General features: G+C 16.1%; 15 protein-coding genes across 15 annotated transcripts, besides 96 other annotated features; 10 read left to right on the top strand and 5 right to left on the bottom strand. All coding sequences in view use genetic code 6, as the record gives it.

Moving 5' to 3' along the window:
- Positions 1-56: 56 nt before the first annotated feature.
- On the top strand, positions 57-1,006 carry IMG5_061320 (ubiquitin-conjugating enzyme, putative; the record flags this gene model as incomplete). The annotated part of the gene is made up of 3 exons (XM_004037071.1): positions 57-247; positions 623-813; positions 891-1,006. The coding sequence occupies 3 exons, from the start codon at positions 57-59 to the stop codon at positions 1,004-1,006; spliced, it is 498 nt and encodes a 165-aa protein (XP_004037119.1).
- Positions 258-300: a microsatellite.
- Positions 541-591: a microsatellite.
- Positions 1,007-4,279: 3,273 nt separating the features above from the next.
- Positions 4,280-4,350: a microsatellite.
- Positions 4,303-4,344: a microsatellite.
- Positions 4,304-4,344: a microsatellite.
- A 1,459-nt stretch (positions 4,351-5,809) lies between the features above and the next one.
- Positions 5,810-5,870: a microsatellite.
- A 14-nt stretch (positions 5,871-5,884) lies between these two features.
- Positions 5,885-5,920: a microsatellite.
- A 307-nt stretch (positions 5,921-6,227) lies between these two features.
- Positions 6,228-6,274: a microsatellite.
- Positions 6,275-6,328: 54 nt separating this feature from the next.
- Positions 6,329-6,365: a microsatellite.
- A 360-nt stretch (positions 6,366-6,725) lies between these two features.
- Positions 6,726-6,760: a microsatellite.
- Positions 6,761-7,472: 712 nt separating this feature from the next.
- Positions 7,473-7,513: a microsatellite.
- Positions 7,475-7,511: a microsatellite.
- Positions 7,514-7,531: 18 nt separating the features above from the next.
- Positions 7,532-9,448, top strand: IMG5_061310 (hypothetical protein). Its single transcript, XM_004037070.1, has 2 exons — positions 7,532-9,302; positions 9,361-9,448. The coding sequence occupies exon 1, from the start codon at positions 8,466-8,468 to the stop codon at positions 9,081-9,083; it is 618 nt and encodes a 205-aa protein (XP_004037118.1). The 5' UTR covers positions 7,532-8,465; the 3' UTR covers positions 9,084-9,302; positions 9,361-9,448.
- A 131-nt stretch (positions 9,449-9,579) lies between these two features.
- Positions 9,580-9,635: a microsatellite.
- Positions 9,592-9,651: a microsatellite.
- A 1,178-nt stretch (positions 9,652-10,829) lies between these two features.
- Positions 10,830-10,873: a microsatellite.
- Positions 10,845-10,900: a microsatellite.
- Positions 10,849-10,898: a microsatellite.
- A 214-nt stretch (positions 10,901-11,114) lies between the features above and the next one.
- Positions 11,115-11,180: a microsatellite.
- Positions 11,118-11,157: a microsatellite.
- On the top strand, positions 11,169-12,453 carry IMG5_061300 (protein phosphatase catalytic gamma isoform, putative; the record flags this gene model as incomplete). The annotated part of the gene is made up of 4 exons (XM_004037069.1): positions 11,169-11,352; positions 11,591-11,821; positions 11,884-12,401; positions 12,442-12,453. 4 exons carry the CDS (start codon positions 11,169-11,171, stop codon positions 12,451-12,453), a joined length of 945 nt encoding a protein of 314 aa, XP_004037117.1.
- Positions 11,497-11,560: a microsatellite.
- Positions 11,505-11,558: a microsatellite.
- Positions 11,834-11,858: a microsatellite.
- Positions 12,454-12,682: 229 nt separating the features above from the next.
- IMG5_061290 (thyroid hormone receptor interactor 4, putative) lies at positions 12,683-14,889 on the top strand (the record flags this gene model as incomplete). The annotated part of the gene is made up of 4 exons (XM_004037068.1): positions 12,683-12,949; positions 13,444-14,043; positions 14,087-14,532; positions 14,589-14,889. 4 exons carry the CDS (start codon positions 12,683-12,685, stop codon positions 14,887-14,889), a joined length of 1,614 nt encoding a protein of 537 aa, XP_004037116.1.
- A 51-nt stretch (positions 14,890-14,940) lies between these two features.
- Positions 14,941-16,183, bottom strand: IMG5_061280 (hypothetical protein; the record flags this gene model as incomplete). Its single annotated transcript, XM_004037067.1, has 3 exons — positions 14,941-15,496; positions 15,537-15,750; positions 15,796-16,183. The coding sequence occupies 3 exons, from the start codon at positions 16,181-16,183 to the stop codon at positions 14,941-14,943; spliced, it is 1,158 nt and encodes a 385-aa protein (XP_004037115.1).
- A 938-nt stretch (positions 16,184-17,121) lies between these two features.
- Positions 17,122-17,170: a microsatellite.
- A 1,390-nt stretch (positions 17,171-18,560) lies between these two features.
- Positions 18,561-18,621: a microsatellite.
- Positions 18,622-19,396: 775 nt separating this feature from the next.
- Positions 19,397-19,452: a microsatellite.
- Positions 19,453-20,505: 1,053 nt separating this feature from the next.
- Positions 20,506-20,588: a microsatellite.
- A 168-nt stretch (positions 20,589-20,756) lies between these two features.
- Positions 20,757-20,822: a microsatellite.
- A 539-nt stretch (positions 20,823-21,361) lies between these two features.
- Positions 21,362-21,448: a microsatellite.
- A 1,584-nt stretch (positions 21,449-23,032) lies between these two features.
- Positions 23,033-23,077: a microsatellite.
- Positions 23,047-23,097: a microsatellite.
- Positions 23,098-23,120: 23 nt separating this feature from the next.
- Positions 23,121-23,171: a microsatellite.
- A 74-nt stretch (positions 23,172-23,245) lies between these two features.
- Positions 23,246-25,019, bottom strand: IMG5_061270 (hypothetical protein; the record flags this gene model as incomplete). The annotated part of the gene is made up of 6 exons (XM_004037066.1): positions 23,246-23,448; positions 23,558-24,143; positions 24,193-24,345; positions 24,392-24,466; positions 24,556-24,896; positions 24,941-25,019. The coding sequence occupies 6 exons, from the start codon at positions 25,017-25,019 to the stop codon at positions 23,246-23,248; spliced, it is 1,437 nt and encodes a 478-aa protein (XP_004037114.1).
- Positions 24,475-24,552: a microsatellite.
- A 223-nt stretch (positions 25,020-25,242) lies between the features above and the next one.
- Positions 25,243-25,288: a microsatellite.
- Positions 25,243-25,304: a microsatellite.
- Positions 25,305-25,739: 435 nt separating this feature from the next.
- Positions 25,740-25,764: a microsatellite.
- A 672-nt stretch (positions 25,765-26,436) lies between these two features.
- IMG5_061260 (hypothetical protein) lies at positions 26,437-27,243 on the top strand (the record flags this gene model as incomplete). Its single annotated transcript, XM_004037065.1, has 4 exons — positions 26,437-26,491; positions 26,548-26,557; positions 26,668-26,784; positions 27,192-27,243. The coding sequence occupies 4 exons, from the start codon at positions 26,437-26,439 to the stop codon at positions 27,241-27,243; spliced, it is 234 nt and encodes a 77-aa protein (XP_004037113.1).
- A 2,027-nt stretch (positions 27,244-29,270) lies between these two features.
- Positions 29,271-29,301: a microsatellite.
- A 755-nt stretch (positions 29,302-30,056) lies between these two features.
- Positions 30,057-30,104: a microsatellite.
- Positions 30,105-31,230: 1,126 nt separating this feature from the next.
- Positions 31,231-31,274: a microsatellite.
- Position 31,275: 1 nt separating this feature from the next.
- Positions 31,276-31,356: a microsatellite.
- Positions 31,306-31,354: a microsatellite.
- A 112-nt stretch (positions 31,357-31,468) lies between the features above and the next one.
- Positions 31,469-31,517: a microsatellite.
- Positions 31,518-31,897: 380 nt separating this feature from the next.
- On the top strand, positions 31,898-34,436 carry IMG5_061250 (zinc carboxypeptidase family protein, putative; the record flags this gene model as incomplete). Its single annotated transcript, XM_004037064.1, has 4 exons — positions 31,898-32,008; positions 32,269-32,355; positions 33,446-33,872; positions 34,408-34,436. The coding sequence occupies 4 exons, from the start codon at positions 31,898-31,900 to the stop codon at positions 34,434-34,436; spliced, it is 654 nt and encodes a 217-aa protein (XP_004037112.1).
- Positions 32,357-32,393: a microsatellite.
- Positions 33,233-33,313: a microsatellite.
- Positions 33,233-33,329: a microsatellite.
- Positions 33,233-33,333: a microsatellite.
- Positions 33,239-33,270: a microsatellite.
- Positions 33,239-33,315: a microsatellite.
- Positions 33,244-33,315: a microsatellite.
- Positions 33,273-33,330: a microsatellite.
- Positions 33,343-33,407: a microsatellite.
- Positions 34,437-34,777: 341 nt separating the features above from the next.
- Positions 34,778-34,815: a microsatellite.
- Positions 34,816-34,989: 174 nt separating this feature from the next.
- Positions 34,990-39,415, bottom strand: IMG5_061240 (zinc carboxypeptidase family protein, putative; the record flags this gene model as incomplete). Its single annotated transcript, XM_004037063.1, has 5 exons — positions 34,990-35,037; positions 35,707-36,336; positions 36,376-36,810; positions 36,867-36,974; positions 38,567-39,415. The coding sequence occupies 5 exons, from the start codon at positions 39,413-39,415 to the stop codon at positions 34,990-34,992; spliced, it is 2,070 nt and encodes a 689-aa protein (XP_004037111.1).
- Positions 35,640-35,685: a microsatellite.
- Positions 35,642-35,694: a microsatellite.
- Positions 39,416-40,221: 806 nt separating the features above from the next.
- Positions 40,222-40,283: a microsatellite.
- Positions 40,284-42,121: 1,838 nt separating this feature from the next.
- Positions 42,122-42,166: a microsatellite.
- Positions 42,167-45,500: 3,334 nt separating this feature from the next.
- Positions 45,501-45,577: a microsatellite.
- Positions 45,523-45,576: a microsatellite.
- Positions 45,530-45,581: a microsatellite.
- A 414-nt stretch (positions 45,582-45,995) lies between these two features.
- Positions 45,996-46,028: a microsatellite.
- Positions 46,029-46,360: 332 nt separating this feature from the next.
- Positions 46,361-46,396: a microsatellite.
- Positions 46,397-47,351: 955 nt separating this feature from the next.
- Positions 47,352-47,382: a microsatellite.
- Positions 47,383-47,717: 335 nt separating this feature from the next.
- Positions 47,718-47,771: a microsatellite.
- A 572-nt stretch (positions 47,772-48,343) lies between these two features.
- IMG5_061230 (inositol -triphosphate receptor 2, putative) lies at positions 48,344-50,819 on the top strand (the record flags this gene model as incomplete). The annotated part of the gene is made up of 6 exons (XM_004037062.1): positions 48,344-48,450; positions 48,820-48,901; positions 49,304-49,414; positions 49,461-49,539; positions 50,287-50,522; positions 50,571-50,819. 6 exons carry the CDS (start codon positions 48,344-48,346, stop codon positions 50,817-50,819), a joined length of 864 nt encoding a protein of 287 aa, XP_004037110.1.
- Positions 48,487-48,524: a microsatellite.
- Positions 50,820-50,954: 135 nt separating the features above from the next.
- Positions 50,955-50,989: a microsatellite.
- A 251-nt stretch (positions 50,990-51,240) lies between these two features.
- Positions 51,241-51,311: a microsatellite.
- Positions 51,244-51,281: a microsatellite.
- Positions 51,245-51,305: a microsatellite.
- IMG5_061220 (hypothetical protein) lies at positions 51,312-52,352 on the top strand (the record flags this gene model as incomplete). Its single annotated transcript, XM_004037061.1, has 2 exons — positions 51,312-51,965; positions 52,006-52,352. Exons 1-2 carry the CDS (start codon positions 51,341-51,343, stop codon positions 52,350-52,352), a joined length of 972 nt encoding a protein of 323 aa, XP_004037109.1. The 5' UTR covers positions 51,312-51,340.
- Positions 52,353-52,419: 67 nt separating this feature from the next.
- Positions 52,420-52,457: a microsatellite.
- Positions 52,458-52,546: 89 nt separating this feature from the next.
- Positions 52,547-53,826, bottom strand: IMG5_061210 (hypothetical protein). The gene is made up of 6 exons (XM_004037060.1): positions 53,761-53,826; positions 53,581-53,696; positions 53,180-53,262; positions 53,030-53,136; positions 52,867-52,970; positions 52,547-52,813 (listed from the first exon to the last, which is right to left on the bottom strand). Exons 1-6 carry the CDS (start codon positions 53,823-53,825, stop codon positions 52,644-52,646), a joined length of 645 nt encoding a protein of 214 aa, XP_004037108.1. The 5' UTR covers position 53,826; the 3' UTR covers positions 52,547-52,643.
- Positions 53,400-53,438: a microsatellite.
- A 350-nt stretch (positions 53,827-54,176) lies between the features above and the next one.
- Positions 54,177-54,216: a microsatellite.
- Positions 54,217-56,275: 2,059 nt separating this feature from the next.
- Positions 56,276-56,342: a microsatellite.
- A 67-nt stretch (positions 56,343-56,409) lies between these two features.
- Positions 56,410-56,455: a microsatellite.
- Positions 56,456-56,461: 6 nt separating this feature from the next.
- Positions 56,462-56,536: a microsatellite.
- Positions 56,489-56,574: a microsatellite.
- Positions 56,490-56,567: a microsatellite.
- Positions 56,575-60,439: 3,865 nt separating the features above from the next.
- Positions 60,440-60,477: a microsatellite.
- Positions 60,478-61,885: 1,408 nt separating this feature from the next.
- Positions 61,886-63,231, top strand: IMG5_061200 (hypothetical protein; the record flags this gene model as incomplete). The annotated part of the gene is made up of 4 exons (XM_004037059.1): positions 61,886-61,987; positions 62,243-62,460; positions 62,535-62,790; positions 62,857-63,231. The coding sequence occupies 4 exons, from the start codon at positions 61,886-61,888 to the stop codon at positions 63,229-63,231; spliced, it is 951 nt and encodes a 316-aa protein (XP_004037107.1).
- A 149-nt stretch (positions 63,232-63,380) lies between these two features.
- Positions 63,381-63,438: a microsatellite.
- Positions 63,439-64,620: 1,182 nt separating this feature from the next.
- On the top strand, positions 64,621-65,703 carry IMG5_061190 (hypothetical protein; the record flags this gene model as incomplete). Its single annotated transcript, XM_004037058.1, has 1 exon — positions 64,621-65,703. One exon carries the CDS (start codon positions 64,621-64,623, stop codon positions 65,701-65,703), a length of 1,083 nt encoding a protein of 360 aa, XP_004037106.1.
- Positions 65,704-65,876: 173 nt separating this feature from the next.
- Positions 65,877-65,909: a microsatellite.
- A 235-nt stretch (positions 65,910-66,144) lies between these two features.
- Positions 66,145-66,184: a microsatellite.
- Positions 66,185-66,377: 193 nt separating this feature from the next.
- Positions 66,378-66,486: a microsatellite.
- Positions 66,487-66,489: 3 nt separating this feature from the next.
- Positions 66,490-66,551: a microsatellite.
- Positions 66,552-66,599: 48 nt separating this feature from the next.
- Positions 66,600-66,671: a microsatellite.
- Positions 66,613-66,670: a microsatellite.
- Positions 66,619-66,668: a microsatellite.
- A 99-nt stretch (positions 66,672-66,770) lies between the features above and the next one.
- IMG5_061180 (hypothetical protein) lies at positions 66,771-67,298 on the bottom strand (the record flags this gene model as incomplete). Its single annotated transcript, XM_004037057.1, has 1 exon — positions 66,771-67,298. A coding segment is annotated over one exon (321 nt), but the record flags the coding sequence as incomplete, so codon positions are not given.
- Positions 67,299-67,378: 80 nt separating this feature from the next.
- Positions 67,379-67,459: a microsatellite.
- Positions 67,386-67,459: a microsatellite.
- Positions 67,393-67,468: a microsatellite.
- Positions 67,469-68,473: 1,005 nt separating this feature from the next.
- Positions 68,474-68,506: a microsatellite.
- An 818-nt stretch (positions 68,507-69,324) lies between these two features.
- Positions 69,325-69,356: a microsatellite.
- A 518-nt stretch (positions 69,357-69,874) lies between these two features.
- Positions 69,875-69,926: a microsatellite.
- An 83-nt stretch (positions 69,927-70,009) lies between these two features.
- Positions 70,010-70,047: a microsatellite.
- Positions 70,014-70,078: a microsatellite.
- Positions 70,022-70,078: a microsatellite.
- Positions 70,032-70,098: a microsatellite.
- Positions 70,035-70,096: a microsatellite.
- Positions 70,035-70,101: a microsatellite.
- Between the last annotated feature and the right edge of the window lie 127 nt (positions 70,102-70,228).

Genomic DNA, 70,228 nt, shown 5'->3' with positions numbered 1-70,228 from the left:
ATATTAACCCTTAATAATGCATAAAAAGAAAATAAAGAGACATAACTAAATTATTAATGAGTAATTACAAAGTTACTTAAACTTCCGAAAACAAAAATAATATTTAAATTGAGTTTCCTGGACCTAAAAATTCATTATATGAAAAAGGAGTATGGATAGTTAATGTATTATTACCTGATTAATATCCATATAAATCACCTTCTATTGGATTTTCAAATAAGATATATCATCCTAATGTTGATGAAGCGTAAAAAAAAATATATATATATATATATAAATAATATATATATATATATATATTAAATTAGAGAAAATAAAAGAAATATTAATAACTAATTTATTTACTACTAATTATTTTTTTTTTAAAAAAAAAAAGAAACAAAAATATATTATAATATTAAAAAAAAAAAAAAAGCAAAATAATTTACAAAAAACAAAAATTTTTTTTTTTAATAGAGATAATTTATTAATTTAAAAATTATTATTTTTAAATATTTCAATAATTAAACAATAAAATAATCATATATTTTAATTTTATATTAATTTATTTATAAAAAAAATCTATATAAATAAAAAATAATTTATTAAATACTAAACATTATTCATTTTTTATATAAAAAAGTTCAGGTAGTGTATGCTTAGATGTTATTAATTAATCATGGTCTCCAATGTTTGATTTAATAAATGTTTTTGATATATTTCTTCCTTAATTACTTTAATATCCCTCTCCACATGATCCTTTGAACCCTGAAGCAGCTGCTTTAATGAATAAAAACATAAAACTTTATGAAGCTAAAGTAAAAGATTATGTACGTAAATATGCAACTAAAATAACTCAGAAGATGTTGATAAAATATAGGAAAAAAAACAAAATAATGATATCTAAATAGAAAAATAAGAGGAAAGTACAGATAATGAGAGGGATTTAAGTGATATTTCACTAGAAGATGTAAGTGATTTAAGTGAAAATGAAGAAATTAATGAAGAAGTTATTAATAGTTATTGATTTGATAAAAAATAAATTATATATTATATATAAAAATTATTTACTAAATTTATATAAATACACTTATTTTTTTTTTTATATCGTATTTTTTTATAATATTTATTTAATTTTTTCTTATATTTAAAAATATTAATATAAATAATATTCATTTTTTTTATTTAAAATAATTGATTTTTTAGTTTCTTATTTAAACCACTTAAATAATACATTAAATTAAGCAAATGATTTTTTTTCATTAATCCTATTATATTTAATAATCTTTTAACCTTTAAACTTAGATTTTATTATACACAAAAAATACTTCAAAAGGTGAAAAAACAGGAGTATATTGGCAATTATATATATATTTTAATTATAAAAATCCATTATTTGTTAAATCATTTATCAAATAAATAATAATAATTAAAATACTTCTTTTTTGGATTTAAACACTAAATTTTCAAGAAAATTCATTATTCATTATTTAAATCTATTTTTCTATAAATTTTAATTACAAATTATACTATAACAATTTTGTATTATATTTAAAAGATATTACATAATATAATGGAAATATTTTTTCCATAAAGTCCACTGAATATATATATATATTATAGTTTTTTTTTTAAAAAAAATTCTAATTTCTTTAAAATTTAACAAAATTAAATAATAACAACAAGTATATATTAAAAAATTGTTTTATATATATTTTATTTTAAAAAAAAATTATGTTATTTATAATTAATTTCATTATTATTAATTATTTTATGTAAAATAATTAAAATGTTATACTCTTTTAATAACTGGAAATTCTTATATACCTTCTCACAGTTTAATATTTTATTATTATTGTATCTTAACTAAGGTTTTAAATAGTGTAATCTTATTTTATTCATTATTTACATAATATATATTTATTTATTTTAAATTATTTTTATATAATAAAGAAGTTATTTCTTATTTTAAAAACTTTAATTGAAAAAAAAAAAAAAAACTGAATATACATACCATATAAATAGATATATATAATATAAGAATTTATTTATTAAAATTATTATTTTTTAATAATATTTTAATCAAATTATTATATTTGTAATACGTTTTTTATTTATTTAAATGAGACAAAACAAAATATAAAAACATTCTATCAAAAATATAGTTTTTGTTTATTTATTTTTTTCATATCAATTATATATAATAATATTTTAAAATTTAAAATATGTCCCTTTTATTAGAAAATGATCTATATGATGAAAACTACATTTAAAATTATCTTGATAAACTTGAAATCGAGATTTAAACTCCTTTTATTGAAAGGAGAATATAATCTGGAATTATTGCCGATGATCTTTAAGGTTCTTTTTATTAAAAAAATAAAAAAAAAACAAATAAATATTAATATGTTCTTATAAATTTATATATTTTTAAAATTATTTATATAATAAAGATGAGGTTGTTTAACTTTTAGAAATAATAAATTCAAATGAAGAATAAATAAAATCCTTAATTTATTTAGGAAGTATAAGATAAATATAGATTTTTTAATTTATTTATTTTTATATAAACTAAAAAGAATATCTAATATAAAAATCTTCTATAAAAGCAGAAAGTAAACAATATGAAGTTGACTAATAAGATTAAAAAATATATGAACTTTAAGTTGAGTTAAGTGACAAAACATAATTTTTAAATTAGTATTAAGTAAAATAAAAATCATTTTATTAAATAAATAAATATTTTTTTTTTAAAAAAAAAATAGAATTTATATACAAATAGTTAAGAAAAAAATGCTATATTATAAGGTTTAATAAAGAAAATGGAAAAAGATTAATAATAGAAATAAGAATTATTATAAAACATAGAAAATTAAAATATACAACAAGTATATATTTAAAAAGAAGAGGTTTATGAAAATTAAATAAAAGAATTAAACTCCTAATTGAATTATTAAAAAAAGACAATCAATATTTAGATAATGAATTGAATAATTTTAAAAAAGCCTTTTAATAATAATAATAATATATTTAAAATAATGAAACCGAATTCAAAAATATATAATAACATAGGGATAAACTTGAAAGTCAGATATTAAAATTAAAAAACAAAATCGAAAACTTATAAGAGACAATTTAAATATAAAAAATAGAAAATGAAGAATTAGAAAAAAGAGTTTCTTTTTAGCAAAATTTAAATAAAAGACAAAGATAAATTACTTCTTTAAAAAATTTAGATGATAATTATATAGGTATAAATAAAACTCCAAAAAATGAAATCTATTCATGTTCTCCTTTAATAATTTAATAAAATAAGAAGATGTTATTAGAAGTAAGAGAATTTTAAAAATATGAAATAAAATTAAGAAAATTTAAATAAAGTTTTGACAGAATAGAAAAATGTATAAGATGTTTAAGAAAGTTTTTAATTAAATAATATAAACATAAATAATTAATTAAAAGAAATTAATATAAATAGTAATTAAAATGATCAAAATTCTAATTAATAAAGTAATTGTTAACTTAACTTAAAATGTGAATTAGATTTTATTGAAAGCAAATTATTTTCAAATGATTTCTAATTAAAATTAAATGATAAATAAATATCAGAAGGAAAATAAAAATAAATATTGAATATATTCTCTATAAACAAAATTATTGGATTTTTATAATTAATACATATCCTAATAATTATTATTTCATTGTTTTTGTGAATCATTTAAAAATAAATAATAACCTTTTTTTATATGTTTAAACTTAACAATTTATTTGTTTTAACAAAAATTATATTTTAAAATATTTATTTTATATAGATTTTATTATTATAAATAAAATTATGATTATTTTTGTTTGAATAAATTTAATTATTTAATTGATAACCATAAAAACATAATAAAGAATAAATAAAATAAATATATATAAAATTTATATTATAAATACTACTTACTATATAATATTAATTTTTTTAATATATTTTGGACATTTTAATTAAATTAATATTAAGATAATTTTTATGATTAGTTAAAAAAAGAAAATAATACTTAATTATTATTTCATTATAAAGATAATAATATTAAATTATTTTTATAGGCTTTATTAGTTTTCTTTTTATTTCCTAATATTTAAATAAATAAATATGTAATATGATTATATTAAAAAAAATTTATTATTTATTTTTTAAAAATAATTATAATTTTCAATAATTTATCTAAAAATATAATTTAAAATATATAATATATAAAATTAATGTGGTTAAATTTTCATTTTTAATTATAAAATTAAAAATATTATTAGTAATATATAATATTAATAATTTATAATTTTTTTTAATTTATATTTTAATTATTTTAATTTTATTATTTTAATGTTTAAATTAATAATTTTTCATTAAAATCTTTAATATAGGAAATTTTTTAATAAAGTATCTATATTTATTATTAATATTCATATAAATATTTTAATATATATTTTTTCAATTTTATATATTTGCACCTCATAATATTTTCACTTATTTTATTCTTCTTTTTTTTAGTAATGCCCAAAAAAGCACTATCTGATTATACTAGAGTTTATTTATAGTCACTAAAATACAAGGAATTATATTAAAAATTTTTTTAAATTATATCAACTAAATGGCAAGTTGCATAATTAAATAAAATATTATTTTAGTTTATTTTTATCATAAAATTAATTTATTATTTATGATATTAAAATCAGAAATTGATTTGAAAATGCTTTTACTACTAAATAATCAATAATTTCATAAGATTTAACATTTTAAATTTTTATAACTTTAAAAATGTCAATATATATATTATTTATTATTTAATCCAGCCATATTTTGTTATTTATAAGATTTTGTTTCTTTTTAATCGAATATAAATAGGAAAATACCCATTTATTATTTTTTATACATAAAACATTTTTTTTTCAATAAATAATTTAATTTATTTTAATATATAATTTTAATAATTTTTTCATAGAATTATAAAATATATTATCTTATATTTATTAAATTAAAATATTTTTATTTATACGTTTTTTTAAATAATTAATTTAATTAATAGTAAACACATAATTTTCTTATATATATATTTATTAATATAGATTTCTTTAATAAAATTATTTAAATATATATATTATTTTTAAATAAGTTTTTTTTATGGTAAATATATATATATATGATAATTCATTTAAATTAATATTAAAATAATTAATAACAAGTGATTAAAATTTTTTAATAATTATAATTTTTTTTTTTTTTAAAAAAAAAATTAAAATTATTTTAAAAATATATTTTTTAACATTTTATTTTATTTTGTTATTTCAAGTTTCCTTTTTATTTATTAAAGTCATTTATCTTAATTTATTTTTAAATTTTATCTTATTTTTTTTAGGTTTTTTGTATTTTATAATTGATAATAAAAAGTTAATATGTTAAAGAAAAAGTAATTTAATTAAATAATATATTATAAATACAATTTTTTTCTCTCTAAAATCTTTATTCAAATTTTTAAAAAATAGTGTAAAGCTTTATAAAAATAATTTAATTATATTCCAAAAAACAAAGGAATATACTAAAAGTAGTTATTTTTTATGTATTAAATAATTTCAAATAAATCTTATATAATTGATTATGGATATATAGTATAAATATTAAAATAAAAAAACAATTATAAAAGACAAAAATAATATTAATTATAATTTAATAATAACTTTTATTTGAAATATAAAAAAAATAATTATATACTCAATATATTATTTATATTATATAATTTTCTTAAAAAAAAAAAAAATTAAAATTTTTATAAATAATTTTTTAATATCTTTAAAAAGTATATAAATATTAAAATATTAATTATAAAATTATATAAATAAAAAATTAAATTATATAGTGCAAAACCATGAAATTCATAAAATCGAAATTTCATAAAATCAAAATATATAAAAAAATGCTTTAAAAAATTAATATAAGATATAGAAATTTAGTAAAAATATACTAAAATTAAAACAAAATCTAAAGTATTAGATTCTTACCAATTTATTTATTTTTTAAGAGTTAAAATTAATTATTTTTTTATATAATTATCTTTAAAATCAAATTTAAATAATATTTTTTAAGCATTTTAATGAATAAATTTAAAAAAAATATATATTTTTTATAATAAATGTATAGAAAATTATAACTGTTATATAAATATAATAAATATATATATCTTTTTATTTATATTAATTTTTTTAAAAGGAAGTTTATTTAAATATTTTTATTTACAAAAATATTTATTTAAATAATATTAATAATTATTTCAATATTTGTTTATTTAAAAAAAAAAATATCAAGACTAATAAAAAATTAAATATCTTATAAATTAATATATATTATAAATAGTATTTTTTTATTATTTAATGAAATTCATATAATTTTTAAATATTATTTTTTATTTTATATTATATGTAGTATTTTTTTTTAATTTTTTTGATTTTCAAAAAATTTTTTTTTTTTAATATTTTTATAATTAATAATTATTTATTTACTCTATTACAAAAATATATATTTTGGAGATTTTTTATATATATATATAATTTTAAAATAATGGATTTAAAATAATATGAGCAATTAAAATAATGATTATTTTATATAGATAATATAAAAATATTATTTTTAGATTTTTAATAATTTATTATCAAATATTAATACATAATATGGTATATAATTTTTTAATAATAATTTATTTTATTAAAAAATAATTTTATAATTATTATTATTTTATAATTAATATTAAAATTTTTATTATTATCTGCTTTTATTTTTATAATTTAAATTTAATAAAATGAAACAAAATTCATTATTGTTTATTTTCAGTATATTTTTCTAACTATTTAGTTTTTCTATTAAAATGTCTATTTTACAAAAAAATATTATGATATCTATTAATTGTTGTTTGTTTTTTTAAAATAGATTAATCATAAAATATCTATAGATAAGAAATACATTAATAATAATAGAAATTAATAAAAAAATAAAATAAAAAATAAAAAATTTTATAAAGTAAATTATATATGAAGAAAGAATATAAGCTTTATTGTTTTTGTTGTATATTACTCATTTTTACAAATGTATTAAAATATAATGATACAAAAATCGAATTTTTAAAATCATATAATTATTAAAATTACAAATAATAATAAAATCGATAATTAATAAGCGTAGAAGTTTTTGGTACTAAAAATCCCGATAGAATAATTGCTTGTGAAGCAGTTAAATTTGAGGGAAACTTAAATTAAGATTAAAAAATAAAGGTATAACTCAAATAAAAGAGTACTAAAAAGCTTATGGAGGTTCAATTGTAAAGGAATATATGGAATCAAGAAGTATTCCTAGTGTCAATTAATTAATAAGAAGATCTGTATTATTAGCAATATCTCTTCTTTGTTTTATATTTATTTTAGTATGCTTACCTTATTATTGTTGTTATTTTTGTTGTGACTAATGTAAAAAAAAATAAAAAAAATAAAATAAAAAAATAAAAAAAAAGCCTGTCCACCATTTTCATGTTGCAAAAGAGATGTATTGTAATAACCTTATACAAAAAAAGAAATGCTTTGCCCAATAATAGTATTATTATTTTTCGCAATATTTAGTGTTACAGCATCGATAGCAGGGTTATCATATGGAGGATCCGTATATAAATCTTTTAAAGAAATAAAATGCACAGTTTTGTCTACTTTAGATGATTTAAATCTCAAAAATATAGTTACTAAGGATGATTCTTCAACAGCAGTATTTATTGGTTTATAATAAATTGAATAAAAAGTTAAATTTATATCTAATAAAATATTGGATTTTAAAAATAATATGTCTAATCTTGCTAATACCAATGCTTTAGATTAAATTAACAATCTGCAAACTTAAATAGGCAATTTTTTGGATAATATTTATGTTGGTGCCGCGATTAATTAATCATACAATGCGTACTATACAGTACCTTATCTTGTAAATAATAGGCCTTCACCTTCATTATATTTTAGTGATGTTGCTTATAAGGACGGAGCTGTGTAAATTCTTAAAACAACAAATAGTGAATCTTTCGATATTTTATTAAAAGTAATGAGCATTGTAAAAGAAAAAGCATAATAAATTTTTAATGATTAAACTTTAACAAATTCAATATAATAAGGTCAAAATAGTATAGGTAGTTTTAGTAAAACTTTGAATAATCAAATAAAGTTTATAAATGATAATCTTTCAATAGCAGACAATATATTTGACATGATAAATAAAGCTTTGACAAGTCTATACAGTTTATTTATTGTCTTTTCTTTAGCTTCCGTAATACTGTCAGCTCTTGGATTTATAAAAAAAATTTGGAAATTAAGGCTTATACTTAATTTCTTATGGATAGCTCTTGCTTTGATAACTGCTTTAGCTTTCCTTGTAGTAACATTACTAAATTTAGTGTCAATATTAACAATGGAATCATGTATCTATGTTGAAGGAATATTATAAAGTTAAGCTGAATTTTAAAAATTAAACTTTGATTAAAGCATTAAAGATAAAATTACTATATGTTTAGCCTCCTTAGGTGGAGATGGAAATATTCTTTAATCTTTTGGAATCTAAAAACAAATAAAAGATTTGGATTAAATAAATGATAATTTTAATGAATCTTTAAAATAATATGATACAGATAATAAAAAGCTTAATGATGCTTAAATTCTGTTCGATGAATTTGCAAAATAACACTAAGATCTTAAAGATAAAGGGTATTTTGATATGGCTTAAGCTAATAACATTAAAACCAATGATCATAGATTAGATGAAGAACATGCTCAATAAAACATGTAAACTTTACTTACAAGAACTAAAAATTAAGAATTCTGTGGAGCTGCTTAAGTAGAAACTATTGTTACTACTACGACTGATTGTGCTACTGATAAAGTTCAAGTAAAAACAGCAGCATCTTTTGCTATTTATGCTGCAAATTAATGTATTATCCTAGAAGATTTATTAAATGATTAACCATCAGATGCCCAATATAATACCAGATACAATGGCTGTGCTACTCAACCTACTGATTATTTCAAAGCTATATTTTCATAAATGACTGATACAAAAAATGTATAAATTAGAAATATAAATAGAGTAAGATCTTAAACTGCAGTTTAAATTAGAAATTTATATACAAATTTCGTTTAAACAATTAATTAATTTGAAGATGAAATCCAAAATATAAAGAATAATTTTAAATCTTTAATTGCTGAAATATCTGGTGTTACTGGTATTGCTGATAATGTAAATTGTTTATTCTTTGGATAAAATATTTGTAAAAAAATCATATATATAAATAATTTATTTTAATTAATTTTTTTTTTATTTTATAGAAAAACTTTTTGAAGGAGTTTGTTATTCTATGACACCAAATTTATATACAAATTGGAAAATTATGTATGTAGTTTGTTTTAGTAATTATTTCTTATGGTTCTTCATATTTAAAGTCTCGTTTAGATTTATTGGAAGAATGAAAGAAGAAGAAAAAACAAATATGGTTAATTAAATTCATCCTGATTAAGAATTAGTTAAAATTAATTGAAATAAAAATAAATTATAAAATGAATATATTTTATTATTAATTATAAAATAAATATATTTTATTATTTAATCATTGTATAAATGGTTATATATAAATATAATAGCAATATATATAAAAAAATAATATATTCATATGTATTCTTAGTCTTAAGTATACATAATATTTATATTATATTAAATATAATTTAATTAGTATATTTTTTTTTATTTTCGGAAAGTTTTTAATCTGAAATAAACTTTTATTAATATTTCTATTGTAATAATATAATAAATACAAAACTTATTATTATTAAATATATTTAATTTAATAGGTAAACTAAAATATAATGAAAAAAAATATTATAAATTATTTAACAATATAAAATAATTTTACTAAATTTTCTAATTAATTATTTTAAATTTTATATATTTAAGTAAGTTTTAATTTTTAAAAAAATAATAAACTATTATATTTAATAAGAGAACATACTGATAGATTTATTAAAATATTATATTTTGTATTAATATATAATATATAAACCACATTATTTTGTCACTAAGTTTTTGTGACATTTAAATAAAACATTAATGCCTAATTAATTTTATAATAGAATATAAAAAATAATCTTTTTGTGAAATTATAAAATAGCAACTATTATGATAACTTTATGATTATAAATAATAAATTCACAATTGATTAAGGCATGTTCATCTTTCAAATATTATTTAGTCTATAAAAATAATATCTTTATATAATTTATTAAAAAAAAAGCCTTAATTCCATATATACATATATTTTTTTAATATAATTACTTTTTTTATTTTATAAAAAAAAAAATGATTTAAAAAGAAAAGAAAAATATATATTTTGTTATATTAGTTGTACATTTTTAATTATATTATAGATAAGAATAAAATGCATTAAATTTTATATAAAAATTAGGTTATATCTCATTAAATATTACTTCAAATATAATTCTTTTTTTACTTTTAAACTAAATATTATAATTATTGCTTTTATTATATTTAGTATTTCATAATTTTTTGTTAATTTATGTTTATTATACTATTCTTATATTTCCTTAATTATTTTAAAGTTTTGATGGACACATGTAAATAAGAAAAAAGTAAAATTTGTTTTAAATATAATTCTTTTTTTAAAAATGTTTTGAAAAAAATAAGGCTAAATGATTATTATAATATTATAAATTCTTTCTTAATAAAAAATAAATTAAATATTAATAACAAATGGAACTATAAAAAATATGAATATTTTTTATAATATAAATTATATATTAATTATAAATTAATTTAATTAAAAATTAAATAAATTAATTATTATAAAATTAAAAAAGATAAAATAAATATTTAATATATAAAATAAAAGATAAAAATTATATTTTCTTTTTATAGTGAAGTATATATTATTAAAAAAATATGTAATAAAGTATTATACAATATAAACATAAAATGAAAAAAAAAAATATTTACATAACAATGTATAATATTTATATTTAATTATTAAAATATAAAAACAAAAATTTTAAATAAATTATTGATATAATTTAATATAAAAAATAAATAAAAATAAAAAATATATATAAATAAAATTAAAAAAAAAATGTAAAAATAATCAATAGATATAGACGATATAATAGATAAATTAATTGAAACAAAATAATCTTCAAAAGCGAGAAGTTCAGCGTTATCAGAAGCAGAAATAAAAGCTTTATGTTTAAAGTCAAGGGAAATATTTTTATCTCAACCAATGCTTTTAGAATTAGAAGCTCCAATAAAAATATGTGGTAAAATAAAATTTAGATTATAGAATAAAAAAATTAAAATTGTCAGAATAATAATAATAAAAAAAAGCAAAATTATAATGAATAAAAATATATAAATAAAATATTAAAATAATTATTAAAATATTATTTGATTAATATAATTAAATATATTGATATATTTATATATATATATATTTATATATTTATATATTTTTATATATACATATTTTATTTTAAATTATATTTTTATTATAATCAGGTGATATTCATGGTCAATATCCTGATTTACTTAGAATGTTTGAATACGGAGGATTTCCTCCTGAGGCTAACTATTTGTTTTTAGGAGATTATGTTGATAGAGGTAAATAATCATTAGAAACAATATGTTTATTACTTGCATATAAAATAAAATTTCCTGAAAATTTTTTCCTATTAAGAGGAAATCATGAATGTTCTTCAATAAACCGTATATATGGATTTTACGATGAATGTAAAAAATAAAAAAATCCAAAATCCAAAATCCAAAAATTAGCTATTAAAAATAAAATATAGGTAAAAGAAGATATAATGTAAAAATTTGGAAAGTATTTACTGATTGTTTTAATTGTTTGCCTATTTGTGCTATTGTTGATGAGAAAATAATATGCATGCATGGTGGATTATCACCTGAATTGAATAATTTGGAAACCATTCATAGAATAATGCGTCCTATTGAAATTCCTGATACAGGTCTCTTATGCGATTTATTATGGAGTGATCCTGAAAAAGATATTCTAGGATGGGCTGATAATGAAAGAGGTGTAAGCTATATTTATGGACCTGATGTTGTTTCTAGTTTTTTAAAAAAATTCGATTTAGATTTAATATGTAGAGCTCATTAAGTTGTTGAAGATGGATATGAATTTTTTGCTAAAAGATAACTTGTTACTGTATTCTCAGCCCCTAATTATTGTGGAGAATTTGATAATTGTGGTGCTTTAATGAGTGTAGATGAAAGTTTAATGTGCAGCTTTTAAATACTTAAACCTGGTGAGAAAAAAACTAATATTTCTAGGCCAAAAACTCCAAAGGTAATAATATTTTAATTTTTTAATTTTTTTATTTTATAAGTTTGTTAATTGAAAGATTTAAGAAGATTTTTTTTTTTATAAAAATAAATAATAACAATTACAATAAAATATAAAGAAATTATTTATTATGTATATTTTTTGTAAGTATTTATACATAATTAATATTATATTTTTTTTATCTTTTCTGTTCACATATATATGCCCTTTACTATTAAAAAAATTAATAATAAATTCTTATTTTTTTAAAAAAATAAATAGTATAAAAATAAAAATAAAAAAAAATGGATGCAGTAATTGTAAATTAAAAAAAAGGAAAAAAAAAAATTAATTTAGAAGCTCCTCTTTTTCCAGGTCGATAATTTTGTTAATGTCATGCCTAAATGCACAATTTAATTAATAATTGTTTAACTTGTGGAAGGATAATTTGTGAATAAGAAGGAATAGGACCTTGCTTTTTTTGTGGAAATGAAGTTTTGTAAAAAGGATAAAGAGCAGATTTTGGAAAAGATGAAGAAGAATTTCCTGAATTTCAAGATCCAACAAGTGAAGTAAATAAGGCAATATAGCATAAAAATAAAATGCTTGAATTTGATAAAAGCAATTTTATTTAAAAAAATATATTTGATGAATAAACAGATTGGTATATAAATTTTACTTAAATTTACATATATTTCTATATTTATAAAGGTATTAAATAGCTGATGATGTTTGGCAAGATAAAAATGCGCGAAAAACTGCTGTTGAATAAATTATTGCTAAAAATGAAGAGATTGAGGAAAATGATAAACATATTCATGTATAATTTGATGTTTAATAAAAGAAATGGATAGAAAATAAGCCTATTTTTGATGAAAATAAATTTAAAACGAAAGCTCAATAGTTTTTAGTAGAAATAGATTAAGATTAAAATTAAGATAAAGAAAATGAAAAAGTATTATAAGTAAGTGCCAATTCATCTTTAAAATAAGAACAAAAAAAGCTATATGAGTAAATAAAACTAGAACTCGAATAAATGAATAAACCTTAATAATAATAACAAAAGCCATCATGTTAATAAAAGGGTGCAATTATGAGAAATGAAGAATTCAGAAAAGAAATACAAGCTTAAATTCAAAAAGAAATATAAGAATCAGAACAACAGTTTTAAGCTGGAGAAGAAATATACGATTAACCATTATACAATATAAATTTAGATGACGAAGGAAAGTGCCTTTCTATGCTACAACCTTGGGCTTCTTTACTTATTGAAGGTTATAAAAGATTCGAAGGAAGATATTGGAATACTGAATATAAAGGAGTTTTATGGATTCATGCAGGTGCTACTATTCCTACTTAAGAATAAATAGAAGAAATAGAAAATTAATATAAAGAACATTATAAAGGTGTCTAAGGAATGCCTCCTTTTCCTAAAAGATATCCTACAGGATGTTTATTGGGTTGTATTGATTTATAGGGAGTTTTAACTAGGGAGAAGTATATTGCTAATATTCCAGAAAAATATAGGGAGGATTCATAATGTGAGTATATTTTTGTGGTTAGAAATCCTAAAAAATTATTCTATCCGATTAAAATGAAAGGAAGTAAATAAATTTTTGATATTCCTGATGATATTAGAATTAATTGTAAAAGTTAATTGATCAGAGTATTTTTTTTTACATAGTATTTTTTAATTAATATAATATAAGGTTCCTTCTTTATGGTATCCTTGGGTAGCTGCTGATATTGATATTGATTTAATATTAGGAAGAGCATAAGAACAAATATTAGATGAAGAAAGTAAAAATTAATAAGAATAAAATGAATTAAAATAAGTTAGAAAAATATCAAATATGACCAAAGAATTTATGAATTCAAGTGAAATACATACTAAAATGACTAATTTTGCGAAAGAAATTAAAGTTAAAATGGATGCTTTTGGATTTATGATTGCCCCTTTTTTAAATGAATAGGAGATTATATAAATTGTGAATTACGTAAAGGAGAAATTGAATGGAACCTGTAATATTGGTATTCAGAATGTTCAAAGTTTTTAAACAGAAAGTAATTTCCCCTGTATTGAGAAGATAACAGAATACGTAACCAAAACATATTGCTATTTTACTGAAAAGAAGAAATCAGATTGTTTAAAACAGTAAATAAATAATACATTTTGAATTATTACTTATTTATTTATTTTTTTAAAAAAAGCCTTAAAGAAATCGACGTATTCTATTTAAACTAAAAATAAAGAAGATTTAGTTTTTAAAAAGAGCATTTTCTTATTATAATTTTGGGTTGTGATTATGAAATAGTAGTTTAAGATACATCAAATTATAAAACAAAAAATTTAAATGTAGATAATGGTACATTTTTATTGCAACTATATGATGAAAAAATTAATATAATATATGAAAATCCCATAAATGCAAATAATAATAAATAAATATCTAAAAGCATCGGATTAAAAGAAAATGTCTTAGCATTAGCAATTTGTTTTAAATAAAAATGATAAAAAAACAAAATATAATATAATAATAATAACAAAAAATATTTTTATATTTCATAATTTGCTTCTTTAATTTAAAGGCACAAAATTAAGTTTTTTAGGTCCAATATAATTAGACATAGGTCTAATTAGTTTATTATTTTATCTTTATTCGAAAATATGAGCAGACCATCCAGTGACTCTAGACATTACAAAAAGAGGTGTAAATAGTTCAACAGGAATTCCACACTAATGATAAGCAGAAGCCGAATAAAAGTCCAAATTTGGGAATTTCTTTTTTTCATTTACAACTCGTTTTTCTATATGTTCACTTATTTCATAAAGTTATTTATTTCCGAATTCCTTTTATGTTTCACTCAATAATTTACTATATTCCTTTATTATATCACTTCTTGGATCTCCATTTTTATATACACGATGTCCAAATCCCATTATTAATTTCTTCTTTTGAAATTATTCTTCTAAAAAATTATTAGCATCCTTAATTGTTTTTAAGTTTTCTAAATATTATATCACTGCTTCATTAGCTCCTCCATGCAAAGGACCTTTTAATGTCCCTATTGCACTTGTTATCCCTGAATAGAAATCTGAAAGTGTACTTACTGTTACTCTTTTTTTAGTTTTGTTTTGTTATAATAATAAAAAAATACCTTGCTGCAAATGTAGAAGCATTAAATTCATGTTCAGCATATAAAATTAATGACACATCAATTGTTTTGATTATATTTTCATTTATATCCTTCTTAAAGTGAATTAATTTTACAAAGTTTCGAGCTATTGTATCTTCTGGGCCTGTATTTTCTTATATTCTTACTTTATAATGTACAAAATTATACCAATACATTAAAGCGGGTCCAAAAATAGCTTTTTTGTGTTATATTAAAAAAAATATATATATATATTTTTTACCTAAAAGTCTCAAAGCAACTTTAGTTTAATCATTTTGTTGTGTTTCAGGTTCTATTAATCCTAAAAAAGAAGATATAGTTCTCATTACATCCATAGGATGAACATTAGAAGGTATTCTTTCTAAAACTTCTTTTAGGGTAATAGGAAGTGTTCTCTATGAAGCAATTTGTCTAATAAAATCGGAAAGTTATTATTAATTTGGAAGAGTTTAAAATAATATCAAATAAGCAACTTCTTCAAATATACAATTCTTTGATAAATCTACAATATCATATCCTCTATAGTTTAAACCCAATCCTATTCCGACTGTTGATATTGCACTATCTCCAGCTATCATCCCTGCTAAACCATTATTATTTGGAGTAGAAGATTTTTTTTATTCAGACATATTATACTTTATTGTTTTTTATAAATTTCAGATTTTTATATGTTTTAAATTGAATTAAATTTAAATTTTTGTTATGAAATATCTTGATTGCGTCATAATACTATATATTATTTGGAATTTTATTATATCTAATAAATATTGTACTTTTATTATATTTTTTAAAGTATTTATTTTCAGTTTTTATTATTATATAAATATAATTATAATTTTTTAAATAAAAAATTTGTTCTTTATTATCAATTTTTTTTTTTAACATAAATATATATATATATATTAGTATTATTATACTTAATGTGCAATTTAAATTTAACTTAAGTTAAACAATTATTTTATTAAACATTAAATGAATCTCTTTATTTAGCTACGAGAATTAAAGATAAAAGATTAAGAAACAATAGTCTTAAATCATTATAACAGACTTATAGAGTTTTTTTTTTTTATAATATATTTTATGATTTTATTTTATAAGTATTACTAATTAGATGCCTAAGATATATAAAATGAATAAATATATTTTTATTAAAATTATTGCAAAAATGTTTAAATGAAAATGGAAAAAAAATATTTTAATTTTGAGGGATATAAGATTTATATTTAAAATAAAAATTTAAAATCTCAAGTAAACAAAATATTATGCTTATATATATGAAATATAATATTAATTTTTAACAAAAGATTAATAATATTGAAATGAGATTTAAATGGATATATTTTCCTAAAATAGAAAATGAAAATTTAATATTAAAACATAAAAAAAAATATACAATTTAATAAATAGAAGAAATTATAAAATAATGAAATCCAGTTTAAATTTGCTATATTCGTTAAGGTCTTTCATTTATGGATGTCTTAAACCTTTAATAGTAATTTTTTTCATTAAAAAAAAAATATGAAAAAGGAAGGTACATACGTACCTTAATTAATAAAAAATAATATTTTATATTTTGGTTTATATATAATTTTTTTATATCTATATTTTTTATATATTAAATATCTAATTAATATATAAATTAAATAAAAAAATATTTGTTCTTATATAATTAAAAAATAAATACAGTATTAATTGATAAAATTTACCATTTCTATTTTATATATTTTATACATTTCAACACCGAATACATTATTTACTTTAGTATAACTTTAATTTTTTTTTTTTACAAATTCTTGTGTATTTATTTTACTTGAAAATTGTTCAAAGTAAAAATAAAATTTTGGAGTTTATTTTATTTATCATTAATATAATTGTACAAAAATAATAATATTTAAACATTATTTTTACATTTAATAAAAAGAAATTAATATTTTTTCAAAAATCAATTATGGCTACTTCATTATTTTAGAAAATATTGCAAAACTAGGGAAGAATAGAGCATTATTTATCTATAAGAACTTACAATAATATATTTATTTTTTTCTTATTTATAATAATATTTTAACTTAATTAATAAAAACTTAGTTTGAGTTAATTAAATTATTCATAATTGTTTTGAAAATATATATAAAATTAAATTTAATAATTTAAAATTATTACAATAAAGAATAAATAAAAAACTTATTTATTATATACAACTAATTTCATATAAATAAATGAGAAATAAACTAAATTAATAATAATGAAAAATTAAAAAGTTAAAATAACTAATATAATATAAAGATATAAAGATTACAAAATTTTATTTATTGCAACTTCTTTTATAAAAAATTAATTGTTTTACTTTATTATGGAAAATATCCTTGAAAATTTTCAAAATGGTTACAGCGTCATTATATTATTTTAGATAAATATAGACACTTCTATTTTGCTATTTATTATCTAGATACTTATTTATTGATAAATAATTGACATATATAATAATTTTTGTTCATAACTTTATTAAATTTGTGTATTTTTTATTTAAAAACAACATATACAAAAAAAAATTGTTAAATGTATTATAATTAATTTATATAAAATAAGAGTTCTAAAGCTTTAATATTAAACAAAAAATTAAATAATTATAATCTATTGATTATATTATATATTCTTAATAAAGTACTTTATTAAATAATTATCTTTTATTATTATTTACGTTATTAAATATAAAACAAATCAATATATTTTATTTTAAGTTTTATTTTTATTAAATGCCTTAAACTAAATAAAATAATTAATAGAAAAAAGAAAAATATAAAAAACACCTTAAATAAAATTATAAATTAAGTTTGATATAAATTTTAATAAGAAAAGAAAAAAATCAACGTAATAATTTAAAAAAAATTAAATAAATAGAGTAAAGATATACAAAGAAATAAGGTTATATATTTAATATTTGCTAAAAAATTAAAAAAACGTTAAATTATTATTATAAAAATTATTTTATCTTAACTAATTTAAATTTTTTGTAAGAAAATAAAATTATGATATCATAATTTTATAAGAAAATAAAATTATGATATCAAAAAAATAAATATTTAATTATATATTAAAAGTGGAAAAAAAAAATAAAAAAAATACTTAAATATTATTTATATAAAATGGCTTTATAAAATTAAATTGCAAGTATGAATTATATCAATTAATTATCTAAAATCGAAGAATAATAAGAAAATAAAACAATAAATTAATTATCAACTTAAGAATCACTTTAAACTTATCAAGAATTTCCTATCAAGATTTTCTAAAAATAATCTAATAATGATGAAACTTCTAATTTATAAGAAGCAACTTCATAAAATAACATAATATAACAATAAAATATAGAAAAAGTAATGGAAGAAGATTTTGTTTTTGAAACTAGGCCGAAATCGAATACTTTTCATTAAGGGTAACTTAATTTACAAACAATAGCATGCAAAAAATCTTAATTTTGTTAAATGAGCAATGAAGAAGAAGAAGATACACTATAATAATACATAGAAACGAATTAATAAGAAAATAGAATATATATTAAAAGGTAAATAGATGAGTTAAATTATGATTCTGATAATGAAGTGATAACATAAAAAAAAAATAATAATAACATAATGTAATAAAGAAGATTAAATTTCTAAAATGCATTTAAATGTGATTCTTTAAAATTGATAACTTTTACAAAATAAGAAATTGATAAAATATAAAATATAGAATAAAAAATAAATAAAGAAAAAACTTTTTTAGATTAATTTACTTTAGGTTAAAAACTTGGAGAAGTAAAAATATATAAATAAATATTTAATAAATTTATTAAAACTAAAATTTTATTTTATAAATCTTATTTTAATATTATATTATTTTTAATATTTTATTTTATTTTTTAAATAATAAATTTAGGGATGTCATTCAGTTGTTAAGAAATGTTACAAAAAAGATGATTTTTTATAAAAAGCATATGCTGTTAAAATAATTAATTATAGAGATACTGAATATTTATTTGAAGTTCTATAAGAATAACGTATTATGTCAATATTAAATAATAAAAATATTATAAAATATGATTCTTTTTATCTCGAAAAAGAAAAAAAACGGGCATATTTGGTATCTGAATTTTTTAATGGTAAAACATTAACTGAATATTTAAATTCAAAATATCAATTTAATTAATCTTAAATATAAACTATTTCTAAGTAAATCCTAAAAGCTCTTTCTTATATGCATTCTTTAGGAATAGTACATAGAGATTTATCTAGTAATAATATAATGTTTAATTAAACAACTTAATAAGTTAAAATAATCGATTTTACAGTTTCTAAATAAATTACTATTTAAAAGTTATTTACTAATACTGGTACTCTTAATTTTAAAGCTCCTGAAATGCTCTCTGGAAATTTTTATTAGCATAAAATTGATATTTTTGCATTTGGTGTTAATTTGTTTGGTATATTCTTTAATAGATTACCTTTTTAAGATTTAAAGTAATATTTTTATAAATATCTTTTTTTTATATATATAAAAAATAAAAAAGCAATGATGTAAAATAAACCATTTAAAATATTCTAAAATTAGATCCAATTTAATAAATAAAATGCTAATCTGAACAAGATTTACTTTTTTTGAATTTTTTAGAAAAACTTTTATAGAAAAATCCTTAAAAAAGAATTAGTGCTGAAGAAGCTTTAAAACATTAATGGATAGTAAAATATATTTTTTTTTATTTATTTTAATAGATTTATATTTTATATTAGAATTAAAAATTCACAAAAGATGATTTTATCTCTAAACCATAAGTTAAACAATAAAACGAAAACTAATCTTGTACTTTCGTTTAGTTAGATGATATATTCAATAATTTTGGCAAAAATAAACATATATTAAAATCTTAATGTCTATTAAAATTAAATTTTTGAAATAATAAAATTAAGGATAATTTTAAATTTTAATTTTTACTTATATTTATTTTTTTTAATTTAAAATATTTTTTTATTTTATTTTTATTAATCATAATTTTTAAAAATTATAAATACATATTTTATATGTATATTTAATATTCAATATTAATTATTTCCTTATTAATTTTATAATTATTATTAATATTGAGTAAAAAATAACTAAGCTTTTTCTTAATCTATGTTTTTCATCATTTAAACAAAATTTTAATATTAACTATCTTAAGAATACTATTATTATTATTATTACAATTATTATTATTATAATTATTATTATTATTATTAATTATTATATTATAATTTTTTTTCCATCATTTTAGTTTATTTTCCACTGTTACTATAAACTGTAGATTACATTTAATTTACCATAGAAGAAGTATTTTGTGTATTCTGCGCTACTTATGCAAATTTATTCTATGTATTTATTTATGTATAATAGTTTTAATCAGATTTTTTTCCTGTACTTTCACTCATTTTTTTCGTCTAAAAACTACTTATAGGTCTTTGCTTTTTATTTGAAAACTCCTAATTTATTTTATAATTTATTCAATTTTTTTCTTACTTCTGAATTCTTTTAAAAAATATCTGTTTCAATTTTACATTCTGTATTTTGTGGTTTCGTCATGCTTTTTTATACATTATTTTGGTTTTCATCTAAATCATATACAAGCATCATACAAGTGCCTCTATTAATTTTTAAAATTTTTAATGAAAAATATAAAAAACATTTCATCATTTTCATAATTAAAAATTCCATAAGACATTTTTTGTATAATTGTATTAATTTTGTAAAATAATTAATATATAATTATTATTATTATTTTTTTTGTTAGAAAAATATATATATATATATATATATATATATATATATATATATATATATATATATATATATATATATATATATATAAGTATTTATATATAAAATTTAAATGTTAATAAATAAATAAAAACAAATTCTAAAAAATAAGATAAACCTAAAGTATTCTTTTTCATTAGATAACTAAATCTTATAAATACTTAAATATACCTACGATTTCTCCATCCAATTAATCTTAAAATTATTTTTTCGAATCTTAAAAGAAGTCAATAACTTCCTGTTCTAATTTAGAATCCTTCCACATTTCCAATATAAACTTAATTCCATATAGAGCAATTTTTTAAATCTTAAAATTTTTCGAAAATTTACTAATTTTTATAAAATAAAGCAAGAAAATCTTCCAGTCAATTCTTTCTAAAATCTTTAAATTTTTAAATGAAAATCCTAAAACCATAACTTCAAGTGTATTTTCTTTAAAATTTTCTATTAAATTTTAAAGAAGAATAAAAAAAAAATCACTATCACTTTAAAAAGCCTTTTAAAATATAAATTCTCCATCTTATTTTTCCAAAGCCTTTTTAATAATCAAAATACATTTGTTTTTTAGTTTATTTTGTTATCCATTTTTTAAACAACTTAAAAATAATTTCCAATTTCCTTCATCTTTTAAGAATTCGACTTCATTTTCTTCCACAAGTTTTTCTAATAATTCTAAACAATTCCAAACTACTTAATTTTAAGATGAAAAACATTGAAAAAAAATAATAATAAGCATTTATTTTATATTAAGGCTAATTAATTTGACTAAATCTATTCTTTTTTTACTAAAAAGCAATAACTTTCCAATATAATACATTTTATTTCTTCTAAATCAACAAAAAATAATTCATTTAAAACTTTTATTATCATTTCTATATTTTATATTTCACTTTTTCTTTTTAGTATATAACTTAAAACTTCAACATATTATTTTATTAAACTTCTAAATCCTTAGCTTTTTGTTTATTAACAAATTAAATTTTAATAGATTTCTAAAAGATTCATAATAAGGAAATTATCATGTTAAAAAATTAAGTTTCCACATTCATCATTTCCATCAACAATTAAATTTCCTAAAAGCTATAATATCATTTCTAAAATTTCATTTTCTTGGCAAAGTTTTAATATATTAGGCAATAAATTAGCTCCTATTTAGCACATAATTAAGCATTCATTTTTTCTATTGCCATAACTTATCAAAATTAATATCCAGCAAATTTCTTTTTGAACTTCCTTTTCTATTTTATTTCCTGAATTCAAAGTATTAAACAATTAAAGAACAAATTAAGTATTATTTATTAATTAAACTCTAAGATTTTCCTCTTCTTATTCATCTTAAGTATCTATTAATATGTCTCTTATTGTTACCAATCTTTTATGAAATTTTTAATAGTTTTAAATTTATAAATGGTATAATGTATCCTATATTAATTAATAAAATATTTAAGTTTTTTCAAGGTTTGTTAATGTAATTATTTCTAATTTAGTTCTTTTCAATTATATATCTTCTTTATTTTTAGAATTACGAATTTATTATTGAAAAAAATACTTTTTTTGATTCCTTAAATCTTCAAAATTAAAATACATATTTTTTGTTTTTATTGCTAATAAAAAAATTCAAAAATTTAAATATAAATATTTGGAAATTTTATAAATAAATAAAATATATATATATATAAATATATATATATATATTTATATATATATTTATATAATTTTTATTTTAATATATTTCAATTTTTATTATTTTTTTTTTAGTATTATTTTCTTATTATTTTTTTTCTTATTTTAATACATCATCTACAAAATCGAATTCTTCTCTTAAATATTTATCATCATCATCTTAATCATCTTAATTTGTGTCAATTTTAATTTTTTATTATTTCTAAATGATAGACCTGCTCATAATTTATCTTCCTTTTCTTCTATTTTTTAGATTTATTTCTCTTTCTTTTATTCTTAAATTTAAATCTTAAGTTTTTTCTTCTAAGCTTCTATTTATTTATTATTGCTTTTTTCTTTTTTTATCTATTTCTCAATATTAAGTAATAATTTCTATTTCTCACTTCCTGGTTCATCGTAAGTTGCTCTAAAATTGGTTAATTATTCTAATTTATTTTCTATATACTAAATGATAAAATAAAAATAAATAATAAATAATAATTAAAATATACATGCATCTATTTTTTAATTCTTTTGAATCTATATTAGGACTACATAAAGCATTAAATAAATCATTAGTAACTCCTGTTTATTCTCTTTCATTTTTATTAGGCTTTGCATCATATTCTTCTAAAGCTTTTATAATTTAATATATTTTTTTGCTTATTTTTTCCATATCAAGGTCTTCTCCTTCTGAAATCTATATCTTACTTATGTTTGATTTCTTCTAATTTTCCAAATATTGTTTTCTTCTTAATTCTATTTCTTTTTGTTTTTCAAGTTCATTTAATCTTTCCTTATGTTCTTTTTTATTTTTTAATAGTTTAGCTTCTTATTATAATTTTAATGCTTTTTTTATTCATAATCTTCTTCATTTTCATTATTATTTTGACAATAATATAAATTTTTTTCTTAAATATGATTTAAAATATCATTTAACTAAGAAGGATTTAAAGGTATTTTCTTTACTTAAGGAGTTTACTAAATATTATTACATGAATTATTCTCATTTTATGTCAAATAAATGTTATCTTTTTTCTCTTCATATTATTCTTATTGTTATTAATTACTATTAACATATATTTCTTAATATTTTTCCTTATAATTTTAAAATGAAATAAATATAAAATAATTATTTTTTATATACAATTATTCCATCAATAAATTATTTATAAGTTAATAGAGTTTAATATTCTTCTTATTTTCTACTAATTTTTTATTCACATCTTTCTACTTCAGCAATAAATTAATTGATTTTTTCTTTGTTTTTTTCTCTTTCTTTTTATTATTTTTCTGCTTCCTAATTTTAATAATTTAAATTTTATGTAATATTTTTGTTTTAATACTTTTTATGCTTCGTTAGCTTCATTTTCAACTTCTTTTATAAATTTGTTAACCATAGTCCAGTCGTTTTCAAAATACTTTAATAATATATATATATATATATATATATATATATATATATATATATATATCTATTATTATATATATTATTATATATATATATTACATATTTTCGTGCTTTTAATGATTCTTTTTCGTTCTTAATATAGTCTTCTAATTTATTTGTTTCTTCTTTTTTATTATTTATATTCATATTTGACAAATATATTTCTCTTTTTTTTTAAACAAATTCTGCTATTGTTTCTCTTTTTTCTTTTAAAAGATTATTTATTCTACTCATTTACTTATTTAAATCACTATCAGTTGAACTCCTTATATTTTAGAAAAATTAAAAAACTTAAAAAAAAAATACACACCATATTGGTATCTTCTTATGCTTTTTTTATTCTTCTTCTCTTTTTTAATCCCTTGCTAATGTTTCTTCTCTAGCTTTTGCCATTTTTTCGGCTTTTTTATATTTTTTTTATTTATATTTATTATTTTATTAATACCTTCTTCATCTAAAGCTCTTATAATACCAAATTTTTTAGATATTTTTGTTTTCGAGTAAAGTCTTTCTTCTATAGTCATGTCTGATGTTTTATCCTTAATTTTTTTTTTTTATATAAATTGTTTAATCGTTTTTAAATGTAACTTTTTTTTCTTATATTTCTAATTGTTAAATAAGCTGTTTTATCCATTTTTTTATAATTAAAAAAAATATATTTTTTGTTTCTAAATTAAATAAGAAACTTTCTTTCGATTATTTTCTAAGGAAAACGGATTATCAACTAAAAGTGTTTTTTCAGTCATTTTTTTATAATATGAAAATAAATAATTTTTATATATAAAAAATAAATTTTTGTATAAAAATAATTTAAAACATAAAATACTTATTTTTATTTTAAATTGTTTCAATAATATATAAATAAAAATAATTTTCTTAAAAATATTAAAATTAATATGATTAATATGCTAATGTACTATTAAATTAATTGTTTTGAGAAATTCAGTTTCGCAAATGAGATATATTTCATTGATTATTAAATTATATTTTAACAACAACAAAATATCATTTATTTATATATAATTAAATATATGAATAAAAATTAATTTTATTTAAATAAAATAAAAAAATCTTATATAATAATAAGTTTTTAAGAAAATATAATATTAAATTATTAAAAGGAAATAAATATAATATAAAATATAAATAATGTTTTTTATTTATTCTATCTTTTGTTTTTTTTGTTAAAAAAAATAAAAAACTCAATAAATACAAAATAACATTATTACCCATTTTTTCTCTTCTTTTTTTTTTTTTTTTTTTTTTTTTCTAATTAACTATTTAATAAAATTACAGGAAAAAAAAATAAAACAAAAAGCAATATAAACAAATAATATATGCAAAGTGAATAAAATATACATACTTTTAAGTATTGTCCTTATGATGGTTATAAATTTGCTTAATCAGATACTTAATGTTTTATATGTAAAAGATTAAGAGATAGTATAAGTGTAAAAAAATATATGGATTTAATATTTTATTTAAAATAAAATAAGTAACATTCAGATTCCCCATAAAAAGCCTCAAAAAAATAATGGAAAAAAATATTATATAAATAATAATATGGTATAGAAGATAACTATTTTGATAATACATTTTTAAGTTCTTTAATACAAGAGAGTATACAATAAATATTTAAATAAAAAATAATATATTATCTAAGATAACAGAAGTAATTTATAATTGCAAGAAATTGTTATTAAGACATTTGATTTGTCTTGGTCAGTTAACTTAGTCATGCTTTTTTTGATAATATTTTATAGTATGTATTCTTAAAAATTAGTAGAAGGCGTTTTAATTTCAATAATAACCATACTATGTATGATTTGTACTTTTGTTTATATTGTATTATCTAAAATAATCATTAAAACTTAAACTATTTATAAGAATTTTAAAAGATTTATTATTTTGATTTCTACTTTGTTTGTATTATCACCTATTATGAAAACTGTTAACGAAACATATGCAGATAATACAACATATGCATTATCAACTGGTAAAATATAATAAATTTTTTTAAATAAACATTAACAAAAAAAATAATAAAAAAAGGATTAATTTTGTATCATTTAATTTTTAAAAACTATAATTATGAAAACATTTGTTAGTAAAGAAAATATAATTCATTTATTGTATAATTTTTATATATTAAACCTTACTAATATACTTTAGACCTCATAGTTGGAATTGCGACTCATCTACATTAGCTGCCTATGGATTTTCTGCACTTCTTGGGTCTAGATTGCACAGAGATTTGTAAGTATTTACTCTCTTACTAAGTTCTTTAATGTAAATATAACTATATTTCATTAATTTATTTTTAGTTTAAAAATTAATAAAGATTATTTATATTTGCACAATTTTTCAAAAGATCTATTAAAGTTATTAAAAATATTTTCATTTGTAAAATATTTAAAAAAATAATAGGATTATTCATAAAATTTTTTTAAATATTGTTTAATATTTATTTCCATTGTTATTTTTTTAATTCTCTTTAGCTTTTCTAAAACAATTGCATTTTTACATATATTCATGTTTTTATATAGATTTTACTAATTTACTATATTATATTAAAAAAAAAAAAAGATTAATATCAATAACATTTATATGCCCATTATGGTTGATATGGTTATTTTAATACAAAAGGTAAATAATCAAAAAAAAAAAAATTAATAAGTATAACAATTAAAAAAAAGAACTTTTTATGGGCCTTGGGATCTTCCTAATAATGTTCAAGTCTATAACTGATTTAAAAATATTAAATTAATTAAAATGCTAGAAAATAGTTGTTTAAAATATTTAATGTGGGGGAATTTCTTATTTTTAAAAATATATAAAAATTATTTTATTTAATTAAGAGTAGATAATTTACAAATTTATATCTTCAATATATAATTTCTAATTTAGTTTATATATAAAAAAACATTTTATTATTTTTTTACTAAAATAAAAATATTCTTAAAAATTGTAAATTATCATTTATTTTTATAAAAAAAATATATAATATTTAGAAATTAATATTTTTGGATATATATTTAAATTTAACCTTTATTACTTTTTTTTTTTTTTTTTAAGAAAAAAAAAATCTTTAAAATTATACTTATAAAAATGCAATTTCTAAAAAACTTTACTCAATAGTTTTTAAAACTTAAACCAAGAAGACAATTGTCATTATAAAATATCAAATCAAATACAAACCTAAATTATAGCCTTTAATCTGAGACAAATTTTTTAAATATAAACCAACAAATTGAATAATTTAACTCCTATATTAAATAAATTCAATAAAAAGATGGCATAAATTATTCTTAAATTCAATATTTTAATAACTTAACTTAATAAATATATATATTAAAATAAAAAGGCCCTATTTAAGACACATAGATATTCCAATAACTAAAATAGCTTGAAGAATAATTAATTAATTAATCTGATGTTCTTTTATTAAAATATTCAGATGATTATATATAAACAATAATTAATATAATATAAATAGATGAATAAAAAACCTAATTTTTTTATGAAAAAATAATAAAAGTAAATATAAATAAAATTCCAATTAAATCCTTAGTATAATTAGAATATATATATAAAGATAAAATAACAATATAAATTTTACAAAAATTAAAAAATTCAACTTTAGATGAGTTAATAAGTATAGACTCATTAATATTCAAAAGCACAAACAAGGACTTAATAAAAGTTTTTTTTTAAATTTATTCTGAAAATTTAAATGATAAAACTTATTTATAATAAATTGTTTATTCCTTAAAAATATTCGAGAATTTTCAAAAATTTGAATTTCCTTAATAATTTTAAAATTTATAAACTATTATTTAAAAAAATTTAATTAAATTTAATGAAACTTAACTTATAAAAATTATTAACTTTTATGATAAAAATATAAATATTTCCAAAAATATGTATTAAGACCCGTTTTTGCTTGATCTAGTAGTTTAATTAACAGAATTAAATCTTTAATAACTTCCAAAATTACTGAATTATTATGGTAATAAAGAAATAAATAAAGAATTTGCTTAAAACTTTTCCTAATTTATTCGTTTAGATAGAAAAATAGCATTTTTCGTAAACTAATCAAATCTACCCAAAAACAGAATATCAACGTAAAAATATTAATAACTATTTATATATATTTTTTTTGTTTAAAAATAAGAATTTTGAATGAAATATAATAATAAAATAATGAAGAGTATTATAAATTATTGGATTATTTAAAAAACTATGAAATAAAAAATATTTATATGTATACTAATCTAATAAAATTCTACAAATTACAAAGGCCTGAAATTTTAATAAATATTACTAAATATATAAACACAAAATTAGACTAAAAAAACTTTGATATTTAAAAAGAGATATATTTTTGTAATAACTTATTTGATTTGAACCTTTACTACATTCCTTTAGTACTATTATAAAATATTTTAATTGAAAAACTAAACGAAATAAATATTGATACGTCTTCTAAGTTTATTTCGTTACTTTAATTCATTTCGATTTCATCTTTGTATTCTTAGAATGATTAATTAATAAATACATTTGAAAAAAAGGCTATTTCTATATTAATCGATTGTCCTTTTTAATTAAATTATGACTAAATTCTTACTTATCTAATATACTTACCAGATAATTGTTTTCATGAATTTACTTAACTTTTATTTTCTTAAAAAGATATTATGTTTTCCCCTTATTTTATATTTTATAAAAACACCGAAATTTTAGTTTAATAAGGTAAGATATCTCTTTAATAATGTATTTTAAATAACTTTCATTTAAAATAACTTTATGAAAACATCAAAAAAAATTTTCTTAAATAAATATAAGCACCATTATAATTAAAATATATGTCTAGATTAGAGGAAGAAGTGTATATATCATTACAATATCACATAAATGAATATTTTTCAGAAAAAAATATTAAAGTTTTCCCAATTAAGCATTATATATTTAATTATGAAATAGATTTTTTAATTCAAAATGAAAATACTACTCTTCATTTAGATATTAATGGGCCTACACATCAGTTTTTGAATGAAAAAAATACATATTCTTATCGAAGTTAATTTAAAATTAAATTTTTATAGAAACGGGTTAAATATGATGTAGTAAATTCTAATGATTTTACTACTTAAGATAGAGATGTTTTAATTAAAAATATTATTTTTAAGTATTTTTAATGAAAAAATTATTTTTTCTTTAAACTTTTTTTTATTATTAGTATTATTTATTTATTTATTTAAAAAAACAAAAATTAAATATATTGAAATTTTCAATGTTTTTTTAGTTATATATAAATATTGCTTGCTATATATTATTCCTTTATCAAAAGTTTCGAAAATTTAATTTTTTTAATATTTATTATTAATAAATCTATATTATCTTATGATATATTTTATATATAAAACTTTAGAGGATTTACTTATTTTTGGATAAAATTGTCTTAAAAAATAAATTAAGAAAAACATTAATTTATAAAAAAACCTTTAAAAAGTGATGAATTTAAATTAGTTTCTAAAAAATAAATATTAGAAGATATTATAATAATACCTTTTTTTATAATGCATTTTTTTTTATAATACCTTTTTTTACGGTACCTATTATAACATAAGAGAGTATTTATTTAATTTTTTTAAAAATTTCAACTGGATTAATATTATAAATATTTCTTAATTTTATATTGTTTTATAAAATTTCGTTTATTAAGCTCAAATTTTATTTTCTTTCTTTTTACTTTTAAAACTCAGGATCTTCTTTTTTTCAAAATTGCAGTATTTCTAAAGGATGAGTATATATCACCAGCACTATATATATTTACTTATAAATAATTATATACATTTTTTCATATTACATTAATTGAAACCCTTAAATAACTAGGATTATATAAAAAAATAAAACAATAAAAGGTAAAGTACTAGTAATAAGTAAATAATATCTTACATAAAAAATTTCTTTTATCCATAAGAAAGTGGATTCACGATATATTGTATATTATAGACGCATAAAAAAACCGTTATTATATCCTGGTATTTAATTTTTTTATTCATATAAAACTCTTCTATGAATTATTTAATATCAGATATAATATATATTCCTATTCTACAATTAAAATTTGTTAGTTTATTAATCAAAACTCCCTATATACTTCTTTTATTCAAAAAATATGCACTTTGTTTAAATAACTTTCTTTATTAGCATCTAATCTATATGATTTTAATAGAAATCAACTTGAATAAATTAAAAACCCCTTATTTTTGTGTTCAAATTTCTATTAAAACTAATTGGGATTTGTATATTATTTTACATTTATATTTTATATGTGATTTAACTTTATTTTATTTGTTTTAAAAATTATTTTTTATAATTTTTTGTTTTTTTGATTTTTATTATTCTATTTCTTATTTAAGTTTAAACCCATTCAAATTCTAATAAAAATATATAATAATTACAAATTAATATTTTTTATAGTTATTCTATAATATTATTTAATTAAGTTTTCATTATTTCCACTTCCTATAAAAACTTACTTATTATGGGTATGTGTTTAGGGATTCTTATTTATTTTATATTTGTAAAGAATCTTATTTATTTTAGATTTATTTATTTTACTAAATAACTAATAATTATAGGAATTTATTATTTCTGGTTTCTATATTATATTTTAAATGTAGTTATTATAATTATTCCTTTTATTATTTAAATATTATATTTATATTTATATATGAAATATTAAATATAATATATAATATAATAAATATAATCATTTTATTTTTATTTAAATTATTTAATTTAATTTTTTAATTTATATTAATATTTATTTAATTATTATTATATTTTTTAAATAGAAAGTATAATTAACGGTTAATAAAATATAAAAAAAATCAAGTATAAATTTTGTTATACATATATTAATGAAAGTAATATATTTTAAAAGTTTAATTAATTAAAATAAAAAATTTAAAAAAAATTAAATATATTATATTTAATATAAATAAAATAAATTAAAATATACAATATAAAGTAAATTTATTATTATTTTTTATTTATTAAAAAAAATAATTTTAAGTTATTAATACAATTTTGATTTCCATTTTATTTTAATAATTTAAAAAAGGATTTACTTTTACAATATAATAAATTTAAAGTAATTTTTATTTAAAAAACTAATAAATACATTTATGTAAAAAGATTATTATAATAACTAAACAAAAATATTTACTTTTTTATTAAATTAAAAATATAAAAAAATAATATAACAACATTTTTTATATAATTGTATAAAATAAAATTTTATATAAATAAATAAAAATAAAATTAATTTAATAATAAGATTAATAAATTAAAATAAATAAAATAATAAAGAAATAAAAAGAAAAATAATTATATGAATATTCCTTAACATCAAGATTTCTATTTTGAAGATAATAAAATATTATTTTCTAGTAACTTTGATTCAGGAAACTGTGGTAATGTAATTTAAATCGCATAGGATGAAGTAAATATTATTTTTTGAAAAAAAAAATATATATGTCAATTGGGTTAAAATAAAAATACAAAGTATTTTAAAGTATTCATTATATCCAGCATCTGATTATAACTCAGACAAATAAGAAGAAGGATGGTCTAAAAGTTGGTTTTATTTTTATGTTAAAGGATTTACATCTTAAATAAAATTTAATATTATCAAATTGAAAATGCTTTATATATTATGGGCAGTAAAAAATAATAAAAATATCAATTTTAATAATTTAAAAGAATGATAATACATCTTCATATAGACCTGTATATAGAATAGGTAAAGAAGGATAATAGAGAAGATTAGAAATTTAACCATAAATATAAGTAAATAAATAATTTATAAATAATTAAATTATAAATAAAAATAAAGTATAACAATGAATAAAACATACTTACACTAAGTTTTACTTATGACTTTGCATAAATAAGTACAGATGAATGTGTTTATTTTAGTTTTAGTTATCCTTATAGCTATGATAGATATATTTAATATATTGATAATTTATATGCACTAAATCAGGATTCAAATGAAATATATTTAAATAAAGAAATATTTGCATATACCCCAGAAAAAAGAATTATTTATTTACTAACAATAACATCTCATGATAATAAAATTCCTGATTCTTAAGAATCTTATTTAAATGATGATTTATTTCCTAATAGAAAAAATGAAAAAAGAACTCCTAAATTTAAGACCTCAAAATAAATTATATTAATATCAGCAAGAGTTCATCCTGGGGAAACACCTTCAAGCTATGTTTTGGAAGGAATAGTAAACTTTTTATTAAATAAGAATGATATAAGATCTTTTTTATTAAGAAAATATTTCGTTTTTTATATTATACCAATGCTTAATCCTGACGGAGTCTATAATGGTCATTATAGAATGGATATATATAATTAAAACTTAAATAGATATTATAATATTGCTAATCCTATTAAATAACCATCAATATTTGCAATGAAAAGTTTAATTAATTATCTACATCTAGAAAATAAATTAGCATTTTATATTGATTTACATTCACATGCAGCTAAAAAAGGAATGTTTGTGTTTGGTAATGCAATTGAAGATTTTTCATAGCAAGTAGAAAGTTAAGTATTTGCCAAAATAATGGCATAAAATGATCCTTATTTTGAATATAATAATTGTAATTTTTCAAAAACTTAAATGAAGGCTAAAGTAAAAAATAAATGTATATATAATATTAATAAAAAAAATATAATAAAATAAAAAAATAAATATATAATTAAATAATAAAATAATGATAAATATAAAATTAAATATATTAATAAAAATTAATTGAAATATATATAAGATATATTTTTATTTATTTATATATATATATATATATATATATATATATATATATCTTATTTTTAATTAACTTTATATTTTTATTATAAATAGGATAAATTAGAAGAACTTACTAAAGAGGGATGTGGACGAGTTTATTTATACTAAGTTACTAAAATATTACATAGTTATACTTTGGAATGTGGATTTCACCATTCTATAAATAAAAATGAATTGCAAGATGAAACTAATAAAGAATTAATTTTAAATATTAACTAAAAATAGTTTTGTTTAGATAAACAATCAGAAATTTAAGATTGTAATCCTGTAATTGTGAATAATGGGAAAATTCTATTTACTGAAAATACCTACTAAAATACAGGAAGAGCAATTCTTATTAGTATTTTGGATATATTTGATAAAAATCCCCATTCAAGAATTCCAAATACTACTTTTTAAAATACAGATAATTTAAGGAAACAACTAGCTTATGAAATAGCAAGAACCGAACGTTTTAGAATTGAAAATGCATATTCTTACAGTAAAGCTAAAAATATATTAAATTTAATTTAATCAAGCTTTTTTAAAAAATTTATTTAAATGGATACTTTTTGTCTTATTAATTTTCCCTTTGATTCTTTACCTGAATAAATCAGAGATAACTTTTTAAAAAAACATATTAGAAATTAATATGAAAATAGTAAAAACTCTATATGTTTACCTCCTAAATATAATAATAACTTTTCATCCTCTTTAGAAAGACAAAATATAATTGGAATTTAAAAAGAAAAAGATAAAGTTTTAAGGAACAAAAACATTAGTTAATATGAAAAATAAAACAATTAAAATTAATTATGTTCTTATAAAAACATTAAATATTCTCAAGAGTTATCTATTCCTTCAATCAGATAATTTCAACTCTAAGAAACTTCCGAATATCAATTTATTTTACGAAAAAAATAAAAACAAATCTGTAATAATAATCAAAATAATCGTAATAATAATTAACTCTTATAATCTTAATAAATTTTTAATTTTGATCATTTAAGTTAATCTACAAATATAATTAACAAAAGATAATAGGAATATTAAGGAAAATAATTGAAAATATATAAAAATATGTTTAAATTTGAAAAAAAAAAATTCCCAGTTAAGAAAAATATTAAATTAAATATTTTAGAAAATAATAGAAAAAATGAGGATATTTAAAAAAATATAATTAATAAAATTAATTTAAATGTTTAAGATATTTAAGTGAAATTTCTAAAATAAAATAGCCAATTTCCAATTATTTAAAACGATTATCTAATATAAAGTAAAGCATTTAGAGAAGATAATATGAAAAAAATTAAAATACTAAACAAATATTTATAAAGAAAATCAAATTGATAATAAATAAAGCAAAACATAGATTATTTTATAAAAAATAACAATCAAATTTATTTTTATATAAATATTATATTTATATATATATATATATATATTCTTTTTTTCATTTAAAATAGTTTTATAATAAAAATATTTATTAATATCTAAAAAAAAATCTATATAAATTTATGCATAATAATGAATATAGTATTCAAATCTTATTAATTTTCCCAATTAATCTAGAATATTATTTTTTATTTTCATACTTTGTATTTTACCATTTAATACTTTCACTGGCTTTCTATTTCTTTTATTTATCTAAAGTATCTATAATAATTCTATTTTATTTAATAACACTATTATTATCTTAAAAAGGAATTTATTATTAAGTATTTATAATACTTCTAATCTTTCTAATAATATTTTCTTAATTATTTATTTAATTGCCTTCATTTTTTTTATCCTATTGTTTTATTCTAAAGTTGCTTTTTATAGTTTTTCTTTTATTTAACTCAGTTTTTTATTTTCTTTTATTTTATTTTAGACTACTACCTGTATTTTTTTTTCTTTCTAAACTATATTCTGTATTTTCTTAAACTTCGAATTTATTCTAATATTCTTCTAATAATAACTAACTTTAAATTTTTTCTTTTTTAGTGCTTTAGGGTCTTTATTTAATATAACAGTTTTCTTCATCTTCTCTTATTTGCTTTTAATTTAAGTTATTTTGATAATACTTTGATTCTTCGAAACTATTTTTAATTCCTGTATTTAAATAAACCCATAAACACTTTAAAACCTTATCTAAATTTTCACCTTATGCTGCTATATGCCTTTATAACTTTCGTAAATAAGAACAATATTTAAAAGGTTATTATTTTAGTAGATTATAAGCCAATTTAATTTTTAAAGTCTATTAAATAATAAATTGATAAGTATGTATATATATATATATATATATATATATATATATTTATAAATATATAAATTTATATGATTTATTTTACTGCTAAAGTTTAATAAACAGTATTTGGTATTCTAGAATAAGGATGTAATTTGTAATAATCAAGAAAAGAATCACATAATGCTTCACCTACCTATTCATAAATTTCAGGAGTATAAAAAACAGAACTCTTTTAAATTTTTTAATCCAAATTTTTTATAATTATATCTTTATCATAAATTTTATTTTATTATAGGCCTAAATCTTATTATCTATATTATTATTATACTAATAAATTTATTATATTTCCTGTATTGTAATTACATTCTAAAGTATAAAAAAGATTTAGTTTAGTCGCCTTTTTATTTTATTTATAATATATAAATTAACAAAAAATAACTTTATAAAGCGCAACTCTTCCTGCACCTTCTTTCGATAATCCATCTCCTTTATCTTTAATATACATATTTTTTTCTGTGAAATTACAAGCTTCATAATCAAAGTAAGGTGAATTTATTGCTACTAAGCGTGGAAAAAGGCAAGTATGAACTTAATTTTTTAAATCAACACAATTTCCATACATAAATATTCCTTTCTGACCAGCATGCGCATGCAAATCAATGTAAGAACAGAGTCTTTTTGTTTCACTTAAATTTACTACTAATTATTTTATTGAATAAACTGATGGATGATTCTATATTTTTTTTATTTTAAAATTTTTATTTAAATTTACTTATATAGATGGATTTATATAAAACCTATTTAAATTTAAACCTTAAGTATCTGTTCTATAATAACCTCTATAAACTCCATCAGGATTTATCATTGGAACAATATAAAATACAAAATTATCAAGTAGAATTTAGCTTCTTTAATCTTTTTTATTCAAAAGTTATTTTATGATTCCATTTAAGACATGTGAACCTGGTACTTCACCTGGATGGACTCTAGCAGAAAGGAAAATATATTTCTTTTTTTTAAAAATATAAGGAGGATTTTAAGAAACAAAAAAAGATTATTTTTCAAAATTTTCTATTTCTTTATTTTTATGAGATGTTATTGTAATTAGTTCTATATTTCTTTTTTCTAATGAATGACTTAATATACTTCTATTAAAATATATTAAAGAATCATCTTAATATTTATTTTCATAATAAGATAATATTTCCTTAATTTTTTATTTATATTTAAAGAGAGAGTGAAAAAAATAAAAATTATTTATACTTAATTTTCTTCATAAGAAAAGGGATAAGTAAATGAAAACCAAACTTTTTCTTATTCAATTTCGAATTTATATTACCAAGAAACTTCAAGTCCTACATCAGGTTTTTCCTTTATTTTTATTATTTATTTTATTCAAACCTTTTTTTTTACATTTTTTTACTTAATAGCTTATATTGCCTTTTACTCTTTCCCATATATTATTTAAAGAACTTTTATATGTTGGTGCCATCCCTTCTCTAAATAATTTATTCTTTTAAAATAAAATAAAATTATTTCATCGAAAATTTAAAAATTCATTTACTTAAAAATTCATATTTTTAATAGTAAATTATATTAAATTATTATCAGCTAAAAATCCAACTACTGAAAAATAAAACCATGTTCTATAATTAGTGGCTTTTTAAGTATTTTTGCAATCATTTGATATCCATAAATCGAACTTTTTTAAAAAATTAAATATAAATCAAAAGGAAATAATTTTTATATTATTACTTAATTATTTGAAACTTTTTATACTTTTTCTAAATTTCCTGAATCAAATTAACTGTCAAATACAACTTAATCAAAATAATGTTTAGATTATTATGGATTTAAATCAATTCTACAGTTAGAAGGAAGACTTTTGTTATTTCTATCTGCTTTAAAATCGTACATAATTTAAATTTTAATAATTATATTAATTTTTGAAAATAAATATCTAATAAATATAAATAAATTTTGACTATAAATATAAAATTTAATAAAAAATATGCAAGAAAATTATTATTTTTTTTAATTTTTTGTTTTTAAAGAATAAAGTATATTAAAAGTATATTGATAAATAACATGAATTACTATAAATATGTTAAATATTTTTGTAATAATACTATAAATTATTAAAATAAATACTTATCAGTTAAAATTAATAAAAATAAATTTAAAAATACTGCATTATAATAAATAATTTTTTATTTAAATTAGCATTAAATTAAATTTAACTTATAAGAAAAATAAAAATAAAACCGAAATTTAAAAAAAAAAAGTACATTTATTTTTTATTTCCCTTTATTTAATTTTTTTCACTCTTTTATAAATGTTTAATAACTAATTTTTATTCTTTATTAAATTATTTTGAAAATACTTTCTTCATTATAATCTCTTAACCTTTTTTAGAAAAACTAATTAAAGTTAATTATGTTATTTGTATCCCAAATAAAAATATTATTAAGATTTAAAACAATAAACAAATCATCTATTAAAAAAAGAGTATCTCTTACTCTTTCAGAAGCATTATTATGATTTTCATATCTTTGTATTTCAGGATATAGTAAAAATATCAGAAGTTTAATCACTTTGAAAAACTAAATCATAAACTCATAATTAATAGAAAAATCTTTATTCCAGAAAACATCAGTAAGTATAGCCGTAATGCTCTAATTTAGTTCTATATTTTTTAGAATCTAAACATTTTTATGTATATCTTAAAAGAATAGACTTGTAATTACAGAAATATCTTTATTTAATGCTGCTATTATAAGTTTAGCTTATTCTTAATCCTTAAGAAAATACAACCATTCTTAATCTGTAAATTCAAATTATTTTTCTTTTTATTATAATTTTTCTGTTAGTCCATGAAGAAGTACTAATTCTTACTTAATTAAACCATATTAAACAATTTTTAGTAAATCTTTAATCTAATGCATATTTTTTAATAATATAACCTTTCCATTAACTGAATAATCATTAATTCTTTCAAGAACTTTTCTTAAAAAGGAGGCCTTTCCTTTTTCGAATTCGATTCTTTTTAAAAGCATATAAAAAACTTCTGAAATTTTTTGTTTTTCTTCGATTTTTTAAATATATTCTTCTGCTTAATTTTAAGCTTCGTCTAATTGTTTCTCATCATATTCTATTATGTTTAATCCTGTCCACATATCTTTTACTTCTTTTTCTTTAATGTTATCATAATTTATAACGTTTAAAATGTTAATTTTTCCTGTTTCTAATATAAGTCTTTAATTAAATAAACTAGACTCAAATAATTCTTCCCATGAAATCCTATCTTCTTCTTTATAAATTAACATTCTTTCACAGATTTTTTTTAAGTCTTCACTATAGTTAGGTTTATCAGGACATTTAACAGGATTTTTTTTTTAAATTTCCACTAATTGAACTTAATTCTTCATGTATTACATATATGGATAATCATTATACATAATCCAATAAAGTGTACATCCTAGTGAATAAATATCACATTTATGAGTATAATTTCCTTACAAAACTTAAGGAGAAAGTGTAGTAAGAGTACCTTTATAGCTTTTTTCAATTTCTTTTTCTTTTACTTCCTTTGCAAATCCAAAATCTGCTACTTTCAAAACATTATTGTTGACTAATATATTTTGAGGTTTAACATCTCTGTGTATAAGGTTATTTTTTCTTAAATATTTAAATGCTTCTAATATTTAAGAAAAATAATAACGAATTTCAATTTCTGTAAGATCTTTCTTATTTAATTATTGTCCTTTTCTTCCTAAAAAATCATACAAATCACCATGTTAACAAAATTCCATTATCATATAAATTGTATTTTTATATTTCTTTACATCAATTAATGATACAATATTAGGATGATTTAATTTTTATAAAGTTTATATTTCGGCTTTTATAGATTCAAAATCATCATCTTTTTCTATTTTCTCTATTTTCTAAATACCTACATTTATATTTAAATTCATAAGTTTTATTGCAATATATTATTCAATTAATTCTTTTTGTTTAATTGGAACATACATTCCTTTGTATACACATCCAAAAGCACCTTCACCTAATACTTAAGATTCACAATACATAAATTTATCTATAACTGTATACTTCTTGTTCTTAATTTTTAAATATTTTAACTTATCTAAAGCCATTAAAAAATAAGATAAATAATTAATTAAATATAAAAAACTTAAAAATAATTTAAATGTAAATAAATAAATATTTTTCTATTTTATTTAATAAATATTTTTTAATTTTTAATAAAAATATCTATATAAAAAATGTTTGAATATATTGAAGATACGACTTAGTTATTTTTGAATATAATTAATAATATTAAAAGAAGAAGATGTATTTAAATCTTTTTGGATAATGTTGATAATATATCCTAGAATTAATATTTAAGTGATTTAAATGGTTAGATTGAAAAAAATATTATTTCTGAGGCTATTTTAGAAAATTAGAAATCCCAATAAGGGAATGATAATGATTAAAATCTTAATTAATAAAAAATGTAATAATAAAAATAAAAAATTAGGAATTTAAAATATGGAGATATTGTATATTTGAAGCATTTTGTATAAAAAAGATATAAAGGAGTTTTAATAGGTTCATATAAAATTAAATATATAAACATAATTATAAAATAAATAATACATAATAAATATAAAATTATATTTATTTAATATTTTTATGTATGATTAATATAAATATATATAATTTATTTTATTTACAGAATTTTATATTTTTTTATTTTTTTTTAATTATATAATAAATATAGCTGATGGTAATATTTCGAATAATATTGAATGTTAATCCTAAATTATTAATGATTTAGATTAATATGAAAATTTAAAGTTAAATAAGTTTAAATCTAATATTTCTTTTTATTCTAAAAATATAGATAATTAAAGTTAGAATCTTTATAAATACTCTTAAATAGACTCTCTAAAACACTAATAATAAATAAATTTATAAAAATATTATATTTAAGGGAAGAATGCATTCTAGTAATTTAGAAAATGTTTATTTCAAATTATACCTGAAAAAAAATATATAGCAACTTAAGCCTATATAGATTTTCTTAAAAAATAAAATTTAATAGGTTTTTAAAATGAATCTTAGTTATCAAATTTCGAATAAAATTATAAAAGAGAATTCGAAGAGAACTATTTAGAAGAAAAAATAAATTAGGTCAAGAAATTTGTTATGGATAAGTATTTTAGTTAAAACATATTTATAGTGGAAAAATAATAAAATTTGATCCTGATAATTTAGTAGTTGAAAATGGAAGCAGAAGAGTTAAATATTAACTTTATAAAATTATTTATTTATTTTTATATTAAATTAAAGATTTATTTGAGTAATAATCCTAATGATTATTCTAATTTAATTATGAAACCTAATATTTAATAAAATGATGATTAAAGGAAAATAAATAGTTCTGATTAAATAATTATTCAGTCAAAAAAAGATGAATATAAAATACATGTGTAAAACGGTAACTAATAATAACTATTGGAAGGATTAGAAGTAAATATATCTTAATCATCAGAAAATTCTGTTATGAAAATAAGGGTGTATTAGGATATAGATGAAATTAAGGTAAATAATATATAAAAGACATAGTTTATAAATTATTATTTAACATATAAATTTTTTATTAATTATTATAATTAAAAATAATTTATATAATATTAAATAAAATTTTAATTCATTTTAAAAAAATATATAATTTTATGGTAAAACTATTTAAATTAATATATTTTTTTTTAGTTAACTTCATTGTTTAATTATTCTTATGTAAAACCTTGTGATATTGTTACCTTATTTTGTAAAAACTTAAATGGGTATTTAGGAGTATATTCAAAGCTTAATTTTGAATAACTGATTTAAACTAGAGATGTGAATTTTGAATCAATTAACTAAAAATACTAATAAGAATATATTAATACAAATGATAATTAAATGTCTTAAAATTTTTTAAATTAATATGAATTATATATTTGTAAAGCTTTTAATTTTAATATTTAATAAAAATAATAAAAAAACATTTCTGAAGAAAATTAAAATAAAAAAATAAAAAGCGAATTTTTACTTCATACCTTTTGGGAATTATAAGAAGTTATTCCTAATAATAGTTAGAATTTATATTATTCAAAAGCATATTTAATAAGAAATATTTCTACTGGGCTTTATCTTTATAGAGATTAAAATAATAATTTAGGATTATCTTATGGAGGTGAAAAATAAGAATAATATGAATTTGTTTTTTAAAATTGCACTTAAAATGATTAAAAAATAAAATATGAATAGGTTATTTCGATTTGTACTTATAGTTTATATTTAAATAAAACTATGGTAGTTAGTATATAAGATAATAGTAATATTCCTTATTAAAAATAAAATAAATTAAAGAATAGAATTAGTCTTTCAAAAATAGAAAATTAAAATGAAAATAATACCTCATTATTTTTAATATAATAAGTACAAAAAATTTAAATGTAAATACAATTATTATATACTTTTTTTTATTAATATATATATTTTTTTTTATTTAGTATTTTTGCTTAAAATGCTTATTATGTGAATAAAAGATTATTAAATTTTTATTTATTTCTTTAAGATTGGGGAAATGTAAATGAAAAATCAAAAATAACTTATAAAGATAAAGATACTAACAATATTCTTAAAACCTTATAAAATAAATCTGAATAACTTAAAATAGAATTAGTATAATTACAAGACTTCATAAAGAATTACAAAGAAATTATTTAAAACAATAAGAAACTTTTTATAAAATCTAATATTATAGATTTATTATTTGCAATATTAAAATAAATACATTTCAAAATTTATGGAAATTAAGAAAAATAATTATCTGGAGAAATAAGATATGCAACATAAGCTTCAAAGTTAGCTAAAGAAAAGTTATAGGAACTAATAAATTAAATATACTAAATTATATAAACTCTAATATATGAAAACAGTGAAATAAGTTCATATATAATTGAATAAAAGCAAAGTTATTTAACCTTTTTAATTTAATAGTTATATTATGAAGAATAAGATAAAGTAAAAAGTGTTCTTATAAGTTGTGTAAGATGGATGGAAAATGAAATAAATATATAAAACGAAGAAACAATAATAAAATTTTGGATAGGAAAGCTAGAATAAGTAACTTCTCGAAATATTGAATTTTAAAAGTTTGTACTATAGATGTTATAGTATATTATTTAAGATAAAGAAATGAATTCAATACCATAGTGTTAAAGATATTGTAAAAAATAATTAATAGATGAGAATAAAGGGTAAAAGTTTTTAAACTGTTTAATTAGATTTAAAGAAATAGATAATATACCTATAGTTATATTTAATGTAGAAAAATAAAATATAGAAACCTTTATAACAGATAATAAATAATTTATATTAGAATATAATAATAATTTATTAGTAAAATAACATAATAGTTTCTATATGTTAAATTTATAATAGAACGAATTTTATTTAGATTTTTTTAATTTAGAAAATTATAGTTAAAAGCAAGAAAATAATAACATTAAAAATTATATAGATTATTTAATAGAGGTACTAAAATTATATGTGGAATTGATAAAAGGAAGAAATGATAAAAATATAATAATGTTAAACTAAAAAATAGGTATTAATGAAGCATTTGTTAAATTAATATTAGATAGATATATTATTATAAATAAAAAAACTAAACTAGAAAATTCATATTATAATGATAAAGAAGATTTTTAAAATTAATATAAAGAAAATGTAAATATAGAATTAAAAAAAAAAAAATATAAAATGCAAATCAAAATATTATTAATAACTAAGATAATGTAGATTAGGTAGCTCTAGAAATTTATAAAAAGTCATTGCATTTTGTTAATTTATTCAATAGTTTTATACCTTTTTATAAGTATTTAATTTTAGATAGATATCCTCTTTTTAGAATTTCAAGAAATGATATATATTGCCTCTTTTTTTAAGATATAAAAAATTTTAAAATATATGATATATCTTGTAAACTGTTTTAATCTTTTTCTAAATACAATAATAAAAACGATATTTTTACTTAAAATATTATGTCAAACAACGTTATAAGTTAGAGTCAAATTAATAATAATATTCCTAATGATTAATAATTACTTGATATAATTTAATAGGAAGATGATATATATAAACATTCCTAAACAATATTAGATATTATTCTAATTAATTCTAATAAAAGTTATCTACCAGATCATGAATAAATTGAAAGCTTATTTGATTTTATTGATGAATAAACTATTACAATTTATACAAAAAATATAATGAATACTTTCTAATCTATGCTTTAAGTAATTCTTTATAGAATTGATTTAGGTTATAATAATCTTAAAACAAATTAATAAATAATAAAATATATTCATAATATATTTTTAGCCTATATAGTATATAATAATAATAATTTTAATTATTAATAATACAAGACTAATTGGGTTTTTCATTTTTTACTTAAAAACTTTCGTTTTTTAAATGATAAATAAATTATTAGCGATCATTTAATTTAAACAATAAAAATTTTAAATATTTTAAATATTTTAGAATCTAATATTACTTATAGTGGTTAAATATAAAGATATTTAAATATGAACTTTTAATTTAATTTAAAAAAAATAAAAGTTAGAAAAATTAAAAAGCCAATTAAAATCAATATATAGATTAAAACTTAGTATAAATTAGTTATAATTCAAGCTTTTATTCAAATACATATTAAAATACAGTAAACTAAATTTTATTTAAAAATAATTAATAATTGAGTAAATTTAAAGCTTAAACTGTATATGATAATTAAGATAATATTTTATAGCCACTTCCTTTTGAATTTGATATTTTAATTTAATCTAATTTGCATAAATATGATAAATATAAGGAATAGAGTTTGATTTAAATTTTAATTAATAATAATTAATAAACAGATATTAAATAAAATTAAAATATTAATTAATAATAGGTATAATAAAAATTAAAAAAAGCAAATATAGCAACAATAATATATATGACATTAGAACACACATAAGATAATTTAGAATTAAAATAAAATCTTCGAAAAATTTTTAAAGAATACTTAAATAAAAGTTAAAAGAATATTAAATAGATAAGTAAAATGGTGATTATAGTTGATGAATTTGAATAAGAGTTAATAAAAATCATAAATGGTGATAATAATAATAAATACTCTATAAAGATAATGAAAAAACTTTCAATAAAGGCTTTGAATTATATTCAAAAAAAAAACATTAATTTGATATAATCCAATAACATTAGAAAGATAAACTTAAATTAGGATATGACGAATTTAAAAATGGTTTAGATAAATACATTTAGCTTTTTAAATTAGATGAATTGAATTAATATCAAAATATTTAATAGTTAAAAGACAAGAAATAATATTTAATATTTCTTTAGAATATATTTAGAAATTATTAGTTTCACAAAGTAATATTTAATTAAATATAAATAAAAATTTTTAATATTTTTATTTATATTTTAAACAAAAGTATTTGATACCAATACTTGAAGAATCTGCATTTGATGAAAATGATAATAATTTATTCTATTAAATTTAATAATTTCTATATCTTTTTATTTATAATAATACTTATAATTAGAAAATTCTGATTTCTTAACTTAAAATATTTTTAAATTTGGATATAATAACAATAAAATAACTAAAAAACGAAAAAGAAATTTTAAATAAAAATAAAGTAACAAAATATATAAGTATTAAAAAAAAGGATAAATTTTATATTTTTTTTTATTTTAAATAATTTAAAATATAATTTTGTTAAAAATTAAAAAAAAAAATAATTAAATTATTGTAAATATTATTTTTATATATATAAATTATATTAATTAGATATTTCATATATATAAATATATAATATATATATATATATATATTTATATATATATATAAAACAGTTATGTTCTGAACTTTTAACAAATGCAAAATTTAAGTATCACTAGTGTTAACAAATTATAAAAATAATATTCAACAAAATACTAAAATTATTTAATTATTACTAACTTTTATAGTTTGATAATGATTCATATAATGGGGAACAATAAAATAATATTATATAAAAATAGGATATTTTAAAAATGTAAGCCTTAGTATAATACTTGAAAATATTAAAATCTCTTAATTTTGGTTAAAATTGTTAAAATTTAGAGACAAATTAAATTTAAATATTGACTAATATTATTCATTTAAAAATAATGCTTTACATAATAAAGCCTATTAAATATAATTAAATTTAAAAATATGTCATTAAAAATTTAAATGAATTTAATTTTTATAAATTGTATATTCATATAAAATGTAAAAAATAATATTTATAATTAATTTTATATTTAATATTTTTTTTAATTTAGCTTTGGATTTAATAATTAATTGTTGTAAAAATAATTAATAGAGTATTAATGAAATTAAAAATTTATTCGAATATGATGAACTTAAATAAATACTATACTAAAAAAATATTCCTTATATATGTAAACGTATTTATCTAAAATTGATTTTTGAAATATTCCTATAAAATAATGATTATTGTAATTAAGATAACTAAAGTTTTTAATAGAATGAAATGGAAGAAATATATGATATTTTTTAAAATTTAATATTTAGAAATTTAGAATTAGAAAAATTAAAAGAAAACGAATAAGGCTTATTTTATTAATAAAATATTAAAGCCAATATATATTAAAATTAATATAATTAATATTAATATTGGAAATTTTTAACTTATGAAGGAGTTATACATTTTATTATTGATATTTATTGTCAAAAAAGGAATATTTTATAAGACCCACAATAAAATTAGTTTTAAATGTTTAACAAAATATTAAAATAAGCATAAGACTATTTATAAAAGTTGGAACAATTTATAAACATAAATATTAAAAACTCTAATCCTAAAATAGTTCAATAGTTTTAGAAGGTTTTGCATTATTTTAATTTAATAGTGTAAATAAATAATACAGTATAAACTTATAATAAATAAAAAACTTCGACACCATTATATATATTAATGTAATATATAAATATATATTTGTTTAGATAAAGAATAAATTTACAAAATTTTAAATAAAATATTTGTAATTTAATTAAGTAAGAAAATATATAAAATGCAAATGATAAATTAAATTTCATAATAAAAATACTTAATTAAAACTCTTAAAATATAATTAATAAAGAATTAATTATTTAAGCAATAAGTAATAATGATTATAATGCAAAAAAAAAATTTAATATTAATGATTTCTTCAAAGCTTTAGATGAAAATATCTAAGAATTTAAAATATAATCTTAAATTACTGTAATTACACAAAATATTATTTTATAGGATAATATAGCATAAAAAGAATAAAATATAGATACTGAGAAAGATATAAAATAAATAAAGGTATAAATTATTTATAAAATAGTTTTTATAAAACATTAAAAATAGAAAAACGCAAAAACAAAAATATAATAGTAATCAAATTGTGATTTATATAAAATTTGGAAAATAATTAATAAGGATAATGATAATCTTGTCCATAATTAGGAACTAGAAAGTAAAATAAATCTATAAGAATCATTAATAAATCATATAATAATGGAAGAAATACTTTAATAGAATGTTTTATCAAATACAACAAATTTTATAGAAAATTCTAAATTTATATTTGAATTTGATAATGTAATTGAAATTTTTATTAATTAAATTTTTATATTTTTATTATATAGTCAATATTAGTCAAATTTCTTAGGATTTTTCTAGAATTAAATTAGTTTAATAGCTAAACTATAGAAGATTCTATAAATTAAAAAGATTAAAGAAAAAATGAATATGCTATAAAGAAAATGGAGAATTATCAAAAATTTTAATTTTTAGTAACTTAATATTTTTGTTAAATAATTAATAATAATATTAATTTTAGATAGTAAGTTAATAATAAATTATAGTTGATGTTTTAAATAATATAAATGAGAATAGTAGTACAAATGTTATTTTCGAATATTTATAATTTATAATATAGATATTAAATTTTGGATTTAATGTAAAAATATATATATATATATATATATATATATATATATATTTATATACATTTATATATTTATTTTGTTTTAGGTTAGCTAAATTGTTATTTTTAAATATTTAACGAATGAAAAATAAGTTTGCTTTAATATATTTTAATTTTTCAAAAATAAGTTAATGAATAGCTTCCCTTAAAATATGTAATAATTAAAAATACAGAAAACTAATAATGTTTTATAAAAAACATAATATGAAATTTTAGCAATTTATATACTTAGAATTCTTTAATTGTTCTGTGAAAATGTAAATAGTGATTTTTAGAATTTCCTAAGAAAGTAAAATTTTTTAAATCCTAATGATAATTAAATTTATGCAAATATAAATTTAGTAAACGAAGTATGTAATTTCTAATGCATGCTTTTAGAAGATTAGATTGTTAATATGAATTTCAAAAACTCTTTAATTTGTTAAGCTTTTGATACTTTAATTGATTTCTGTACTGGAAGTGTAGAAAATGCAAAGCTATTGTGTTAAAACTATAAATTTTTATATTTAATTTAAGAACAAATTATAAAAAATGAAATCGATTTTAGAAAATAATAATAAGTTAATATTTTATAATAAACTTATGAAAATATTAAAAATATCAATATGTAAATTAATGTTTTATCTAAATGCCTTAAGTTTTTACTCCAACTATGTTCTAATAAAGAAAATGATAAAATAGTTAATATTATTGATACTATTGACTGTGATGAGTTAATAAAAATTCTTTAAAATATATATGAATAAAGAATGTATAAAATTAAAAAAATGTTAAACTTAAATAAATAATGTGAATGTGAAAGAAATTTAGGATGTACTAAACAAATTTGTAAAAAAGGTAATTTTACTGATTTAGATAAATAAATTTATGATATAGGATTCGATATTTATGTTTTAATGTGTTATTTTACAGAATAAGAAAAAGATAATACAAAGTTATCTTAATTTATAAAACTAAATGAAAATAATTTTGATAATGACCAAAAAAATAGATTTGATTAACTTGTGTAAAAGTAAGATAATGATTCAAATATTAAAGAAAACAAAGACAATTTAAATGATAATAATTAATAAATTAATAGTTCTGAAAATGAAGAAAGTTATAATGAATTATGTAAACTAAATAAAAAAAAAAATCTTAAAGGTTAATAATAAAACAAATAAGTAATATAGATAAAATAATAATATCTAATATTTATAATATTTTATTTTTTTAGAAATACAAAACTGTTAAAGGCTTCTCAAAAAATATAGTCGAATTATAAAATCAAAATAATTAAAAAAGTTCTAAAATTAACAACTTTACATAAAAAATAACACATGAAGTCGAAAATATAGTGAAAGAAAATATCTAACCTTAAAATATAATAAAAAAAAGAGAGAACCATATAAATTACTTTAAATAATAACTTGGAATAGTTTATATATTAGATGAATAATAATATAATCGAAAATTATATTTTTAAAAACCATTTATATCTCGTTTCATTACGGAATAAATAAATTAACATATAGTAATTAATATATATTATATAAATTTAATTTTAAATATTTAATTGTTATTAGATATTTGAATCAGATCGTTCTTCTGATATTGATAGAATAACATTCTTGATAGAAAATATAGAATTTTACAAATCTTAGATGATATATAGATAAAAACTTGCTTAATAACAAGTAAATTTTATTATTATGTTCATATATTTTTTTAATTTAAAAAAAGCTTTTAATATTCTTTATTAACAATATTTAAACCATTAAAAACTTATTGTATGCTGTTGTTATTATTATAAATGGTCTATGTAATTATATTTTATATATTATTGTAATTTATTAATTAGTTTTTATTAGTCATAAACTCATTTAATGAAGAATAAAAATTCGATATCATATATAGTAAGGTCGATGATAATACATAATTCCTTGTTTTATTTATATTTTAGATTATAGAATTATTTTTAGCATCTTTTTACTTTTTAATAGTTTTAATAAATAGATTTAAAATTTCAATAAATTAATTTTCAAATAAAGATTCTTTAGCTAGAATTGAACAATTAAAGACAACATCCGGCCCTATTATTGAAAATTAATACACATTTTTTAAAAAGTTTTTATTTTTATAAAATTATATTATATTTATTTTAAAAAAATAAAAATAAAAAAAGTAAAATATTATAACTTGTGGAATTTCTTTAACCATAAAAAAATAATAATAGCATTCTTAAATATTTTATATTAATTATAATTGATTTGGATAATTTTTATAATATAGGCTATTTAATACTAAGTATACTTGCATTCAACACAAAAGGTCCGATTATATATAGTATATTACTTCTAGATATTATTAAGCAAAGCGATGGTTTGTAAAGTATAATTAAATCTTTTACTGAATTTGAGAAATCTTTTTGTTTTTACATGTTTGGGAGTTATTATAATGTATATTTATGGAATTATCGCATTTTAAAATAAGTTTAATTATTATATGCTAGCAGAAAAAAATGCGTTTGGCTAAACATATATAACTACTATTACTTCAACAATTAAAGAATCTCTAAGAAACGGTGGAGGTATTTCTGAAGCTCTTGGTATTGCTTAATTTAATGATCCTTATTCTGATGAAGATTATTATTGGGCTAGATATACTTTTGATTTAACAAACTATATAATAATATAAACACTTTTCATTCAAATATTTTTTGGTATAATTTTAGATACTTTTGGTGAATTAAGAACAGAAAAAGATTAAATCCTTTAAGATATAAACAGCAAATGTTATATTTGTGTAAATAAATATATTTTATATAATAAATCTAAATAATAAATAAAAAAGGGAATCGATAAAAATATTATTTAAGGATAAAGTTAATCAAATATAGCATGGGAATATCATATGTATTTGGAACACAATCTGTATCATTTAATGATGTTTATTATTTAAACAAAATAGAAAAACTTTACAGAATGCAATCAAATAGAAAAGTATGTGATAAAGTAGCTTAGATAGCAAAAAATAGATTTTGTACCAATAAGAACATTACCTTCAGATTAGAAAAAAAATATAAAAGAGGAATCTGATTGATTATATAAACAAAAAGTATAAAATATTGTATTTAAAAGATATAAAAGAAAATTTATTTTAATATTTACATTAAAATTAATTATTTTATAAAAATAAAAATTAATAATTAAATAGTATCTTTAAAAATATATTATCTAATAAAATATAAAATTAATAAATATAAAATTAATCTTTTTTTATGTATATGTAATAAAATAATGAATTTCATTTCTTTTAAATAATTTTATTTTTAAAATTAAATATAAGCTAAATTCTAAATTCTTAAAAAAAAAATATATTATATGTTCATATTACTTTTTCTTTTATTTTTATAAAATACTCAATCAGCAAAGAATATAAAAAATAGTAAAATAGATTAATTAATGGTTATTTTTTTAATTGATTTTATTTATATATTATAAAAAAAACTAATAATATGATGTAAATATATATATATATATATATATATATATATATATATATTAATTATTATATAAAATTATATATTAAATTTTAATCATTTATAAATTATAATTAATATTATGAGTTTTAATATAAATGATATTCAATGGTAAAATGAAGAATATAAAGATAATTATATGAAATAAGTAATGGATTTAAAATAACTAGAATCAGATAGATCACCAGTACCAGGCCAAGATTCTAAATATGAAATCGAAAATTGGATAGATTTTAATGTAATTCAAGAAAATAAAGTTATAAAATTAGCAACATATAAGTAAAGAGCTTAAAATGAAATAAAAGCAGTTTTAATAATATTTCATGGATTAAATTCTCATATAGGCTAATCTTCTCATATAGCTGAATTTTTGAGTAAAAAAGGAATAGAAGTAGTAGGATACGATTTTAGAGGATTTGGTAAAAGTGAAGGAATTAGAGGCTATTGTGAATCAGTACAATAACATATAGAAGATGCAAATAAGTTTGTCTCATTAATAGAAAATATTTATTCTAATAAAAAAATATTCATTGCTGGATAAAGTTGGGGAGGATCTACTGTATATAAACTATCACTAGACAATCCAAATAGATTTTAAGGAGTAATTTTATATGCTCCAGCAATTAAGGATAATAAATATAACTCTCGTATTGGAAAGTTTTTTGTTGGAATATTGGCTTCAATATATCCTAAGCTTCATACTTTACGTAAATTAATATTTTATTTTTTTATAGAAAAAAAAATAAGCTTAAAGATTTGGATTATCAAATAAAAATTTAAATGTCCCAGACGAACTAATGAAAGATCCTTATGCTTATAATGGAAATATTATTGTCGGAACAATAAAACATATACTTAATTTATCATCTTAATTAGAAAATACATATAAAGATTATAAGGCAAGATTTTTATGCTTGACCGCAGGAAAAGATAAACTTGTTGATCCATTACTTGGATTTTAATTAAATCATGAATCTCCTTCTGAAGATAAAACTCATATTTTTTATAATAATTGTTGGCATAATATGTGGAAAGAATAAGAAATTTATGAAATGAATTAAGTTGTAGCTGATTGGATATTAAAAAGAATATGATATTTTTTAAATAAATTATATAAGAAAATATATAAAATTAAATATTAATTTATTTAAAATATAATAAATAAATAATTTTATTTATAAAACTTTTATTTTAAATAAATCTCTAATCTCTTTTATATGTTTTATATTTATAAACTTTTTTTATTTAAAAAAAAAAAATATTTCTTATTAATTTTTTTATTTTATTTAAAGAATTTATTATTTAGTTAAAATAAAATATTTCAATAATAATTTATTTTATTATTGACATAAAAAAATATATAGAATAATTTTTTTTTTTTTTTTTCATTTAGATAAAAAGCTAATATTTTTGCTATCACTATATCTATCAATAAAATCTTATAATATAAGCTCAGAATCTTAAAAATCACTACTTTAATGATTATTAGCTTATCTGTGTACTCTTAATAGAGTTTCTTTCAAGTCTTCATTCCACCAAACATATCTTTTAATATCTTTATATATAAAATTATTTAATTAAAAATATATAAATTTTTATATAATTAACCCTCATGCTCTAATAAATACTCATTTTATTTAACTAATTCTTATGATCTTAATTAAACATATTCATCAAAAAGATTTACTCTGGTCAACTAACTTCTGTAATCCCTTATAATTTATAAAAATTATATATGATATTTTTATTTGCTTTTTATAAAAAAAAAAACCAATAAATGTTTCCGAAAATAGCAAATGAAACAATAGGAAAGAAATATCTCATTGTTCTAAATCTAATATTACTAGTATAATTATTATAGTTATAAGCATAAAGGAACTATTTTTATTAACAAATTAAAAATATATAAATTTTAAAATACTAAATTCCCAGCTAAAGCCGTTGATTTGTATAGTAAAGTACTATACTAAATTGAAGGATAAGTCATATCATCGTCCCATTCAGCTATTATAATAAAAAATAGATTTTAATTAAATAAACGTAATAAAAATATAAAAGAATAGCAATTAAAAAATATAAATATAAAAATAATAAATGCATAAGAATCATATGTTTTACAAATCGAATAGTATAGTTGTAATATATTTATTTAAATTATTTAATATTAATATTAAATTATTGATCTTATGATTATATTTTTTCTTTTATAATTATTTAATTGTATTATATATTAAAATTAGATTAAGTTTATTAAATGAAATAATATAATTATATTTATTAATTTTTTTGTTAAATTATAAATATATAATTTTAGTTTTTTACGATCAGTTGGGTTAAGAGTAAATAATTCAATTGGCATTTTTGGATATAGTTTTGTTGCTGTTTCTATTAAATCAATCATTTTTTTTATTGATTTATATCTTTATAATCTCGCATCTCTTAATAATTTTAAATTATTTAAATAAATATTTTTGTTTTTTTAAATGTTAATTAAAATATTACTTAAAAGGAGGTAAGTTTTAATCTCTTAAACCAAGAAGTGTTATAGCTGTAAAATAATTATCCATTTTATGTAATATATTTTATTTTTAAAATTTTCCTTTTATAAAATAATATAAATATTTATATACAAAAATTAATTTAAAAATATTATTTGTATATGTATTTTTATATAAAATAAAATTATATTTAAGTATTATTATATTAAAATTATTAAATAAATTTTGATATCTTTTGAATATTTATTATAAATATATTTTTTTATATAATGCTGTTATTTTATTTACAATTTTATTATATACTTTATTATAAAATTAAAAATAAATCTAGAATAAAGTAAAATTTTATTTGTTATTTTTAATTTTTTTTAATTCTAAAAATATTTGTCATTTTCATATATTTTAATATTTATAAAAAAGTATAATTATAATTATTTTTATATATTAAAATTATATTTTAAGTTAGACAAACTTTAAAAAAATAAATATTGTCAGACCTGGCTAGAAAACATCACAAAATTAAGAATCATATAAATAATTCTTAAATTTCATTTGTCCTGAATCATCACATAATTATGATTATTTATAAATTTTTTAATATAATAAAATAAAAGTTATGACAAACTATTAAATATATAGGAAATATATTTTATTTATAATAATTATAAATAAAATTAAATAAAATATGGTTTTATTTATTTATAATAATTAATTTTTTAATATTTAAAAAAAAAAAAACATTTAATAAACTATTTAATAATATAAATATTTTCTTTATTTACATTTTTTAAATTGCTAAAAAAAATTAGTATTCACATTTATTTATTTTTAAAGAAAAAAAAAAATATTATTTTATAAGATTCTAATAAATTTAATTATTTATTATTTAAATTTTTATTGTTTTTAATATTTTAATATAATATTTTATTTTATATATTTTTTTAATAAAAATTCATTATTTATTTTTCTTATTTTGAATTATTCTTAGGTTTTTTTTTATTTTTTCAATATTATCTGGTGATAATTTTCCATCTTTTTCTAGAATTTCTATTGCTTTAGTTAGGCAATTTTCAGCTTCATCATATTAGTGTCTATCAGATAAAACAGTTCCAATATTATTTAATGTTTATCCTATTCTATAATCGTTTTCTCCAAAAACAGCTTTTTAAAGTTCAAGTAGTTTCTCAAACATTTCTTTTGCAATATCATGTTATTTATTAATATATAATAACTGAGCATAGTTAGATAATGCTTATAAAGTCTATTTATGATTTTCTCCTAAAACATTCAATTTTATCTCATATGCATTTTTACAATCCTATAAAGCTTAATTATATTATTTGATTTATTTATAGCAATCAGCTCTTTGTGATTTAATATTAGAAATAATTAATTAAAAGTCTTCTCCTTATAATTTTTCATATTATGACAATCCTTCAGATAAGTTTTCAATTGATTAAGTGTATTTTTTTAATAGTATTAATTAATACCTAAATTATTTAGAGTTGTTCCTAAAGATTTCTATTAATCTAATGAATAATCTTATGTTTATTGCTAATATTAACGCTTTAATTCTATTGATTGTAAAAATGAACTTTCAGCTTAATCATATTATTAGACTTTTCTAAAAGCTTCACCAATCTAATTTAATTTTTTTATTAAATATAAAAAAAAAAAAAAAAAATTAACATTATTATATCTATTTCCTTATGTATTTAATAATTATATATTGTTTTTATATTCATTATCATTAAGTAAATCTTAAATTTATTATAAAGAATTTTAAAAATACTCTATAGATTATTTAAAATCTCCTTTTAGATAATAAGCCATTCCAATATTATTTAATAAATCAGATTATAATTTTTAATTTTCTTTACTTTATATAGTCTCAAGATGTCTATATGCTTAATTCCAGTTTTCTATAGATTAGTCAAATTACTTATCTTAGTTTTATAAATTTCCTAATTAATAATTAATGTAGTAGTATTGATATTCAATTGTCTATTAACTTAGATTATGTTTTTATTAAAATTCTTAGATTATACTTAATAATATGAAATATTAATTTTTTGCTTCAACTAAATTGTTTTAAGATTAATAAATATTAGCAACATAAGAATAAGATTAAACTGCCTATTAGAATTTTTATTCGGAATCTATTTGTAATTCTTTATTAAATGTCTAAAATAATGGCAAAGATTAATTATATTAGTTTTAATTGTAATATTACAAAGCTTCATCAAATATTTTTATTGACTAATTACTTTAATCATTTTAAGATTAATCAGCTAGAATTTAGTTTTAAGGTTATTAGTTATTTTATATGTTTTCAGTTTCATTAGTATTATTTTGCTTATTTTATGAAACTTTTTTTACTATTATCGTTATTATTTTTTCATAATTTTCATAGAACTTAGTTTTCATCCAATCAATTCCTTCATTTAAGTATTATGAATTTTATTAATTGTTTATTTAGTATATTTCTGTATTAAATTATATTGCTTTCATTTTTATTTTTATATTTATTTATATTATATTAAAATATATTATATTGTATATTATATTATATTATATTATATTATAATAAAATAAAGCAAATAAATTATATATAAAAAATATTTATGTTTAAAAATAATTAAGCTTTTTTGTATTTTTATATTTTATAAATTTTTTTATAATATTTTAAATTTTCTTTACTTTTTTTAATTTATTTTTTAATAATTATTAGATTTATTTTTATTTTAATATTATTTTTTTTTAATTAAATTTAATTTTTTATATTTATTTTATTTTCATATTATTTTTATTAAATTTATTAATATATTTTGAATTTTGAATTTTTATAATTTTCATATTTATATATATTTATTAAATCTTAATGGTAATTTATGTATATATATTATTTTATCATTTTGTATCATGCTTTTTTCTTTTATCAATTATTTGAATTATAAAACTAGCATGTTTTTTACATAAACAATTCCGTGTAACTTTAAAAAAAAAAAATAATTTAAAAAAGTTAATTTATAATAATATGATACTTTTTTGTTCTCATAAATAAATCTCCAGTTGAAAAATTTAGATTTTTAGCAATTTCTTAAAACTATTTTTAAATTTTTGTTTCTGCTTCTAATTATGGATTTCTTTACTTTTTTTTAGAATTACTATTTGTTTTTTATATTGTATTTTCTTAGTCATCTTTATTTTCTGCAATTTTGTTTTTTAAATTTTCCACTAGCTTATTTTTTCTCTTTATTATTTTGTTCAGTTTTTCTTCTTTTTCTTATTATAATTTCTCTTATTTTTTTCTTTATTCTTCTTTGAATAATTTCGCAAATCTAGGATCTGTTTTTATTAGTTTTTATCTAATTTATTCTTCTTCAATTTCTTACTTTACTTTAAGTCTTTCTGCATTACTTAAAACATCTCTTGTTAGAATCCTCCTTATGCTATCTTTGACTTAAACATCATTTTTTTAATTCCACTACTATTTTAATTTTTTTGTAGCTAAGTATTTTTATTTATAAGTAAAATAAATAGTACAAAAAACTTACAATAGAATTGACTAAGCTTCTAATCTTCTTCAGATTATTTTAAATCTTCCTAAATTTTACTTAACTTTTCTGAAGCTATTGATGTCGAATCATTTCTTGATTCTGATAAATCTTTCAAAATACTATGATCAGTATGAAAATCTTCCCCATGGACTTACTTCAAGAGTTAAAATTCTTCTGTTTTTTTGCTCAAAAGTAAACGTATGTTTTAGTAAATATCAACTGCTGATTTTAAATCTCCTACATATTTTTATTTATTTTTTACAAAATCTAAATCTATATGTTGTTTATCTTCTTAATCTTATATTAGTCTTTTAAACTTTTTTCTTTAATATATAAATATTACTATATAATTTTAAATATTTTATTTTTACTCTCCTCCTCCTTATAATATATGTTAAACAATTTCTTTTATTTATCTATATAATCTTTTTAATTCTATTTTCTTAATTTTTTATAATTTTTAAGAATTTATAATTTTTATTTTATACTTCTTTCTTATTCTCTTCTTCCTATTTTTATAAATCACTATTTATTTTATAATACACTCTTTTTTAAGTTTATTATACGCTTTTATAAACCTTCTATTATTAAATATTCTAATTTTTTATAATTTCTTATGATATTTTATCAGCCATTTCCTATAAAAATAATAAATTATGTTTTATAATATTTTTTTACAAATGCATCCAATTTTTAAGAATTAAATTATTCCATTAACAATTTTAATTTTTATTCAAAATTTAAAAGTTCATTATTCCTTTTTTCTTCTTCCTCTATGCAACTAATAACCTTAACTTAATTTTTAAGATTTTCCTATTCATGTTATTTTAAATCTTCTGGTATATAAATTTCTTTTATTATTGATGCCATAGTTTATTAGTTTTATTAATATATATATGTTTGAGTTTGAGGGGAACTAATATCTAAAACTCTACCTCTTAAATCTTAAGGTGTAATTATTTTAGGACTAAAGATATTAGATTTTATTGAAATATTTCCTCTTACTTTTTGAAAAACCATTTTTAAAAATTTTATTTAAAATATATATTTATAATAATTAGATAATAATAAGCAGTTTTTTTTTAAATATATAAAAAAAAGTTAAAAATTTATTTTATAAATAGATATATTAATAAAATACATATAAATATTAAATTATTTCATATTTTATTTAAAATATCAATTTTCGAAGTGTTAAAATTATTTTTAACAATAAAAATTTACTCTGTAAAATTTTACTCTTATAAAAAAAATAAGCATTTAAATTCAAATTAGTCATCATTATTCTGACAAACTTAATCAATTACTTTACTTTATTATAAGGAAACTAAAAATACTCCCTATTTATTTAAGAAAAGTGTATTATCTTAATCCAGAACACAAAAATCAATAAAAAAATTATCAGAAATAATTTAATTATCTATTTTAATTATTTTAGCCTAATTAGAAAAAATAAAATCAAAAAAAATAATACTTCCACAATTTAACAAACATAAAATAATATTTTATTAAGGAATAAATTTTAGTTTGTTAACTCCACTTTTTTTGAATTCAGAATATAAGGTTTTGACCATTTATAAAGAATTTAAATCCCAAATTTATATTAGGTGCTTTTTATTCGCATCTTTTTCACCTACGCAAAATATTTCTTATTCATACATATTTGTTCTTATATTCTAAATCACTTATTGAGAATTAAGAATACAAAAATCAACAGATGAAGGATTTATATTGATATTTAAAGTCACTTTTTTATATACTTTTTTCAAATTTTCGAAGTTATAGATATGAATATAACCTGCTCTATCCAATGTGATTATATTTTGGTAAGGAATTTCTATTGCAGATGAGCAATTGTGTTTAGTTGTAAAAATCTATAAATTTTTCTGTGCACAAAAAAGCTTAAAGTTCTAATTCGAACAAATTGCAATTATTTTTGAGTTTCTAAGTGGTAAAATATAATTTATATAATCTTCTTTTTATTAATTAATAATTTTATTTATTTCTTTTTAATCTGAAAAAAATGTAATAGTCTAAAAATCTGAACACAGAGTTAAATAATGAGATTGTCCTTGGCTTAAAAAAGGGAAAAATTAAGCTATTTTGAACGAATTAATTATACTGTTTTTTTTAGTAAATTATAAAGAAGAGAGATGGTTATTATTTTTAATTAAAAAATCATAAGAAAAACGTTTAGAATCCGAAAAACGATGAAATAAATCTTTAAAAGCTTAAACATTTAATTCTGGTATTGATTTTAGTTAACTTTAAAGGCTTTAATAAGAAAGGTTAATAGATTCTTCAGGATTTTCGCTTTTTTATAAAAATTAATGATATATATCTTCAATTTATTTTTTAGTAGAAAGCTCTTATGTAAATAAGTTATCCCATTCATTTTTATAAACATTGGAAACTTACTATATTTAATCTATTTTTACTCTTATTTTTTAAAGTTTTTGTTCTATTTCATTTTCGAATTTCGATTGTATTTACTTGGCTTATTCTTTTATTGTAAAAATTAAATTTTATAAATAATCATTAAGAACTTTTTTGGATGTTTCAGTTTGACTTTTTATTTTTTAGTATAATTGTGATGATTATTATATTGTCTCACTTATTAATTAGTCTTTTTAAAGGAAACAAAGAATAGGAAAATCAAAAAGTTAATGAATACTTAAACAATAGTGAGATTAATGAATTTTAAGAACACATTATTAGCATATTAATTAAACACACTTTATACATATATGTGTTATTTAAGATTTTTAATGACAATATAAATCTGGAATTAGTTATTACAAATAATTGTATATTGGTGATTATTTATAATATGTTGAGCTTTATGTTTCTAATGATGCTTTAGATGATGATTATATGTTTAGATTTTCTTTATTAGATATGTGAGAATAGGATGATGTTGATGAATTATGTATTTTCTGTATATTCATATATAATTTGTTTATATTTATTTTTTTATTTTTTAAGTAAATTTTTTTATAAGAACTTAATTAAAAAATGCTAAGGAAAAAAAAAAAAATTATATATTTATTTTTTTATTAAATTTTTTTTAAAAAAATTATAAATATAAATAAAAAGGACATATGAAAAAATAATATATTTTTTTATTTTTTAAATATTAAAAATATTTTTTAAATTTAAAATTTAATGTTTTTATAAAAAAATAAATGTCTTTTTTTTATCATTTTAATTCTATATTTTAAACTAAATTCAATGTTATATCATTTTTTTATTATTCTTAATTTTATTCCTTTAAAAAATCGCAATTAAATATATTAATCCTCATTAAATGGTCCAAAATATAAATTAAAAATAAGAAAACTGTAAAAACTTAAAAAACTTTTATTAGAACTAATTCTTAGCAAATATATTAATTTATTTATTTTCATATTTACAGAATTCATTTGTATTAAAAATATAATCATAAAATATACACAACATACTCAAAATTCCGTCAGTTAGAGATTTAATGTCTTATCCGTTTTTTTAAATAATATCACAATTTTTTTAATCTTTTTTGATATAATCAATAATCTTAATTATATTAGTTATATTATCTCTTCTTTATGGCAGATTGATACGTTGCATACTGTATTTTTATTCATAGTTATTATAATGAATGTTTAAAATGTTATAATAAATAAAATAGATACTAAACCAATATTCTTCTTTTTTATTATTCTTAAAATTAAAAATATAATAATAAATAAAATGACTAAAATTATCTAACAATTATAATAAGTATATTTAAACTATACAAATAAACAAAAAATGGTTTCAAATATTAAAAATATTTACATATATTTATCACATTTTTTTAAAAAAAATATTTAATTAACTTTTTTATCGTTTTTAAGTGTCATCTTCCTTTTTTATTCAATTTTAAGATGTATTTTAAATATAATTATATACTATTAATAAAAAATTAATTATATAATTTAATATAATTAAATCAAAAATAACCTAATATTCATAAAAAGTAATAAAAAAATTTGGTTAAAATAAATATATTCATTTTTAGATTAAAATCATTAATTATTCAATTTTTTAATTAATATATAATATGCAATAATTATATTAAAAATAATAATTTATTTTAATATTAAAATTATAAAAAAGTTTATAATATATATATTAAAAAAAAAAACTATTACAATTTATTTAAAGTTTAAAAATGTTTATAATATAATAAAATAACTAATATTAATTAAAATATTTTTATAATAGTTGTTGATATCATTTTTCTTAACTAAATATTTATTTATTTTAAATTTTATTTAATAAAAAATAAAATTGAAAATAATAATGGAAGATAAAGATAAAAATTTTACATAAATAAATTAAGAGAAAAAAGGTCTATTAAAATTAACATAATATTATAAAAAATAATTATTAAATTAATTAATTCTTAAGATAATAATAGTTTTAAATAGTATTAATTAAATTAGCAGCAATAATATATTTCCGAAGAGTTTATAGTACTTTAATAACATAGAGAAAAACAAATTGAATCTGATGTAAAATTAATATTTATTAAAATTATATATATATATGTAATTTTCAAATTTTTATTAGATTTACTTAAATATAATAGTTGTTGGAGAAACAGGTTTAGGAAAATCAACTTTCATAGATTTTTTTTTGAAAAAATATGTAAATAAGTTAAAAAATAGAAAAGTGTTTCATGTTTTTTTTTTTTTTTTAATTTAGTCTAATTATTAAAATGAATTTGTAAATAAAAATGATATTTTAGAAATTGATAAAGATAATTAAAATGAACATTTAAATAAATATTTCTAAGATTTTTAATATGTTTTAAATAATGATTTTAATTGGGTTTAGAAAGATATATAAAAAGTATTTAAAAGAAAAATATAATTAATTTTATAAAATAATTAATAATAAAAGAAAATTTCCTCTATAAAATAAAAAACAACATAAATTAAGAAAAAAGTTGCTTAAAAAAAAGAAGGAAAATAAAATTTAATACTTAAATTTATTGATACTCCTGGATATTAAAAGAACGATAATTTATAGCAATGGGTTCAAAACATATAATCTTATATCATAAAAAGGGTATATAAATATACTTTTAATATTTAATTATAATTTTTTAAAAAATAAAAGTTTGAAAAATATAAAAAGTTAAAAGCTGAATAATTATAATAAAGTGTTTTATTTACGAAGGATAGTAAAAGAGTAAATAATAATATTTTCATTTTTTGTTCATTAAATAATTTATTTATTAAAAGATACATTGTTGTTTATATTTTTTATCAGGTCCTAGAATAAGCTAATAAGATATTTAAAATATGAAACAGTTAGAAAAAATAGTAAATATAATACCAATTTTATCAAAAGGAGATTCATATACAACATCAGAGGTTATTTAAATTAAGAAATCATTATTAAATGATGCAAGCAATTATAAACTAAATTGGTTTAATTATAAAATAGTAAAAAATGAGAAAAAAAATAAAATAAAAAATTAATTAATTAATTAAAAAATATTAATAATTTAGCAAAAAGAATTATTGTAAGGGCCTTTTGGATAATCCCCTCCATTTCTAGTAATATCATCAATTTAAAGTATAAAAACAAATAAAAATGAAACAATATATGGAAGATCATATCCTTGGGGAATATGTAATATAGAAAATCCATAGCATTCAGACTTCATATTATTATATCACTATTTGATTGGATATTTTACACTTGAATTGATAAAAAATACTGAAAAGTTGTATAAAAATTATAGGAAAACATAAAAATAAAATAAAATTGAAAAAAAAAATTGTGATGTTATAACAAACTAAGTTATTAAATATTGTGGTGGAATATTAACGTTAACATTAATTGGCTTAAGTTAATATCAATAATTTTAGAAGAAATAATGATAAATAAATGTTTTCTATTAATAAATAAAATTACCCATTTATATTTTTTTTATAAATAATAAACAAATTGTTTTAGAATTAATTTATTTATTTTTAAAATTATAACTTATAATAAATATATAAAGTTTTTTATTTATGAAAAAATCTAAATATATATATATATATATATTTATATATCTATATATCTATATATTTATTTATATATATTAAATTAAAATAATATTTTATATATATTTATAATGATTAAAATAAATATTTTTTTTAATTTAAAAAATAACACAAAATAAATAATTATTTATATTAAAGTCATCAATATATATATGAATTTAATTTTTTATATTAAAACTTTGTTAAATTATAATTAAATAAAAAAAATATATTATTTTAATGATAATAAGATTTTAAAGTAAAACTTTTATTGATACTTAGTATTTTATAATGTAAATTAAACCAAAAAAAAAAAATATGCATTTATTATATAATAATTTAATTTTTTTATTTATTATATAAAAAATAAATTAATTAAATTAAAATATATCTAATAATATTATAAATCCTTGAAATAAATTAAAATTTTTATTTGAGAACCTAAGCTTTTATATATTTCTATTAATTTTTTTATTTTTTAATTCTGACAATAGATTAAAAAAAAAAATTAACATTACATTATTTTTATACTAATAGGAAGCATAATAAATATTATATATTTAACAGAAAAACATTAAATTTTTGATATTTTTTTTTTATTCATTAATTAATAAAATTATTACAAATAAATTTATTCATTATACTTTAAAAAAATTGATATCATAATTCAATCAAAAAAAAAAAGTAAAAGTTTTTCTATGAATTAACAAAAAATTTTATATAGATTTGAATAATTAATGATCATAAAAAATATTTGATTAATATCTAAATCAATTAAACTAATTTTGTAATTTTTAAAAAGTTTTTCAATTAAAACCTTTTATGTTTAAAAAGAATAAAGATAAGGTTGTTTAAACTAATAATATAAAAAAAATATTGTCTTTAATAATTTTTATGTTTATTCATTTAAACAAGTTACGAATAATGAATAATAGTAATTATTAAAATATTTTAAATAAACAATTTTTATATAAATAAATTAAAATCAGAATACATATGATATTTCTATTTAAAACTAAACATTAAAAGAATTATATGAATTTCTTTTACTTTATGATATTTAAAAATTTCTTAAATTTATAATTTTAATTATATATATAACCAGAATGTCTAAATCAATTAAAATAACTTATTAGAAACTAATTAATTTAATTTAATATTATATATAAATATATATAATTATATTCATTTTAACATAATTTTTAGTTTATAAGATAATAAATTTAATAAAAAAAGCTAAAAATGCTCCGAAAGCTTTAAATATTTAAAAATTTTTGCACTTATGAACATTGGTAAAATAAAAATAAAGTTGCGTTATTTTCATCAAAAAGCTATGATTAATTGTTCTTTGAAAAAGTAAACAATTAATTACCCAAGAAATAAAGGTTAGAAATAGAATATTTTCCATAAGAAATTAACGAAAAAACAGCTATATTAACATAAGGTTTTAATACAATAATACCGTTTGTAAACGATAAGTTAAATGCAAAATGTCTAACTACCCTAAAAAATAACGGAGTTGACTTAATTGCTTTAAGATGTGCAGGTTTTAATAATATTGATTTAAAAAAAGCATAAGAATTAGATATAAAAGTAGTCAGAGTACCAGCTTATTCACCTTAAGCAGTAGCAGAACATACTATGGCTCTTTTATTAACATTAGTAAGGAAAATTCATAAAGCATAAAATAGGACAAAAGAAGGAAATTTTTGTCTTGAAGGACTTTTAGGAATAAATTTATATCAAAAAAAAGTTGGAGTAATAGGAACTGGAAAAATTGGATAGGCTTTTATGTAAATTTGCAAAGGATTCGAAATGAATATTTTATGTTATGATGTTTAATCTGACAAAAAAATTGAGGAAAAATATAATGCTAAATATGTAGATTTGAAAACACTTTTATAATAAAGTGATATTATTTCTTTACATTGTCCATTAAATTATGATACTTAATATATCATTGATAGAAAATCACTAGAATTAATTAAAGAAGGTGCATATATTCTCAACACTGGAAGAGGTAAACTTATTAGAACTGATGAAATTATTAATTCTTTGAAATCTGGAAAATTAGGTGGTGTAGGAATAGATGTTTTCGAAAATGAGGAAAACTTCTTCTTTTAAGATTCGAGTGAAAAAGTAATTAATGATGATGATTTAGCTAGATTACTAATGTATCCTAATGTTATTGTGACAGGGCATTAGGCTTTTTTTACTTAGGAAGCTATAAATGCAATTTGTTAAGTGACAGTTAATAATATTTTATAAATAAGAAATAACGAAAAATGTGAAAATCAAATATTTTATAAAGATGATAGAGAATGAAGAATAATATATATTATTTAATTATATAATTATATATATATTATGATTTGTTTTAAAAAAAAATATTTAAATAATTTTAATACATTATATCAAAATATTTATATATTTTAAATATTTTAAATTAAAAATATGAAAAAAAATTAAATAAAAGGCAAAAATTTTAAATTTAAATTTATAAAAAAAAATATATATAAAGAAAAAATATAAAATTCATATAAAAAAAATATATTTTAATTATTACAAGAAAATAAAATTGTATATAAATAAATTTTTAAAAATAGATAATATTTAAGCTTTTAAAATTAATAAAAATATTATTATTAAAATATTCAATACAAAAAAGAAATTATATGTAAAAATAATAAATAAAAAATATCAATATTTATATTGATAAAAAAAATAAAAAAATAAAAAAAATTTAAAATGAATATTATTATATATTAAAAAATATCATTAATAAAAACATATATAAATAAAAAATTAATATTTATGTATAAAATATTTCTAATACTTTCAAATAAAAAAAACATTTTTTTTATATAAAAAAAATTAACAAATAAATTAATAAAAAAAACAATATTAATTATAAATTTAAATATTTATAAAAAATATCTCAAAATAAATTATAGATATAGTAAAATTAAAAAATAATATATTAAATAGGAAATATATATATAATATTAATAATAATAATAATAATAATAATAATAATAATAAAAAAAAAATAATAATAATAATAATAGATATAATAATTACAGTAATAATAATATTTATAATAATAATTTCTATATTTTATTTTTTTATTATTATTTATTTATATTTGTATAAATTTATATTATAATTTATTTCATTATTTGATTAGTTACTCTATTTTCTATATAGTTTATTTTTAGATATTATTTTTCCTTATTTTTTTTTATTTTTTTTTATATCTTTTTTAATTTAATTTTTTTTTTATTTTTTTTTTACTCTTTATTATCAAATAATTAATTTGTGATTAAAAAAATAAATAATAAAATAGTAGACATAACTAAAATTAATTTTTGATTTACTTAATTATTTATAATTATGAAGCAATGCAGTTGAGCCTCAAGCCATCTAATTTTTTTTATTCCCAATTTTACATATTATATTTTATTAAGACAGCTTTTTTAAATATTATGTCCTACGGATAAGACATCTTAAGACCCTTTTTTGTTATTTCTTCATTGATCAAGTATTTATTGTGCTTCAGAATCAATTTTTCTTATTTGTTTCATCAATAATAATTATTCATTTTATATTCTTTAGATTTATATTATTATTATATTTCTTTAGAATCTTCTTTTTGAATTTAGTATTATATATTAGATTCATTTAATTTACTGTTTTGGTTAATATTTTTTTTATCAAAGTTGCCTATTTTGGTCTTTTAGCGTTTTCAGAATACATGAATGTTTTTCGCTTACAAATATCGAGAATTAGTGAGTTTCCATGATCATACATTTACATAAATTTTTCCTATATTATTATATTATATGAACTTTTTAAAAAAATTAGTATTAGCTAATAAAAATGCAATAAAATTAGATAAAAATGTTTATAAATATATTTTTTTGCTTTTAAATTTTTATATTAATTCGCCATAAAATATTTATATCATACTATTCATACTATTAGTTTTCTAAGTAAATGGAAAAAGGAAAAAATAAAAAATAAAAAGGAAAAAATAAAAAATAAAAAGGAAAAAATAAAAAATAAAAAGGAAAAAATAAAAGGAAAAAATTATTGTTTTTAAAAATATAATTATTTTATCAGAAAAAATAAAAAAAAAAATTCGAAAATCGAAAATAATAAATAAAAATTAAATAAATAATAAAAATTTAATAGAAATGAGTAAAATAATGAAATATTTATTTGCTAAAATAAACTTTTTATTTATAAAATTTTATTTTTTGTTTTTATTAAAATATTTTTGTTTTTTATATTTTTCTAGATATTTAATATGATATAAAACAAAAAAATCAGTTTTTATTGTTATATTAATAATATTATAAAATAATTTTAGTATTTTTCTCAAAATTAAAAGCAGAATTTTAAGTTTAAATATTAAGGCAAAAACACGCGATTTTCAGTTTCATATGTGGTCATATAATGAAAATCAGGCTGATTAACTTATATAAGTTAACTATCTATTATCTTGTTTAGAAGAAGATACTTATTTAAAATTATAATTACTTAATTGATATTAAAAATAGAAGGCTTAAAAATTTTACATTACATAGTAAATATTTAGTAAAATGAATAGAGAAAAATGAATATTGAAAATAAATTAAAATTTAATAGTTTTGTTAGCCTAAACAACCCCTAAAAATAGATAACTTATTTGCTAAACATATTATATATAATTAATTATAAAATAAGTTTTCAATATAATTATTTATTATTGGAATTAAATTATATAATATATAGAAGAAAAAAAATAAAAAAAACAAATTGCAATTTTAATAATCTTTATGATATTTTTTTTTTATTTTTCAATAATATCTATTTTTAGCAATATCCGTTTTTTATAAAGTTATCCTTTCTGACAAATTCAACTTTCTTCCTTCTTTCCCACTTTAAATTAACTAACTTGATTTCCATTATTGCTACATATTTTAGTATCTGCTAACTGGATCACTCTTTTTAATAAGAGTTTTAAATTTTTTATTTGTATAATCAAATTATTTATTTTCCATTTTAAATTAATTCATTGAAACCTTATAAATAGGTTTAAATGTATCTTTTTTTTATTTAATATAAAATTTATTTAATAAAAAATAAAATTACTTGAGGTTTTTGGTCTTTCTACATCTTCGTAAACCTAATATTATTCTTTTTATTATTTTTATTATTAAATTGTTTTATATTATTATTGACAATTTGATTAATTGTTAATTTTGAGTTTCGGATAGTTGATTCCATAATTATTATTAGTTCCTTTTTTTAAAAATTTATGTTAGGTTGCTGCTTTTTATAAATTATTATTATTAGATTTTATATAAGAAGATTTAGAACACTCTTAATGGTTAAGCTTTGGAGCTAAATAATTATCCCTATCTAATTATTAATAGTTATTTTATTAATCATATGAATTTTCATCACTTTTAATATCGTCTTAATAATCTTAATTATTATTTTTATTATAGTTGGAAATTTAATTATTATTTTTATTATTTTAGTTATAAAGTTGCTAAATATTCTCTTTTTAGTCATTATCATCGTCTTCTTCATCTTCTTATTATTATAAATTTAAATTTTTTTTAATTTTATTTTAAAGATCTAAGAGTTAATCTTCATATGTTTGGTAATTTAAACTCTTAATTTGATTATTTGGATTGTTTTATTTATTATTTTAGTTTTAATTTTAATTATTTATAAATTGATTTTATGTATTGTTTATATCATCATATTATTCATAAGATTATTCATTTGAACTTTCTTCATTTATTTAAAAATTTTAATTTATATTCATTATTTTTATTTTAATATTTATTTTGATTTATATATTAATTAAAATTATTTTAAATTATATATTTATTTTTTAAATTTTTTTATAATTTATTTGATAAACAAATCATAAAAAAAACAAATCACTTGAAAATGTTTAAAAAAAAAAGTTTAAAAAAAAATCATTTAAAAATTTATTTTAAATATTATTAAATTAATATATTACTTGTGATATTTTTTCATTTTTTCTCTAATTTTATGCTAATAAATATTATTATATTAAAAGTTTGAATAAATATTATTGAGTTTTTAAATAATTTTCTAATAAAACATAATTATTTATTAATAAATTTAGATGAATCATATTATTTTAAATTAAATAACATTAAATTTTTAAAAATTAATTCGTTAAATATATTTTAAAGTATATTTAATTTTATATTTTAGATATAATTTTTTTTTAAATTAATGAAATGTTATTTTTTATTTGATTATATTATATTATTTTTTAAGTATAGAAGATTATTTTAATTATATTAAAAATAAAATTTTATTTGATAAATTATATTTAATTGTTTATATTTTTATATTATATATTTTTCTACAATTTTTTTGAAAAAATCAAAAAAAAAAAGGATATCATCTATATTATATAACTAAATTTATTGAAAAAAAAAAATTATTTTTATATAAGAAATTGTTAATATATACAAAAAATTTATATTCTTTAATTATAAAAAAATATTATATTCATTTTAAAATTGATTATAATATTAAAAGATTTTAAGAAAAAAAAATTAACAAATAGAAAGATATTTGTATTTTTATAAATAAATAAAATATTTAAATATATGTAAATATATTTATATATATATATTTATTTATATATTTTTATATTTATTTAATTTTATTCATATTATTTTTTATACTCATAGCTATTATATCTCTATTAATAATTACTCATAAAATTTTAATATTAATATTTTTTTATTAATATAATTTATATATTATGTCTATAAAATAAATTTTTAAATATTTTTATTAAAGAATAATA

The sequence above is a fragment of the Ichthyophthirius multifiliis genome, assembly GCF_000220395.1.
Source record: "Ichthyophthirius multifiliis unplaced genomic scaffold scaff_1120509250278, whole genome shotgun sequence".
In the NCBI taxonomy this organism is placed as follows: Eukaryota; Ciliophora; class Oligohymenophorea; order Hymenostomatida; genus Ichthyophthirius; species Ichthyophthirius multifiliis.
The sequence above is the reverse complement of the archived record's forward strand: the minus strand, read 5'-3'. Positions and strand labels throughout refer to the sequence as shown.